We start from the raw sequence: 70,439 nt of genomic DNA on the forward strand, positions 1-70,439 counted from the left end.
CACCACCCCTTGGCACTGAAGAAACTCAGGGACACACCCAGGTCAGGACTGTCAGTGGGCAGCATTAGCAAGAGGAGGACACTTTATATCATCTGATTTCACACATTGCAAACATCTTTAAAGATCCCAGAATCACTGAGGTTGGAAAAGCCCTCCCAGACCATTGAGTCCAACCCGTGCCCAATCCCCACCTTATCACCCAGCTCAAAGCACTGAGTGCCATGTCCAGTCATTCCTTGGACACCTCCAGGGATGGGGACTCCACCACCTCCCTGGACAGCCCCTTCCAATGCCTGATCAGCCTTTCCAGGAAGAAATTCCTCCTGACATCCAACCTGAACCTCTCCTGGCACAGCTTGAGGTCATTTCCTCTTGCCCTGATGCATCAGTTTACTCCAAAATTGTCTTTAAAACTATCCCAAAGAGCTCATGATGTGTTTGAAGGCTTCCAGCTCTTACTCAAGAGTTGTAACCTCATTCCATGCCTGAACAGAAGCACAGAGGGAAGGAAAACCATAGCTACAAATGCAAAAAGCCCAGAGAACAGCCACCCCTTCCAGGGCAAGGGTTGGTGGGCACAGCCAGACTCTGCCCTGCAGGAGCCTCTTTCCTTCACAGACATCCCACTGCAGGGAGTACTGGTGTGATACATCAGAAATTATTTACTAACAGAAAAGAAGTCAGGGACAGATTTGTGCCAAAAGCTGCTGGGGAGGACATTTAAAACAAATTCTGCTCAGTACAAATGCATGGAGACAAAACACTCCCATCCCCACCAGGTGAGGTGAGGTTCACCCTAACTTCACTGCAGTGAGCAGGAGAGGCTCCAGAGATAACAAGAAGCAACATATAAATATTAAATGCAGGCTTCCTGTTCCAATCCTGTTAACTGAGAGACACTGTGGGAGCCTCACACAACTAGGTGGCCTTTGGATATGACCCATGGCTTCTCCCTGATGAGGCAGCAAAAGGAGACAGATGGAGCGAGGAAACAGAAGCAAAGCAGAAAAATAGCACAGAAAGGGCTGAATGGTTGAAATCCAGGGAGTATTTGGGTTAAGTGGGGTCAGGACATCAGGAATGATCCCAGACTCAGCACTGCTTTTAGGAGTTCACTTGAACTTTACAAAAACAGACACTCAATTCTGCTCTTTCCTTAGGAGTGGATTAGTGGGGAAAACAAAACTCAAAGCCATAGGTGAGTTCCTGCGGCTAAGCCAGCACACACAGCTTTCAATATAAAGTCCTTTATCCATCAGTGATTTCACCATCACAACCACAAGTAATCCTCATCTTGGTATTCCAGCTCCACTATGGCCTCCAAGAGCTTGGCCAAGACAGAGGCTCCTCCGAAGCCGGGTGCACCCCCACACCCTGGCCAAGCAGCACAGAGCTACAGCAGGAGCCAAAAAAAAAAAAAAAGAGGTTTGCCCTTGGCAGAAAGAGAAGGCAAAATTAAAATGTCTGTAAAGAAAGCTGGAAGCCAGAAATAGAGGACCAAAAATCATACTTGGACAACTAGGAAACAGAATTTTTCCCTCAATAAGTAGAAAAATGCCCTTTGTTTCAGCAGCAAAATACTTTTCAAATCCCATCTGGAAAAATATCAGGAGATACAATAAGAGGCAAAAAAACATGCCCAGAAGATGGAAATCCAGAACACACTCATGGATCTCTGTGCTGTCACAAGCAAAATTAATTTAGTGTCACGTTAGAAGTTCACTCCCAGCTGCCACATTAACATATGACTGAAAGTTTGAAAGGTCTTAGGGGTGAAATATCTTATTGGCTACAAAGGGAAAAACATTCTGCAGATAAGTGGTGATAAATGGTTTCTGAAGAGTTTCACATAAATAAGGTTCAAGTGGCAATTTTTCAGCAGTGCTGTCCGTCTCATACCAGAGGATGCCACTGGGTGTGGGATTTGTCTTCTGCAGGATTTTCATTGGAGATTTGTTTTGTTTTAGCAGCGAGACACAATGCAAAAAATAAATCTTGGGAAGATTACAGTGCCCAACTTAACAAAAAATAAATGTTCTCACTAAAGCAAGGAAAATGGGAAAACCATTAGTTAATTTTTTTCAAGACAATTCCTTTAGCCATTAAACAAAATAACTACTATTTCTGTGTCATATCACAAGGAAGTAAATAAAGACTGATGAATTGTCTAGTAAGATTTTTAATGATGACTAAATCAAGCAAATGTGATCTGGACAACAACAGAGTAGCTGATTTTTCTACTGAAAACCATTTTAGGGTCATGAAGATGGTCCCAGGACTGGAGCCCCTCTGCTCTGGAGACAGGCTGGGAGAGCTGCGGGTGTTCACTTGGAGAAGAGAAGGCTCCAGGGAGATCTTAGAGCCCCTTCCAGTGCCTAAAGGGGCTCCAAGAGAGCTGGAGAGGGACTTGGGACAAGGGTCTGCAGGGACAGGACACGGGAATTGGCTTCCCACTGCCAAAGGGCAGGGTTAGATGGGATATTGGGAAGGAATTGTTCCCTGTGAGGGTGGTGAGGCCCTGGCACAGGTTGCCCAGAGAAGCTGTGGCTGCCCCATCCCTGGAAGCGTCCAAGGCCAGGTTGGACGGGGCCCAAGCACCAGGAAGTTGGTTTCTTTTCCTAAGTCAGACTTGGAGATGGTGGATTGCCCTCAGTCATTCCCAGATCCAAGGCCCAGGTTCTGCTCTGAGCCTGACCAATTTCATTCCATCTTCTGCCTCCAGACCTGCAACCACCACCTCCTGTTTTTTGTAGTCACCAGCTCATTGCAAAGGGACAAACTGTGGGTTCAGAGGCAATAAACTGAAATTTAACATAGTCAGTGTATTAAAGAATTCACTACTTTGAGCTGCCACCATTGTGTGCAGCAACTTGTGTGACCAGCAGTGGGGGAAGTCACTCCATAAATACTTGAATGGGCCAACTACCTAGGACATCTCATTCAGAAAAATAAGGGAAAAGGACTGAAAGATGAGCTGCAAAGTATTTAAAAACACTTTTGCCTGAATCTGTTTCTTTATGCGGGGTTGAAAGACTGTCTAGAATGGCTTTGCTTGATTTCTTCTTTAGTTTGTCCTTAAAATATTTGGAATGCCAATATTAGCCTGTTTTTTGAGACTATTCTTGAATTCCTTTTAAGGCAAGCCTTAAGGAAAGATGTTGGATTTTTAGCAAAGACTTCCTTTCTCTGAAATGTTAATTAGCATCTGAAGTGGAAAAATTAGGAAAAAAGGCAAAAAGCAGAAAACCTTGATATTTCCCTCTCAACTCTTCCCTTTCAAGCAGAGTTTTCACTCTCTTTCTTCTTGAAACTTTATCTGCACATATTTTCTCAGGTTTTTGTAGATCAGACACCTGAGAAGTTTAAAATAAATACAGAGCAGCCCCTTAAAGCCTTTTTCCAGCTGCCAATATCTAATCCATTACCTGGTCTAACTTAAGGGGGCAAACAGAGTCCTATTTAGGATATTTAGAAATTGAACAAGAGACTATAATTCTCAATTTTCCTGTGATTTGTCAGGGTAAACATCCATTCTCACAACCCTTTGCTTGTGTTGGAAATGTCTCATCAACTCTTGGGAAACCACCTTGGACTGACAGCTTTTCAGGCTGTGATCTGTCCTTTCTAGTGCAAGGCAAGTGATAAGTTATTCAGCTAATTGGACAATTGGGTTCTAAAAACTCATTGTGTGACTGTCCCTTCACAACTTCCAGCCCATCTCCCTTCCCAACAACAACACGAACAACAAAAACCAGCACCATGTTATAAAGAAGAGATGAAAGGAAGACAGAGGGGCTGACACAGCCCTTTCATCTGCAGGTCTTAAAAATATCTCCAGGACAAATAATTCTGATTCCTCCCAAAGCCTCCATAGCAGCTCCAGGCTGGAAACAAGAGCAGCAGCAGAGACCTTGAGGTACTTTAGGCTGGAGTTGGGAACAAGTTGCATCACCCTTGAAGACCTTTCTCTAGAGAAAGTTTTCTTCTGAAAAGCTTAAGTCAGGACGGGATTTACTTTGAGAGAGAAGACGCTGCTCTGGCGTAACTAACTCCAGCTAATCCAGGTTTATCCCAGCTGTTCCTGCACATCGTGCTGCCTGCCAAAAGGAAATGGCAAAGTGACAACTGGGCAGGCAGGACCCACCTAGAAATGAGAAAACAAAAGCCTGGCTGGAGCCCTCCCCATCCCCTAGCTCTGGACTCAGCTCTGCAGGGCTCATCCCTGGCTGTATCCCACAGGAATCTGAAACCACGATTTCACTACAACTTTGCGTCACAGAATCACAGAGCAGTAAGGGTTGGAAGTGACCTCTGGAAATCATCTGTCCACATGGGAACAGCTGGCAGGCCCCCAAACCCTACATCAGTGTCAAGTCCATAATTAGAAGACACTACTACCAGACATAACCTCCTGGTGCCCTTAGTAAAGTCCATTGGGCATTCCCAAGCATCAGGAAATGTTTCTTTTAACTTCAAGCACAAGTCCAGCAAACAGGCAAGTGGAGAGGATTGTGCTGCATGGGATGAGCACTGGTACTGATGGAGGAGGCATAGCTTCCCCCACAATCCACTCTGCAACACACAATTCCTTGCAACAGACACAGAGACCAGTTCCATTTGGGATCTACCTGTCCTCCGTCAGCTTCAGTGCCAGGATAAGAGGGAATGGCTTCCCACTGCCAGAGGGCAGCGTTAGATGGGATATTGGGGAAGAATTCCTCCCTGTGAGGGTGGTGAGGGACTGGGATGGAATTCCAGGAGAAGCTGTGGCTGCCCCACCTCAGAAATGTTCAAAGGTCAAGTTGAATGGGGCTTGGAGCAACCTGGGATAGTGGAAGGTGTCCCTGTCCATGGCAGCAGGTAGAACTGGATGAGCTTTGAGGTCCCTTCAAATCCAAACCCTTCCACAATTTCTACGATTCCATGATCTCAGAGCCATGGAGTAAATCCATCATTCTCTGCTTGATGCAGCATTTCAAACTCCCTTTTCTTCTGGGCTTCATCTCCAAGTTATGCTTGGTAGTAACATCTTCTAAGTATGGACTTAACATTCCTGTGGGGTTTGGGGAACTGTCAGCTATTGCCATGTGGGCAGATGATCTCCAGAGGTCCCTTCCAACCCTAACTAACCTTAAAACCTGAGCTTTCCACGCTCACCTGGGCTGGAGCTGCTTAGCCTGGGTCATGCCCCAGCAGCCACAATATCTGCACTGCTCACATAAAACCACCACTTTCACATCCCCACCCTAATTCCCCAATAAATAGGCCCTTTTTTGCAAATAAAGTCATTGCCAAGTAGGATCCTATCTGGCTCTGCTCTGTTTAACTGAATAATTTGCTGGGACTGAATTACTAGAGCCTGTATTAAATGTTGAGATTATTGAACATGTGCTTGTACTGAATTAATATTTCATGGCTCCTGGGGCCCGTGTGGGCTGGCTGTTCTCCTGGAGTGCTTCAGCACCATGGAAACCTTGGGAGATATTTTCTCTTAATTGCATGAATGGCTGACAGATACCAGTACAGTACCACGGAATTAAGCCCTGAGTGCTGAGGAATTTGGATGAGCTGCTGCACTGCTGCTGTTGTTTTAATTTTATTTTTAAACCTGGCAACATCTGCCCTTGTCCATTTTAATTTCAGAAGACTTTAATGTCAGCAGGTAATGTATCTGCGTGACAGGTAGTATAAATTTACCATAACTACAATTCCCAAGGGGAACCCTTTAAACTTAGGGAGAATTTAGGGAGTCAAGAAAGAAAATAAGAAATAAAAAAAAAAAACAAACCTCTTGAGTGATCAAAAACTAATGAAGTGTTTCTTTTAATTTAATTTGTACTTTTATGGCAAGTTAAATTCTCTAAATAACCACCCCTTGGCTTTAGAATTGTCAAGAAAAGTGTGTTTGAGCACTATTATCCAAAACTGTCAGCAAATACAGGCTGCTCATTATAAATCAGCTTTTTGTATTTCTCAAGTTAAAATTGTTCAATATCTTGTAGGACAGGGCCCTAGGAATCCCTGAGCATTATTAGATAATGAAGCAGGTTTGCAGAATGCCCTTTTTTTAAGCCTGGTTTGTGCTGCATGATTCACCCCACTGTAAGTGATTATGGGATGCAGATTATACCTGTTCCTTGAGACATCAGAAATCATGTCATGAATTTCACTGAACTGCAAAAAGTTTTTCCCATTTTATAAGAGCAGAGAATTAAATGTTATATCCCCAAAGCTGTAGCTGAGTCTTAGCCCCAAATTAAACACCAGCTTAAACCCGTACTCTGAATCTAATCTGTAGCCACAGCTCCTCTAAAATTTTCTGGGCACTTTAAACATCACTAAAATACTTCCCTGATTTTAATTAGAGAACATATGGGGAAACTGAACTCTGTCTATAGGTGACAGACAGGTAAGTCTGGCAGGGATCCATGGATTTTTTTATTCATCCTGCCCATATCAGAGCAGAGAAATAGCACAGATGATAAAGGAGCAGGTTGGAGAGCTGGGAGATCATTTGGTCGTGAGCCCACTTGCTTCAGTCTCTGCCAGAACTCTCAAGGAGCCCTTATACAAGAAACCAAGTTACATTAATTCCATTTATGATTATCATCATCTGAAACTTCCAGTGAAACTTTTTTGGTTTTTTTTTTTTTTTTAAATAAGATGGATTTAAGCCCAATACAAAGTTGGAACTGAGGCATTTCTGAAATCCTGCAAAATTCCAAGTCAGTATTTGAATTTCGACCCAATTTTGTCTCTGTGCCCATTTTTAAATATGCAGCAGTAAAACCTGGATCTACTCAGGAGCTCAGATTTCCAGTGTTCAAAACCCAGGTTTGAGCTGGACTCCCCTGCTGCCACAGAGGGACAGGATCTAAACAAAGCCTTCGGGAAAAACAGACTATAGTTACCCCTATTTTAAAACACAATAAACTACCTTTAAAATGCTCATGTGCCAAGGGAGAGGGATTTTTTCATAAACAGCCCAACCAGAAAAGCTTTTTATCAGCCAAACAAGCAAGTGCTGGCATTAGTTAAACTATACTCATTTATCCAGAGTTTACAGGATTGTAGGTAGCACCTATTTAAGAACTGCCACTCTGCTGGGGGGAAGCCTTCATGGAGTAGCTTCCTATTTTTAAAAAATTTATAGAATCCCAGACTGGCTTTGGTTGGGATGAACCTTAAAGCTCATCCTACCTCCTGCCATGGGCAGGAACACCTTCCACTACACCGGGTTGCTCCAAGCCCTCTCCAACCCAGCCTTGGACACTTCCAGGAATGGCGAGTCCATCCTGGGCTATATATTTCATCTATACAATCGGAAGGTTTTAGAAGCTGAAGTGCCCAAATTTCTAAGAAGAAAAGTTCAAAGTGTTGCCCAGAGTTTAATTCACACTGAGATCAAGAGGAACTGAAGCCAAAGCCCTGCACATGCTCTGAGAGTGCAGGATTAGCGTAAATTCTGGGTGGTTTTGTCTGATCTCAAGTCAGGAAGTGCTTAACACTCCATGGAGCTTCTCTTCAGCCCAAATTCAGATTATGGATTTAAGGAGCATTTTTGGCTCCTCCTCCACACAGCCCCCATTCACAGCAAAGTTAATGTCCTGCAAGCAAGCACATTTATCACCAAATTCCAGAATCACTGAGGTTGGAAAAGCCCTTCCATGACCGTAGAGTCCAACCTGTGCCCGATCCCCACCCTGTCACCCAGCCCAGAGCACTGAGTGCCACATCCAGTCATTCCTTGGACACCTCCAGTGGTGTCTCAACCAACTTCCTGGGCAGCCCTTTCCAATGCCTGAACACCCTTTCCAGAAAGGAATTTTTCCTAATATCAAATTTAAACCTCCCCTGGCACAGCTTGAGGCTGTTTCCCCCTGTCCTGTCCCTTGTTCCCTGGGAGCAGAGTCTGACCCCCACCTGGTTGCACCCTCCTGTCAGGGAGTTGCAGAGAGTGAGAAGGTCCCCCCTGAGCCACCTCAGCTCCCTCAGCCACTCCTGGTGCTCCAGACCCTTCCCCAGCATTGTTCCCTTCTCTGGACATGCTCTATCCCCTCAATATCTTTTTTGTCATGAGGGGCCCAGAGCTGCACCCAGCATTTGAGATGTGGCCTCACGAGTGCCCGGCACAGGGACAGGCACTGCCCTGGGCCTGTGCCCCACTATGGCTGATCCAAGCCAGGCGCCATTGGCTTCTTGCCCACCTGGGCTCACATTCAGCCACTGTCACCAGCACTCCCAAGGCCTTTTCCAGCCCCTCTGGTCTAGCCTGGATCATCCCATGGGGTTGTTGTGACCCAAGTGCAAGACCCAGCACTTGGCCTTGTTGATCCTCACCCTGTTGGTCTCAGCCCATGGATCCAGCCTGCAGAGCTTTCTGCCCTCCAGCAGACCAACATTCCCACCCAAAACATGACCAAACTGCTGTCCAAATTGAGAACTGGCCCCATTGGGTGAAAGCAGAGCTCAGTGTCGTGAGCAGCCCCTGGACACCTGTGACAGACACTGGGGCTGAAAATTCACCTAACTGGCAATGCTAATCCACCACTCCCCCAGATTTCACTGTGGCTCCAAGTGTGGGTAGTTGGGCATGTTTCCATCAGCATCAGTCACGTTTCCATCAAATCAGTCCTCAGCACATTACTACACTCTTGGCACTCCTCAATCTCCATACACAGACCCAGTCTAAAATTAGAGGTGTTGGAAGTGTGGTATTGAGGGGGGGTGGAAACTGGCTGAAAAGAATGGATGCCAAGCTAATTACAGATGGGGCTGGTTGGATTTCCTGTTGGTGAGATTGCTCAGCACTGGCTCTTTTGGAGGAGTCTCTCAGGAGAAAACCTTTGGTATTTCATTACTGTTCCCATTCTACTACAGGTAGAAAAGAGATTGCCTATAATTCTTAAATACAAGCCCAGAGGGGAAAAAAAAGCTTCACTTTCCTGAAGCAGCATTTAACCTGGAGTTCAGGCACTTGGATGAGATGGCTGAGAGCTCCTGGGTAGAGCGAGGACATGACCTCCCTCTACCATGATCCCTCTGCTATTAGCTATTCTGGACAGGATGTTTTATTGCTCATAAATATTCACCAGCCCAGAAACAGAAGCTGAAGAGAAGCCAGGGCATGAATATCTCAGCCTGGATGAACACAGAGAGTGAACAACAGAATTTTGAAAGGAAAAGATGCACTTGAGGCACATGTCTAAGGTGAGAGGAACCAGACTTCAGAGATAGACACAAAGGTTGGTATTAGGAAACACCATCAAGTGTGGTCCAACACAAGACTACAAGTTCTCTTGTTCTCTGGAGCAGTGCCCAGGTCCATCATTTTGGTCACTTTGATCTCTCCTTCCATCCTTCCCTGGTTCTCTGGTTACTCATAAGATTCTCCCCAACACAATTATTTACACAGAAAGGACCAAGCCCTTTGCCTCCTTCTTGGCTGCCCCAACAACTGGCACCAAACCTGGAGCAGTCCTGGAATTCCTTCCTGTTCCTAAGCTCACCAGCTCAGTAAATGGTCAAGAGATTCTCTCAGTCTCTTGAAATCTGCTCTGCTGAAATGACAAACTTATTTTTAAGCCTTCTATTTAAATAAAATAACCTACTATTGCACAAAGGTCATTTTTAACAACAAGCTTTAACAATTTTAGAATATCATCCCTTTCTCACTCAGTGAATATTTATTTTAAAAAACTGTTGGGTAGAAACTGAATTGTTGTAATCTGATAGAAAGGAGACTGGCTCATAATAGTGTATGGTGACCTAGAAAAAAAAATTAAAGTTACTGACATTTTTGTCCATACCTTACAAAAAAATTAAGGACAAAAACTGGAGAAAGTTTAACTCCACACGATGAATTCAAAGTCTATTCATAGTAAAATCCACTGTAGCATTGCTATGAGCCTGTGGTAAATACGCAAGAGTTGCACTGACAGAAGGCTCATGGAAAAATAGTGTCAGAAGTAGAGTGTGCACTGAGAGCAGTGCTGCCCCTGACCCCAAACACTGAAGTTCCACAGAATGGTCCCTTTTTTAATGCATATTGAAATTAAATTTCACGTTAATGCCACAGAGTGCACATCAACAGCAGCATCAATTGCACAGTGCTTCATTCCAGCACAACAACTAGCACATATGTCAGGAAGATCATGGAATGGGTTGGAATAGGAGGGACCTTAAAGCTCCTCTAGTCCCATACCCTGCCGTGGGCAGAGACACCTTCCACTAGACTACATTGGGGAAATTTGGGCGGAAATCTGGGAAATTTCTGGGGGAAATTCTGGGGGACATTCTGGCGAAATTCTGGGGGAAATTCTGGGGGAAATTCTGGGGGAAATTCTGGGGGAAATTCTGGGGGAAATTCTGGGGGAAATTCTGGGGAAATTCTGGGGAAATTCTTGGGGAAATTACTGGGAAATTCTGGGGAATCTGGGGAAATTCTGGGGGGAAATTCTGGGGGAATTCTGGGGGAAATTCTGGGGAAATTCTGGGGGAAATTCTTGGGAAATTCTGGGGAATTACTGGGCGCGAAATTCTGGGGGAAATTCTGGGGGAAATTCTGGGGAAAATTCTGGGGAAAATTCTGGGGAAAATTCTGGGGAAAATTCTGGGGAAAATTCTGGGGAAAATATTAGCTGCAATGCCTAGGAAGCTGGCAACAGTAGCCTTGCTACTCTACACAAATATTGATGCCATGATATCATTACATCCTGACATGAAAATTGCATGAACATTTATCACAATCAACATGTTGTCATTCAGCTGCATTTAACAAATCAAGCTGTTCTTGTTTCTCCAGCTGGTCCTGGAAATAACTTCTCGGGATAACTTCGAGGAAAAAAGCAACACCGCCACCGTGTGGAGCGATCAACCGCATGGCAGGGAGGGGAAGCAAGAGGTCAGAACTTGAATCCAGGAAAGTAAAGGCCTGTTTCTTATGACATCCTGCAGTAGATTCCCAAATTCCCCCTTGTCCTGTCACTGTCTGCCTGTACAAAAAGTCCCTTTCCCTCCTTTTTATAAGCCCCCAGGTGGTTTTGATATTGATCCCATTATTCCAAGCAGCCAGGTAGAAACAGGCTATTTTTAAAGCTTTCCTTCAAACAACATTCCATGAACAGGGTGGAAGCCACAGCTCACACCCAGGGAATAAGGAAACAGTTAGGAAATTATCTTCTCAGAAACCTTTGCAGAAACTCGTAGTATTTTAAAAGACCACAGACTATTCCCAACAACAATGTGCTTTGTATTTTCTTGATATATATTTATCTTACTGGGGTTTTTTTAAGCTGTTTGGGTCTTCCCAGCCTTTTTAGTAGGTCAGGAGAGAACCGTATTTAACATTTTTAGTTTAAACAGTGCAGCCTCAGCTGAAGGAAGCAGGACAGCAAACAGCAGCAGCAACAAGCAGAACATGCAAAACCTGCTCACTCTGGCTGGAGTCATTTAGGCACTACAGAATATCCAGGAAAATCCTGGAACTATATCTTTGTAAATATTTAGCTGTATTTCCTAGTGAAAAAAAATCAGCTTTTTCCTTGGTTCCTGCAAACATTCCCAGTTTCCCAGGCCTACAGCTGCCACCTTCTATTGGAGGACCATCTGCATTTCAGAGACTTTCAGAGAACAAGTGAAGCACCAAGAACCGAGATAAATGCCTCAAATATGGACAATATTCACATTCCCTCACTGCTCCCAAGTAGCACCACAATGTAAACCCTCCTCTGGGCATTCTCCCCTTTTAATTCCCTTTGCCTAACAGCCAGGAGTTGAGAACACACATGGTAAGAGCTCCATCCTCCAATGTATCCCATCCTTTGAGCAAGTGCCTTCCAAATTACTGCACTCGAAGCACTTTAATGGATTTTGTACAGATGGTTACAACCAAATGAATGATTTAGTTACAAAATGTTTGGAGTAAACCAATTGAGTAAAGCTGGAAGGGCAAATGAAATCGGGCTGGATTTGAGCAGCAGCTGCTCCACATTTGTGGAATAGAGCTGGTGGACTCATTTGTGAGGTAACTGGGCACAGCTGTGCTCAGCTCACACTGAAAAGCAACACATTGGGAGCAACCGCACAAAAGGATCATTTTTCAGCCCAGCTCCACTAAAACTGCATATAGGTGGGTCTGGGGTTGTTTTTTTTTTAATTAACTAGTTTTGTGGACAAGGGAACAAGACAGAAAACACCTACATCTGAAGTAACTGCTTGTTAAAGGCTTGTGTTACAGAGTCAGAAAATTCATTTTCTTTCATAGTACAGGAGTAATTCAATCAGGTTCAGTCAAAACTGTATGAACAAGTAGACACATGGAAGGCAAATTTCACATTTTTTTCCAAAGAAATATCATAGTTCTAAACTCTTTACATAGCAAGTACAGATATTAAGTTACCACAGAAAGCTTTATTTTCCTGTTACACCCAATAGGAACCCACACTTTGCATCTCTCCTTCTAAAAACCATCTCAAGAGTGGAAGTCACAGAATACAGGAATCACAGGTCACACATTCTATTCATCCTAATTCCCTCCCAGAAAGCAAATCTGATTAAATCCCCAGGGAATTAGCTGGTTTCCCTCCATTTTCATCTATTTTACTTCACTCATAAAGTAAAAAGTTGTCCACCCTTCCTGGATGAAGCTGTTGGATAATTTGAGGCACTGACAGTTTCCATCACATATTTTCCAAGCCTTCTTAGATTAGCACAAGCAAGAACAACAGGCACTGATAAGTCCATAAAACACCTAAATAACTGTTTTTATTATTATACCTGTAACCAAAATTATTTAATAATTTTTTTTCCAGAGATAAGCTAAATCTCCAGAGGAATTTTCTCCTGTTTCAGGCTGGATCCCACACCATGGTAGGAAGTAGTACCATGGAGTGAGTGAATTCAGAATTCAGCCAAACCAGCAAGAAGCAAACTCAGCTGTTTCCCTTTACTAAATTATACTTAACATCCACTATTTAATTAAATCTTAAGCCAAATGACTCGGGGAGAAAAAGCACAAGTTAATTAACATATCATGACACAGGATATAAAAACCCTTTGACAGGCTAATAAATAATATACCAAAGGCAAAGTAAAAGGACTCTAATTTAGGATTGGCTCAAAAATACCTCCAGCTCACTCTGGCTGTATTAATTAAGCGTGTTTGAAGCTAGGACAGCTCATGTCTATACATGCAAAGGCTTTCCCTAAAGCCAGAGCTTCAGAAACTGAGTTAATATCAATACTTAATCTCAGGTATAGCAGCTGAAATCAGTATTTCCATGGCATTTTTCTACTTGGCATCTTTGAATCCTATTAAAAATGAAGCAGTTTTTCATTAAAGGCACAGCCTTCATCCACCAAGACTGTTTCAAGCACTAGCTTTTAATTATAGATTAAACATTCCTCCAAGACTTTGAAACTGTGCTTGAAACTAACCCAAATAAACTAAGCTCAGTGTTCCCAAATAGTTATAGATCACACAACTTCACCCACATTTTAATTGTTTGAATATATTTAACATCACAGGAATTTTCTCTTCCAAAATGCTCTTTGTGCACATCACCCTCTAGCAGGATAACGTTCATGTTACAACTATTCCTACTACAGCTACATCTAGTTACACATCATCCTCTCATCCACTTGATAGTTTTCTCCCTCTTATAACTGTTAATAAGTAGAATGTTGTGAATTATTTCTACACTAACTGTTCCAAACTTTCCTTCTTGATGTGTTTATTCAGCTCAAAATTTAGAGCTATTTACACTTTAAGAAATATTTACAACCTTGAAGTAATAATATACAAATTAAACTCCTACAAGGTTAAAGGATTGTGCAGCCAGAAAAAAAAATTATATTATTCAAGATTTCAAGGCTTTCCTTTATAGCTTCTACAAAACTTCAGCACATTCACACATTTTTATAAGCTACTGGAAAAGAGCCACTCAGAACCTCACATTGGAGAAACAGGACTAAGAACAGTGAGGAAATAAAGCAACATTTTCCTACCAGATTTCAGGATAAATTCTTGCCTCAGGGACCACTCCCAGACCTCCAGATAGAAGAATTCTGTCGGGAGCACCCAAAAAGGTCCCTGACAGAAAACATACATTATAGCCTGGAGGTTACTTATATCAACCAACACCCTGGGGGGAAGCGACCTCACCCCTCAGCAGGTGGGTCCAAACTAATCAGCAGAGGGTGGGGCTGACGGGCAGATCCTGACCAGCTCAGGCTGCTCTTGTTAACTCATTAAGGCAGGAGGAGGTGGGAGCTGGGTAAATACATTCATTTACATAAAAAGTGAGTGAGGAAAGGAGCAGGGTGTTCCTCACTGTGCCAGGTGCAGCAGGACTAGGTGCTGATGCATCATCACTCCAAAGGGAAGAAAAGTAAAGCAGTGCTCAGGTTGCTTGAGTTTAAAGGAGGAAGATGTACAGAATTCCTTAACTTTTGTGGGAGAAAGGAAAGTGCTTGGGGATCCTGAGTTACTAAGGAGGAGAGCAGGAGATCTCGGGTAATCATTCAAGGCTGAAGGACAACAGAGAATCATGGAATATCCTGAGTTGGAAGGACCCACAAGGATCATGAGTCCAGCTCCTGGCCCTGCCCAGGACACCAGAACAATCCCCCCCTGTCCCTGAGGGCACTGTCCAAATCCACCTTGAGCTCTGTCAGCCTTGGTGCTATGACCACTGCCTTGGGGAGCCTGGTCAGTGCCCAACCACCCTCTGGGGGAAGCATTTTTTCCTGAGATCCAACCTAACCCTCCCCCAACACAGCTCCAGGTGTTCCCTCAGGTCCTACAGGATTTATCTTACTTATTTCATTTGGTTTTTCTCCACCATTGCATAAAACCTCCCCTCTAAGTGGCTTTTTGTACAAACTACTGACTCTACAGGGGGTAAAGTTCAGCAGGAGTAGAAAAATATATGGTTCCAAACCAAGATTCTTCTTTTTTCTTAAATTCCCACACAATTTTCATGATCACCTTCATAGGCATTCGCCCCTGTTTTTGTTCCCACACCAATCCTTCTGAAAAGTGCCTGTGGAATGACAAGTACAGTCATTCCATCTCCAGAAAGCAGCAAATCAGCTGAAATGTTGAGAGCTGGAAGCTGTGAAATTCCACAGAATTGCTTTTCTAAGAAAAAAACTTCATTGCAATGAAATGGTGGCAATTGCTGCAGTTTGCCTCCGATGCACATTTTCCCACAGTCACATCCAGCCCAGAATAGGTTCTTTGTCTACAAAATGTTGCTCTTTTACAGTCTGTATTAAGAAATTGAAAAAAGTAAAATCCAGCTCTCAGTTTTTAATATCCTCAAAAAATGATGCACAATGTTCTCAGGGGCAAAGAATTGCTTAAATGTTTCATCAATGTACAGCTGAGTTATCTCAATGAGATAACCTGGTTATCTCAATGAGAACTTTGTATTAAGGACTCACATATCTTTCAGCTCTTACACAGTTTTATGCTGTTTGTTTCATTGCACTAAATATCAGGCAATTTGTTTCGCCTACTCTGTATATAGAAGCAATGCCAGTCACAACTTAAAGAGATGTGCATAAAAGAGTAGCAGCAGCACAGTAACAAAGCCTGAAACCTCCACAGCACTTCACAGCACTGCTGGGCCCCACTCTTAGCTTTCCTACTCACTGTGCTTACACCAAAAATCCAAATATTTCAGTTTTCTGTCATTTGCTCCTGGTTGTCCCAGCAGCAGAACTGTCATAGCTGTTACTACAGTTGTATGTGCTTGGCCTTACTAGAGATCAAACCCAACACTTGGTTGTTGTAAAGAAACACAAAATCCCAGACTGGTTTGGGTTGGAAGAGACCTTAAAGCCCATCCGATTCCACTCCTGGCATGGGTAGGGACACCTTCCACTGTCCCAGGTTGCTCCAAGCCCCATCCAACCTGGTCTTGGACACTTCCAGGGATGGGGCAGCCACAGCTTCCCCAGGGAACAGTCCATAATCTAAATTCCTTTATGTTTTTAAATCAGTCCCTATTTGAACTTAAGGCCAAGGATGTTAATTCAGCTGCACTAAACATCAGGAGATCAATATTAAGTGTTTCCAATTAGCTTTATTCCTATGTCTAAAGCCCACTAGAACAAAGACCTACAGCATATTCAGCTCACACAATGAAAAACAATCCAGAGGCATGGCCATAACGTTGATATTCCAAATGAACTCTATTAATCTCTCTTTATTTGCCCTTCCACTGTTGCTGGTAGTAGACGCCATCAAATAATTATAAATGAGAAGCAGAAAATAAAGCTTTACTCTTCCCATTACTTCCCTTTCTGTGTTTTGCTGACCTTTGTATGGGAAGAGTCCCACTGATGCTCTCAGTGTGTATTGATACCCGGGTAGGTATTTGTAATTCTCTAATGAGAATAAAGGAAAGAAAAAGACTGAAGCATAAGGAAATCTCATTGTAAAGCCATAAAAACTGGCTCTAGGAATATTTTTAGTGACCTGAAGGTGCCCTCCAATCATTTTTAAGGCTGACTATATTTCCAGTTGATTGCATCTATTCATGAGTGTAGGGGGATAAAAATACACCACACTTTTACAGACATGTCCCTAAAATCTCTTTACTTGCTCTAAGAGATGAAGTTTTACAAAATGTATTACATCGTTTGTAAGCAGGAGGTTGGATGTAAATACATCAAGCATTACATTTTTAAATGACCTGAGAGAAGGAGTATGGGAAGTAATCCATTTAATCCATTTTAAAACAGTTGGAGTCATCACTTTCTGCAGGCTTTACTCATGTGGGGATTTCCCTAAGATAATCACTAAATTGATTTATACCCTTGCATAGGTTCAGAGCCTGGGTTAGTGGGAAAATCAGCATTTGTGTCTTGGTTTGTTCTCAGTTTAATGAGAAAGGAAAACAGGAGGTGAGTGGTTGTAATGTAAGTGATGAAAAAGATCCCTGAAGTTTTTGAATTTAATAAGAGAATACAGATCTTTCTTATTCTAATCAGTAATTAATACATCTTCACTGAGTTTTGAATGGTCTCCAGCAGGTGCCACAGCTCAAACACCTGAGAGAAGTTACCAGAAACCAGCTCTGAGTGGCACCTGCAAATCCTTTTGCAAGCACATAAAAGCAGCACAGCCAGCCCTTCTCTGTACTGGTTATATAGTTGGGAAACCAGTTTTCCAAGGGGTGTTTGAGCCCTGGTTTTGCTGGGAGGCACCACTTAGATGTCTGTGTGTTTTGGATTTTTATTTCTATTATTTTCCTTGGGCTGTAGCTTTGAGTCTGATACAGCCATCCATTGCTTCAGTCTATTTGTTATGCTGGTGTGTTTTCTCACTGCAGTGATGGTTTTATTCTTTCTTATAAAAGTGTCTGAGGTATTTGTGTGTCTTTATTGACTATAAAAGAAGTTTAAGTGGTGTGACTAAAGCATCTGAGCAATGGATGGCTGCATCAAGGTGAAATAAAACACTCGTGGGGTATTTATATCTCCCAGGTTACAAATATATTTGGTCTAGAGGATCTGAGCTTAAAAGCCAAATGATGAAAGCCATGCTGTTGTAATACTTGTTGGGGTTGGTTTGGGGTTTTTTTGGGGAGAGTGGTCTCTAGAGTACCTGTATCTGTAGGAAATGCCCAGGATGAAGAGGGGAGCTGAAAGGACACATTTTTTAGAGCAGTTAATGTTGCGTGTAAGCTCTGTACTGATCCCATGGGATCTAAGAGGTGTGTCAGCCCAACCTGCCTCTCCGAGTGTTGTCTGGGAAGATGCTCTGAATCCTGGGCTGCATCCAAAGGAGTGTGCCACTAGGTTGGAGATGATTCTCCCCCTCTGCTCTGCTCTTGTGAGACCTGACCTGGGTCACTGGGTACAGTTTTGGTGTCCCCAACATGGGAAGGATATGGAACTGTTGGCACAAGTCCAGAGAAAGTCATGAAGTTGATAAAAGGAGTGGAGCACCTTCCCTATGGAGAGAGTCTGGGGCTGGTCAGCCTGGAGAGGAGAGGGTTGCGTGGAGACCTCGGAGCCCCTTCTAGTGTCTGAAGGGGCTATAGGGAACTGGAGAGAGACTGTTCATCAGGAGCTGGAGTGGCAGGACAAGGAGTAATGTGTTCAAACTGGGAGAGGGGAAATTTAGTCTGGATATTAGGAAAAAATTCTCGTCTGTGAGGGTGGTGAGGCCCTGGCACAGGCTGTCCAGAGAAGCTGTGGCTGCCCCATCCCTGGAAGTGTCCAAGGTCAGGTTGGACAGGCTTGGAGCAACCTGGGCTAGTGGAAGGTGTCCCTGCCCATGGAAGGGGTGGGATAGGATGAGCTTTAAAGTCCTTCCCAACCCGAATCATTCTGGGATTCTATGCAAAAGGTAACATTTCACGGAGGTTTTTATCTCATTCTCCCCTGACAATGAGGACAAAGTTTCACAAACAGAACAAGTTTTATTGACATCCACTCATCCTCCTGAGGTGCTGCCAAGCCACACCTTTACCTCTGGAGCGGCTCGGACATGAGGTGGGGCCAGGTGTCACAGCACGGTAATTAATGTTAAGTAATTAGCTGGGATTAATTGATTACTGCTCATCGCTGTTAGGTAATTAACGCCTGTAACGCTGCTCAGCACCCGCTCGGGGCGGGAACCGAACTCGGCCGGCCCCGCCCCTGACGCAAGCGTCACGTGCCCCAATGGATCGCCCAATCCGCGGCCCGCCGGCGGATCGAACGGCAGTCCGTGGTGGCCGGTGGTGGGCCCGATAGGGCGCTGTGCGCGCCCTCGGGCTGGCGGAGGGCCCGCGATGCGGGCCGGGGCCGGGCCGGCCGGCCGTACGCGCCACCCGCCCTGGTGAGAAGCACCGGGGAAGGCGGGGCCGGCGGGGGCTGCGCCAGGGAGCGGGGCGGCTGCCGGGGGGGCGGGCTGCCAGTGTCACCCTGGAACGCTGTTGACAGAGCGACCTCTGCCCCCCGAGGCCTGTCGGCACTGGGTGCCCTGGTTTGCCCCCCTGCCCTTGTCGCCGAGCATTGTGGCTGCCCTGGGACACCCCCTGCACGCGCGTGTGGTGCCATGCGGATGCGCATGCCCACTGTCACGACATGTGGGTGCCCAGGGACACTCTCCCCGTGCCTGCTATCACGATATATGGGTACCTTGCTACCTCCCATCCTGTGACTCCTGTCACGATATGTGGGTGCCTTAGGGCCACCCACCTGCTGTCGTGACATGTGGGTGCCCACTGTCACGATATGCGGGTGCGCTGGGCCCCCTACGCCGTCCCACTGATATTCGCAATGCTCAGCTTGAGGCTTTAATTTTCCAGTTTGGGCTGTTTTGTTTCCCGTGCAGTGGAACGAGATCACCAAGTACTTCCGAGCGGGAATGCCCCTGAGGAAACACAGGCAACACTTCAGGAAGCACGGGAGCTGTTTCACTGCCTCGGAAGCTGTGGATTGGCTCCATGAGGTCCTCAGGAATAACAGCAACTTCGGCCCCGAGGTGACCAGGCAGCAAACGGTGCAGTTACTGAGGAAATTTCTCAAGAACCACGTCATTGAGGATATAAAAGGGAGGTGGGGAGCTGAAAACCTGGAAGACAATGGTGCCTTGTACAGGTATTGAGATGAAAATTATTTAATGGCTCTTCAGGTTGAGAATTTGATTTTAAAATACTCCAATTCAGGCTGAGCAGTTGGGCCAAAAATTTAATTATTAGCATTGTTTTGCTCCTTTCAGTGTTTTACTTTGTTCTGATTCTCAGTATAGACCATACATCTTATCTGCTCTGGGTTGTTTCCATGCTCTTGTCTATCCAAGCTTTTCACTGGAATACATTCTGCACTCCAGTGCTTTGAAGGGGAGCCAAGGAGTGGTTTGTAGTAGCTCCCTGATGTGCTTATTTCTCCTGTACCTTTTACAGAAAGTCTAAATGGGAAACGGAGCCAAAAAGCTCTAAAATGAAAGGTGGTAATGGCCTTCGCTTTTCAATTTCTGGGCTCAGTGCTCTGTAAACATCTGAGCATCTTCAGCGTGACTTTGGCATCATGAAAAATAGCCCAAAGTTAATCTATCATATGATAAAGAAAAAGAAAAATCAGTGTTTTCCTTCTTATTTTCCTGAATCTCTTCAGAATCTTAGAGTCACACTGGTATGGAGTAACAGGGTTTTGTTTTGCTTAAGTAACTTATTTTATTTCTAATTTTAGCCACCAGCGCACTTGTGACAAACATGGGTAGAGACCTTTCCCAAATCTTCGTTCCCCAAGCCCAGCTATGACATTTCTAATCTATTCTGAATCTATTTCACTCATCTCTCCCACCCATTACAGATTTCCTTCAACATCTCCAGTTAAACCTCTACCAAGCCCACCAAGAGAGAACTTGGAAAACTTCCCTACAGACAAAGAAAAACTTTTTAAATTGCCCCATTTATCCAAGAGGACTTTGAAAAAACACGAGTTACTGCAGTCCCTGGTAATAACTTCTGTTTCTTACATCATTGTAGTTGTCTTGTGTTGGCTTTATTCTTCAAAAACATAAAACTAGAAGCAATCACCTTTTGGTGTCACTGTTCTGTTGTGGCGTCTGCCCTTTCAGCTTGAGAAGTAATTTGGTAGTTAAGAAATTGAGAAGTATTAAGAAATAAATTGGTATGGGAGGATTTTTGTTTGCTTCTGGAAGTATTGGGAGGGACAAATAAAAGACACAAATTATTTAACTGGTCAGCTTTTTGGAAAAGGTTGAATGTGTGTCCCTTTATTCATTTGAAATTTGTATATGTGCATAAATTCTGAATTTAGATTCCAATCCTAAAGGAGGATAAATCATTTACAAATACATTTGGATGTGAGATGTTTCTACCTTTTAAATTGCTGCTTTGGGGATTGATCAGGTCTTTTTTCAGTATCCTCTTTTGCTTTTTAGTTGTGTGTGCTTACATTTCAGTGCTAAAGCTGAAATACCATGTGGAATTTATCTTTCCACAGAATTCCCTATGCTTCTGATTCCAGTTTTTTAATTACTTAATTTTGAATTATCTTGAATCCCGTTTATCTTACATTATAAACCTCTCATTTTCAGGAAAACCTAGAAAAAACAAGGCCTGATGTGATAAAAGAGAACAAGGAAGACACACTACAGAGGAAGGAAATAAGCCAGCAATATGTGCAAGAAACTTGGAGAAATATCATTCTGATACAGTAAGGAATAAATCACAAATAGCACCTTCTCATGCAAGTGCTTTGGGTGTGAAATAGCCCATCAGCCTTTTTAAGTTGAAGATTTTTACTGACTATTCTCTACATAGGCTTCCTAGTGTGTTTATTAACATTGAGTTGTTGCATTTAAGGAATTCTTGATTATTTGCTGTTGCTGAAGTATATTTGAGTACCACAGATGCTCTTCCTTACTGGTTGTTGCTGTTTGTCCCAGAGAAGAGCACGTCCTCAAATTGTTCTCCTGAAAGTGAGAATTTATTAAGCAAACAGCAGATGAGCTTTTTAAGCACCTGGTTTTGAATAGATAGGGAAAGAACTGGTTTTTCCTTCATTGTTACAAACCTTCTAGACACCCATGCTCTCGCTCCCCACAGTTTGCAGACCATCCTGGGCCTCCCGTCGCTGGAGGAGGTTCTGCAACCAGCACAGGTGGTCCCTGAGCACGTCATGTACAACATGAGCAACACCAGCAAACACGGGGTGGTGATTCTGCAGAACAAGTCAGGTAAGATGGATTTCCCTGGTTTTGCTTCAGGATTCTATGTGATGTAATTACAACAGTAATTAATATATTTCGTGGTCTGTCTTTTTACAGTTTTTTCCCAAACCACAGTGCAGTTCAGTATATTTTTCTAGAAGATTTGTAGGTATATTGCATTCACTCTTTATACAACAAGGTAGTCACAGAATCCTGGAATATTTTGGATTAGGAGGAACCTTAAAGCTCATCCAGTCCCACCCCCTGCCTTGGTTTCTAACTCTCCCTGGGTGGGAAACGGAGGTAGGATAGTAGGACACTTTCCACTATCCCAAGTTGCTCCAAGCCCTGTCCAACCTGGCCTTCGATGCTTCCAGGGATGGGGCAGCCACAGCTTCTCTGGGCAACCTGTGCCAGGGCCTCACTGCCCTCACAGCCAAGAATTTCTCCCAAATATCTAATCTAAACCTGCCTTCCTTCAACTGAAAGCCATTCCCCCTTATCCTGTCAAAATTACATGTGTAGCAATATTTAAAATTAATTTTAAATCTGGTATTTTGTAATTGAAGTGTTATTTAATATGTGTGCCATTTTTTGTATTAGTCATTAAATCTTTGGGCTTATGTACAAATAATGTCATTGTTTGTTTATATTTTAGAAGACCTCCCTCACTGGGTGCTGTCAGCTATGAAGTGCCTCGCATACTGTAAGTCACTGAAGAGCTTTTAAGTTACAGAAACCTATTTTGAGTGTTGAAAGTAAATATTCATTATTTTTGTTTTATAATGCAGTTGTGAAATTTTTTGTGTGCATTTTCTTTCTTCACCTCTTTTCAGGGCCCAGAAACAATGACATGAGCCAAGCAACTTACAGTGGGTTTGAACGGGACGTGTTCAGAACAGTTGCTGATTATTTTCTCAGTCTCCCTGAGCCATTACTTACTTTTGAATACTATGAACTTTTTGTTAATATTTTAGGTAAGTATGAATTTAGAAAGGATCAGTAAAACTGTAAGTTCATATCAGCTGGGGAACAAATCTGTAAATCAAAGCAGACCTTGGTCCCTAATCTGTGTGGCAGCTTGAATCTGAGGAGGATCATCACTGTTCTCACTCTATTACAGTATTAATTGAAATGTAGTTCTGTGTTGTGATTTCTATTTAAATTGCTGTCTGAGCACACATTCTAAATATTCAGTAACTTAAAAATACAGCTCATTCTGTCTGTCCTCACTACTGCAGTGCGTTACCTTTTTTATTCTTGCATGTTGGTTGCAGTTATCTTGTTAAATTGCTTTTGGACTGAGCTAAATTCTTCTTAGGTTTTACTAACAGTCAACTATAAATTAATATCTTCCCTTGGTTGTCTTCTCTGCTCAGGTAGCAGCTTTCAGAGCTGGTCCATTTTCATACCACTTGCATCTTAACTTCTATTTCATTTTCTGATAGTTATGTGTGGCTACATCACAATTCCAGATCTGTGCAGTGGAAAACGTTCTGTCCAAGATGAGAAATGTGACCCACAGCCTTCAAAAACTCTTCGCTTGAACTCTTTCAAGTCAACTGAGTGTCTTCTCCTAAGTCTGATCCACAAAGAGCCTGACAAGAAAAAGAAAGATGAAGCTTCCAGGAGGTTTTCTTCAGAAGAGCTGACTGTCCAAAACCAACATACAAAGAAATGGCAGCAATATAAACTGAGACATCAGCAAGGTAGTGCTGGTAATCCGATAGGAGGAAGCTGTCAGAATCTTTCAGGTTTCAGGAACAAACAAGCTCCACCTGGAGCATTTAAGACAAGATGTTACTCCTTGGAAAGAATCGGAGCTCCTCCTTCAAGTGTGTGTAGTAAAGGAGGATGTGATTCCCTCAGGGAAGGTGGTGTGAACACTATCACAAGAAATGGAGACCAGTCACTGCTGTGTGAGCACAAAGCTAAATCTGTGTTGGAGGTGGGCTGTGATAACATCTGTCAAACACAAACCCAGGGCGTCAAGAGAGTGTCTGCCTCAGCTCTTCAGGACGAGCTGTTGGATGACACTCACGGGTGGAAGCAGATGCGCCACTCTCTGAGTTCACTGGGCAGGAGGAACTGCAGAAGCTGCACAGTCATTAACAGACCAGTTGCTGAAATCACAGTAATGCCAAGGGCTCAGGTCTGGGGGCAAGGAAAACCAAATCCCCCTGGGGTGGCTGCTTCAGTGGACATCAGGACTGAGGATTCCGAAATCACCATCAAAAAGAGACTCTGCAGAAGCAGCACAGAACTCTCAGAAAGCTCTTTCACCCCCTCCCCTTGTGTGTTGACTGGCACGCAAAGTAAGATGGCTTTCTACAGCATGTTGTACTGCTTGTTGTATGGCCTGACTAATCTCTGCTTCCTCCACCTCTGGCACTGTTGCTAGGTTTGTTGAAATGCATAGAACGTGGATTTGTGAGGTTTTTTTAAAAAAATCTGGTTGCTGAATAGCATTTTTTAAATTGCTGTAGCTCTGCTAACAAATAGTAACATGTAGTGTCTTTTGAGTAAGAATTGACGTGTCGGTAACTGACCTTTCTGCTCAGGTAAGTGATAAGAGATCCCGCCCCAGACACTGAGAATGAGAATTAGCACAGACCTGTTTGTTGGAGATGATGTATTTTTATGGTCTTTGAATAACATTTTCTGGGAATAACATTAGTGTCATTCTTTAATTGTATTACGATCTTTATTGCCCCAGCAATTTCTCCTAATGAAGCAAGTTGAAGATGACCCCACCAACAAAGGTCCTTACCTTATCTACTGCGTTACAGCAGATTTCTCTGAAACACTGATAATCACCTTGGTAAAATAAGAGATTTCTGGTACTGTTGTAAAAAATACACTGAGAGTTGATTCAAATCTTAATGCCAGCTGTCTTTGCAATTGACTTGCAGATCTCCTGCAGCCTCACTTGGAAAGGATTGCTGTGGAAGCTCTGCAGATCTGCTGTTTGCTGCTCCCACCCCCAAACCGTAGGAGGCTCCAGCTCCTGATGCGGATGATCACCCGGATCAGTGGGAATGTTGACATGCCACGGCTGCACAATGCCATGGGCAACAGGTCCTTGGTAAGAGAGCCACAAGAGCAGTATGCCTGTTATTGTAAGAGTATCGCTGAAGTTATGCTCAGAATCACTGTTTAAAGCAGTGGGACAAGAACCTCAAGTTCAGCATGCTGCAAGTATTAACAGGCAGATTTTTCACCTCCAGAATATGCACAAAAATCTGACTTGAACAAGCACTTCCTTGTCTCCATCCTAAGAGACTTCAAATATTCACATTGCTTTTGTTTATGTTGGGGGGAGAAGAGAAATCACTTCTTAAAAGAATACTTTAGTCTGATTTCTCACCTGAGTGCCATTTAGAATTATAACATTGAAGAGGAGCTGTGGCTGCCCCATCCTTGGAAGTGTCCAAGGCCAGGTTGGATGGGGCGTGGAGCAACCTGGGATAGTGAAAGGTGTCCCTGGTCATGGCAGGGGGTGGAACTGGATGGGCTTTAAGGTCCCTCCCAACCCAAACCAGTCTGTGATTCTATTCTGTGATTCTATAGGTTCTTTATAATGTGTATTTCTTAATTGAAGGTGCTGTTCAGTTCAAGAAAAGTAGAAGTCTTAGGTTATAAGAAGTTACTTTAAAAAACCCTAAAATCAGTTTCCTTCCTTGCTTGACCAGTGGTGCAGGCAAGAAAAATTGCAGTGAAAATTGGTGTGAATAATTTATTGTGCCACTGTGTAGAGTGGAGAGAAGGCAAATAAATCCACAACTGTGTGTACTTACTGGTGTACTGGACTCTCCCAGCTGATCCAGACATTTTCCCGCTGCGTGCTGCGCTGTGCAGAGGAAGTGGACCTGGATGAGCTGCTTTCTACACGACTGGTTTCATTTCTGATGGACCATCAGCAGGAAATATTCCAGGTCCCAACTCACCTGCAGGTCGCTGTGCGAGACCACCTTGAATACGCGAGGGTGGCTCAGGTTGGTGGTACTAGGGGAGTTTAAATTCATTTGTTAATTGTTCTGAAGGTGGGATGGGAAAATGCAAATAAAACCAGTATAGTTTCAGGGTATAGATATTAATTATAATGTTTTGCAGCTGTGATGCCACTGTAAGTTAGTGGGTGTGGATGTTTGTGAGTTCTTACTGAAATAGTACAGAATCAGTTGAGTATTTACAGACCTCTTTTTCTTCCAGTGCAAATGTCCCAAGGAAGAAATTTGTGCCATATTGCCAACGTATTCCTACTGCAAACAAATCACTCCTCAGGAGTTCGAGGAACAAAAGGTTTCTACCTCTCAAGCTGCAGTGGCAGAGCTCTTGGAGAACATTATCAAGGATAAAAACTTGTCTGTGAAGGACAAAAAGAAAAAGTTAAAGCAGGTGAGGAACTTTCACCTGCTTCTGAAATGCCTTTGTGAGGGAAGGGCTCAGTCAACAGAGCCTGGTGCAGAAGAGGGGGGGAAGAGAGTGTTTGGTGAGAAATACTTGCTCAGAAGAGCTGTTGGATGTTTTGTGTGCTCTGGTTGGGATTTTAAAGACAGTGTCTGATACTGGGAGGAATGGCTTCCCACTACCAGAGGACAGGGATAGATGGGAAATTGGGAAGGAATTCTTCCCTGTGAGGGTGGTGAGGCCCTGGCACAGGTTGCCAGAGCAGCTGTGGCTGCCCCATCCTGGAAAGTGTCCAAGGCCAGGTTGGATGGGGCTTGGAGCAACCTGGGCTAGTGGAAGGTGTCCCTCTCTGTGGCAGAGGGTGGAACAAGGTCAGCTTTAAGGTCCTTCCCAACCCAAACCTTCCATGATAACATACAGCATTTGACACTGGCTTAAATAATGGCTTAAAACCAGTATGAAGTTACTCTGAGATCCTGCTCTCCATTAAATAATACCTTATGGAATTAGCCTGGTTTCCTGTGGTGCACTGGCCAACAAGTCACCATTAACATGCCATAAGTGGGCTTAAAACCAATAGGTGTTAAAAGCAATAATTTTTTGCTTTAGGAGACCAACCTCTTATCTGTTCACAATCCTGAATCGTTCTTTTTGTGGCCTTGGCTTTGTGTTTTGTAACGTTTATATGCCTCAAGATTATCTTGCACTTCTCTGGCCTACTAATATCTTGCCTAATACTAAAGCTAAAACACAGCAGTTCTGGCAGGATTTAATCCTGGAGGGGTTTTTCTTTTGCGGAAAAACCTTTGGCAAGTTCTTCTGCCCAATGGAGTAGCTTTGTACTTGTCCTGGAATCTCCTAAGCAAATCTTGTGACTCAAATTTGAACAAGCAGCTTTTCAGAGCAGGAACTCTTTGGTGCCCCTCCTCCAGCTCCTGCCACACTGAGTTTCATGTGTGTTGTAGAAACTTTCTTGGACTGTAAAAGTGAGGCTGGACTTTGGTTCAAGATCATTAAAACTTCCTGCCTGTAAAAAAGAGTTAATTAGAGTTGATTAAAACTTGGAATAAGTGAGCGCTAAGATGTGATTCACAGCAACAGGTGAAAGAGGAGGAAGGAAATAAACTAAAATCTTTTAATAGTAAAACTTAAAGTACATACTTAAATTTTTGATGAATTCTCACAAAGTCCAAAAGCAGATTGTACTGTGAGAGCCACAAGTGAGCAAAGCTGACTTTTAAATTTCACAGAACCATATCATTAGAGTCCTGCCATTTGAGCTGGGATAGCCATGGTGTGATAAGTCACAACTTTTGCAGTGATTGTTCAGCTTTGGGTACTTGGGGTAGGTTGAATCCAGCAGTGGAAAGGTTTGGCTGATGTTCAGTTGTATTTACTGTATAGGTTATTTACAGTTAGTCATCTCTTCCCAAGGCCTGACACAGGGAACGGCCAAATGTCACAAATATGCCTCTGATTCCAGGTATTTTCCTTTAGCTGTGTATCTGCAGGAATTGAAATGAGATGGAATCAGAGTCGTAAGTAAGGTTTTCTGGGAGAACTGCTCCAGAGCAGGTGAATCTTGGCTCCCAGTTGGGTAAAACAGACTTTTTTTAGCTGGAGTTCTCTGGTGGAGTGTGGGATTTTATTGTGATTGCTGCTTGTGTATGCTCAGTTCCAGAGGGAATACCCCCAGATCTACCAGAGCAGGTTTCCAACGACGGAGAGCGAAGCGATGCTGCTGGAGAACAAACCCACCATCAAGCAGCCCATGCTCAGCCTGAGGAAACCCAGGTTTCGGAGCCTGAGGTATTAATGTCACCACACTTGAGGCATTTATTTCCTGGATGTGAGTCTGAATGATTCACCAGAGGAGTTGCTGCAGGAATTTGATGCTGGATCTGTGTAGAAGGAAGAAATGTTTACATGGATAAGGTGCTGAAATGTGCCAAAATACCCTTTTTTTATGCAGATACTTTTGAATAACTTCTAAGAGAGAAATATTTATCTGTTTACAAATTATTACAATATAATGTATGTAGGAAAATGTGAAAATAAGCACAAAGCTGTTGTTAACCAAAAATTCATATATGGTTTTCTATGGGAAACTAATGACCTGCCTCTTGTAACCTTTTAATGTCTGGTCAGGAATTTGTGCCATTTATTGTAGTTTGTGTAGGTTTTAATGTCTGTGTATTGTGACTAAGTGCCTTCTCTATTCTCAAAATATTTGTCTTTAAACAAAAGAAGTTCTGTGAGTTCAGGACCAGGAGAGCCAAAAGATCACCATGAATTATTATCTGCCTCCCTAAAATGCTTGTGTTTATCTCATCTGTAAAACTCTCATTAACTTTTCTATATTTATTTATATTAAAAGTCTTTAAGTATATTTCTGACATTTTCATGGAAAATTTATTTTGGATCTATTGGTGTGATTCTCAAAATGATAGGAGTGATGGATGATACAGCAAGTGGGTACACTTTTACATCTGTGACCATGAGGCTGGGCTTCAGTTTTCTCCCAAAATATATCCTTTTGCTCTTTTTTTGAAGGTTTTGTAAGTGAGAAATCCAAATTAGCCCCATTTAACCTATTTTAATGACACTTCAATGTCCTGTAGATAACTTTCCACTTGCAGGGCAGGTGCAAGATGTTTCCCCCTTGTAACACCTGCAGTCAACTCCTTTTAACACTCCAGTACCTGCCTGAACTTGATTCCAACACTTCCCAACCTGTTCCCTGTTGTGTAAATGCTTTGTTTATGTGTTCCAGTTAAGTAACTGATTAGGTGAGCAGCTCACATTTTGCAGGATTTGGCTTTTAAAGGCCTGCCCTCATTTTTCCCAGTTCTTGATCCAGGTTATTTAATGTTCCCTTCTAAGTTTTTGACAGAGCTTAACAAAAATGGGAATAAATGGACAAATTGACTCACTGTGGGACAATAAAACATTACAAATCAATGACAAAAATTCCATATATGGAACTTAAGGCTACTCACACCTTCCTTTTTACAGCCTTTGAGTATTTTAATCCACTTGAAATGGACAGAGGTCAATAACTGTTCCCTCCTTTTCCTGCAGAGAAAAGCAGGCGGAGTTGCTGGTGCTTGTGCCTCAGAGCACATTTTTTGCTAATTAGCACCAGTAACTCCTTTCTAATGGTATTAATTGCAAGGAAGAACAGTTCTGTAATGAGTTTGTAGGTTATCTGCTGTCCTGTGCTGTTCTGGTGTCGATGTCACACCAGAAGAGTTGCCTGGTCAGGTAAGATTCAGGAGGAAAACTTGGCTGCTGGTGTGTGGGACCAGAGATGTTTTGGGATCTCTGCCTGGAGAAGGATGGGGCCTGGGAAGATGCTGTCACCATGGAAACATGGAATTTTCATGACATCAAACATTAAGATGCTGTTTTGAGTCCTGGAATTAATTAAAAGTCTCCACATGACTTGCAATGCTGAGAGGCCTTGAGTTTGCACTCAAGTTTATATTATTTATTGCCAGGAGACTTCCACTGAGAAATTACCCTATAATTATGGTTATTAATCCAAAGAGTTAATGGGAGGCCTCAGTCACAGCTCCTGAAGGCTCAGTGCCTTCAGTGAGAAGCCTTAAATGAACCCTCAATCCAAATGGGAACACTGCCTTGAAAAGAGGGAGCAAACAAACAAAACCAGGGAAGGAAGCCAAGCTTCACGTGATGGTTGTGGCAGCAGATCAAACAGAGGGATGTTTAAAGTCTATTTTTCTCCTTTCACCCCAGCTTTGATCACTGTTTCCATCTATATGGGAGGAGCACCCAAATGTACATGGTATTATGGAACATCTTCATCCTCTGCCATGAGCTGCCTGTGAGGGGGCAGCACTAAACTCTCTGATTTCATTAATCTTTGAAATCACTCTTTACAGCACTATTGTTTTCATAAATGTTGACTCTTGCTACAGGTGGTTCCTGATGACGAGCCTGGAGAAGGAGTCTGAGAGAGACCTTGGGGTTTGCAGCTCCTCCTGAGGGGCAGCTCCGATCTCTGCTCTGGTGACCAGAGACAGGACCAGGGAATGGCTGGAGCTATGCCAGGGGATATACAGTTTGGATATCACAAAAAGGTTCTTCCTGCAGAGCGTGGTCGGGCACTGAACAGGCTCCCCAGGGCAGTGATCACGGCCCCAAGGCTGCCAGAGCTCAAGCAGCGTTTGAACAACGCTCTCAGGGACGGGGGGGATTGTTGGGGTGTCCTGGGCAGGTCCAGAGATTGGACTCAATGATCCTTGTGGGACCCTTCCAACTCAGGATATTCCAGGATGTTTGACACTGGCATTTCCTTGTCTCTGGATGTCTCTATGTCCTGTCACTCCAAGGGGAGACTCTGGAAGAGCCGTTCCGTGCTGCCCTGGGTCCATGTTGGATCCAGGCAGGTCTCCTGTGCCCTGTGGTGCCAGAGCAGGGCCCAGTGCCAGTGCCAACGCCTGGCATGGCTCCAGCACGCTCCGTTTCACTCCTTGGGATTTTTTTCTTTGTAATCACTTCTGCTTGGGAAGAATTTAGGTCTCACAAAAGCAGTCAAAGCCCTTTTTTGTGTGGAGGGCAGGACAAAAGCTCCCAAACCCGGGAGGATTTGGGTGGTGAAAGCCGGCTCTGTTCCCAGGGGGCTCTCACTGGCAGGGGCTTCCCTGGGCAGGGCTCAGCACCCCATAAATACCCTGCACAAGGCTCTGCTCTGAGCTTGGCTGCTGGAGGCTCAGGCCCTTCATCGGGGAGAGGATGTACAGCCAGTGAGTATTCCTGAAGCTCCTCTCTATGGGAGAGGATCATGGATCATGTTGATGGAGCATTGGCTGGGGCAGCTGTGAGGTCGGGGGTCAGTGTGGTTCAGGGGCAGGAGGAGGAGGGGGACGGTCTCCATGTGTCAGTGTGAATGCTGGTACTTCCCATTCCAAGGTGTGGTTCTGGGTTGGAAGGGACTTTAAATCCCATCTCGTTCCACTCCCTTTCCCCTAGACCAGGTTGCTCCAAGCCCTGTTCCACCTGGCCTTGGACACTTCCAGGGATGGGGCAGCCACAGCTGCTCTGGGCAGAGCACACTGGTCTGTCTGCTGTGTCTTCATGGGCTTTGCAGTGATAAAATTTGAACCCAACAATTAATTCTTTGCTTAAAGAAAAAGAAAGAAAAAAGGCAAAAAAAATGCTTCTCCAAGACCTGGGAGATAAAAGCTGGATTCTGCTTCCTAATGATCTGGACTATCCTGGATTTATCAGTGGATGGGAGTGGCTGTGGTGTGGGCTTTCCCCTCAGTGTTCCCTCTCCCTCCACACACTCAGCCTTTCCCCCCATGCAGTTCTAGTGCTCTTCCCTCCTGATGTCTCAAGTTCTTTACAAGTCATGGCTCAGTGTGTCCAGAAGAACTGCCCCTCCCTGGCAGGGGGTTCCCAGCACTGCCCACCTCGGGCTAACCCAGCTTTGCCCTTCCAGAGTGGAGCATCCAGCCGGGGGCTACAAGAAGCTCTTTGAGACGGTGGAGGAACTGTCCTCTCCAGTGACCACCCACGTCACAGGTTGGTCTGGTCCCTGATCTCCTCCTGCCTGGCTTTGTTCTCAGAGCTCAGGGGCCTCCAGGGCTCGGAGACTTTACAAGGGCTGGAAGTAAAGGACCTCACAGGGCTAGGGATTTGGGGTGGAGGAAGGACAGATTGGATGGGAGAACCTTTAGATATTTCAGTACTAAATGTCTTGGTCTACAGCAGGTGTGGAGGGGAAGAAAACAGTTTCAAGACCTCATGTGTGTTTAAATAAGAAGTTGCATAAGCCTTAAAAAAATTAATTCAAAGTTTTGTTCTTTTTGTTGTCACCATAAAAATTCCTTGGTCTGATTTGCCGTGTGCATCCCAACACTGCCTCTCCCGCAGGCAGGATTCCCACCTGGCTGCGAGGAAGCCTCCTGAGGTGTGGTCCTGGCTTGTTCGAGGTGGGCTCAGAGCCCTATTACCACCTCTTCGATGGCCAGGCATTGCTCCACAAGTTTGACTTCAAGGAGGGGCACGTCACCTACCACAGAAGGTACGTGGTGGTTTTCCAAGAAACGAATAAATCAGGAAGCAGTTGCTTGACTGTGAGTGCTGGGGACAGGCTCTGGAAGGCACCGGTTATTTTTAGTCCATGGGATTATTGGAAGAGCTGTATCAGTGATATCATTAAACCAGCTCCAGATGAAACATGAGGCTGTGGGGACCCGGGGCTCTCATGAGCTTTATCACAGAAATATTCATATTTATTTGTATTTATTCATATTTAACTGCACAGCCTGTTGTGGTTTTATGTGTAAGGGGATTTCTCCTCCTCACCCTCCCAGGTTTATCAGGACTGACTGTTATGTGCGAGCAATGACAGAGAAAAGGATTGTCATAACGGAGTTTGGCACCTACGCGTACCCAGACCCCTGCAAGAACATCTTCTCCAGGTACTGGGGTCCTGCAGCCACTGCTGCCATGTCCCACAGAGCTCCTGCTTCCCAGAGGCCCTGACTGCCTGTCCATTCTCTCTGCTCAGGTTCTTCTCCTACTTCAAAGGTGTGGAGGTCACGGACAATGCCCTGGTTAATGTCTACCCTGTGGGTGAGGATTACTATGCCTGCACTGAGACCAACTTCATAACCAGGATTAACCCAGACACCTTAGAGACAATTAAGCAGGTGGGTCTTTGTCCTGGGCTGAAAAAGTTATGGAGCAGTAAATTTAAAATGAAAATCAGGTAATCACATACTGGTTTGCGTTGAAAGGGACCTTAAAGCTCACCTCATTCAACCCCCTGCCATGGGCAGGGACACCTTCCACTAGCCCAGGTTGCTCCAAGCCCCATCCTACCTGGTCTTGGACACTTCCAGGGATGGGGCAGCCACAGCTTCTCTGGGAAACCTGGGCCAGGGCCTCACCACCCTCACAGCCAAGAATTCCTTCCCAATATCCCATCTGACCCTGCCCTCTGGCAGTGGGAAGCCATTCCTCCTTGTCCTGTCCCTCCAGATCCTTGTCCAAAGTCCCTCTCCAGCTCTCCTGGAGCCCCTTTAGGCACTGGAAGGGGCTCTAAGATCTCCCTGGAGCCTTCTCTTCTCCAAGTGAACACCCCCAGCTCTCCCAGCCTGTCTCCAGAGCAGAAAAGCTCCAGCCCTTGGAGCTCCAGCTCCATGTTCGTGCTTGGCTGGAGTTTGCAAATTGGAGCTCAGTTGCAGCCTTAGAAAAGAACTTCTCACATCCAATGCAAGAATGTGTTGACTCATGACAAGTTGCAGAGCCAGTGACTCCCCATCTCCTGCCAGGGAAGCTCCTGATTGTCTCCATTTTGTTCTCCAGGTGGATCTCTGTAAATATGTGTCCATTAACGGGGTAACGGCTCATCCCCACATTGAGAATGATGGGACTGTTTACAACATTGGGAACTGCTTTGGAAAAAACTTTGCCCTGGCCTACAACATCATCCGGATTCCTCCACTGCAGGCAGGTCAGTCTATCCCGCCTCTGAGCCACCTGGGAAAATCTTAGGAATCACCTCTTTATTCTTTAAATGAGTTTTGCCATTAAGGGTTGGGGGTTTTTTTCAAGCTTCCTTAGATTTTATTTACTTTTTAAGTGTTGTATTTGAAACACTTTCAAGTGGTTTCTAAACCATGAATTTCCTTTGTGTTGAAGGCAGACATTTACTGGGTAAATAAGCACAGACTATGTGAGACCTTCTGTTAACCCCTCACCTGTCCCATTCCAGATAAGGAGGACCCGATCAACAAGTCACAGGTGGTGGTGCAGTTCCCTTGCAGTGACAGGTTTAAGCCGTCCTATGTCCACAGGTAACATTCCATGGGGTCAGCTGGAACCAGGGACTTGTTCTCACACATAATCAGCAACAAAAACTAGGTGATTTACCAAAATCGGGGTAATTGTAGGGGATGATCCATGTGAAAAGATGAAGCACTTCGTGGTTGTTGTCCAAACTAAGCTGGTGAGCCTGATGTGCCCCCCTGCATTTCTAAACAGCTTTGGGCTGACCCCAAACTACATCGTGTTTGTGGAAACACCAGTGAAAATCAACCTGCTCAAGTTCCTCTCCTCCTGGAGCCTCTGGGGAGCCAACTACATGGACTGCTTTGAGTCCAACGAAACAATGGGGGTAAGCAGAGTGTCGTCCCCAAATGGGCTGGCCTGGGCAGCCAGCCCGACACTGGGAGGTCCATGGTATTGGTTTCACCTTCATTTCCCTGAGCTTAAGCAAAGCTGCTGGTTGGTCCTCAGGTGTGGATCCACGTGGCTGAGAAGAAGAAGGGCCGGCTCCTCAACCTCAAGTACCGCACCTCGGCCTTCAACCTCTTCCACCACATCAACACCTACGAGGACAACGGGTTCCTGATCGTCGACCTTTGCACATGGAAGGGGTGAGTCCGAGAGGGGCCCTGGGCACCACAACTTCCCCTGCACGAGCTGGGGGGGGCAGTGGAGCCCTGCACAAGACACTGTTGGAATCACCTCTGGCACTTGGCACCGACCCATCTAAACACTAACACATGGGGACATGCAGACTACACAGCATGGAGTCATCCAGAGGTGCAAGGAGCCTATTTAACATTCATTTTCCAAGAGAAAAAATATTTCTATCTTTTATTTACTTTAACAAATGTCAGTGACTGCTGAAGGCTGATGCTATTTTGGCTGGGGCTGCACTGAGCAGGGTCTGGGTGAGATTTGAATGCTGCTCTTTGTGTAAACACAGAAATGTGGCACTGAAATGATGATGCCCAACCCTGTGTTGGCTGCATACCCAGGACACCTTGAGTTGAGCTGATCCTGGCATAAAATCATAGGATCCCAGAGTGGTTTGGGTTGGGAGGGACCTTAAAGTTCATCTCGTTCCACCCCCTGCCATGGACAGGGACACCTTCCACTAGACCAGGTTGCTCCAAGCCCCATCCTGTGCTTGTGCTGAGCACCAGAAATTGCTGGTTTTCCTCCCAGGGGAAATGGTGCACACACAGTTCAGCTCTGCCAAGGAGCTGGACTGGGACTCATGTTACTCTGTGTGCCCAGAGAAGCTGTGGCTGGCCCATCCCTGGAAGTGTCCAAGGCCAGGTTGGACAGGACTTGGAGCAACCTGAGCTAGCGGAAGGTGTCCCTGCCCATGGCAGGGGGTGGAACTGGATGAGCTTTTTAAGGTCCCTTCCAACCCAAACCATTCTATGAATCTACTGAATTTTAGGAAAAAAACATCTGCATTTCAACTCCCACTTGCAAACCCATCTCTGTTTCTCTCTGTGATGCTGTTTCCCTGCAGGTTTGAGTTTATTTACAATTACCTGTACTTGGTCAACCTCCGGGCAAACTGGGACGAGGTGAAGCGCCACGCAGAGAAGGCCCCGCAGCCCGAGGCCCGCAGATATGTCCTGCCCCTCAACATCGACAAGGTACCCGCTCTGGGCCAGCACAGGGCTCTGCCTGGTTCAAATTCAACATTTTAATGAGAAGAGGAAATTTAAAGTAGGGGTCCTCAGAGAAACTTTATTTTTGCTTTAGCTCATCAGTGTTATTCTGGTTCATTCTCCACACAACTGCTGAGAGCGGTTGTGGCTGCCCCAGCCCTGCAAGTGTTCAAGTCCAGGTTGGATGGGGCTTGGAGCAACCCAGTCTAGTGGAAGGTGTCCCTGCCCATGGCAGGGGATGGAAAGAGATGGGCTTTGAGGTCCCTCCTAAACCAAACCCTTTGATGATTCCATACATTTCTGTTCATAGCAGAGGCTGTGGGGCAGCAGTTAATCCTGGAAGGTACTGCTCCTGGGAGCAGAGAAGGGGGCAGAGAAGGAACATGTGTGGTTCAGTCCTCTAGCTCTCGGTGTGAGGTCCCTGGAGCTGCCAGCCTGGCACAGAGCTCACTGGCTGGCAGCTGTTGGGTTCCTTTCCAGCTCTCTTGGTCCCTGGTGGGTGGGCCAGGGGCTGCTAGGGCTGTGCTCAGCTGAGCCGCCCATGGAGCTCATTGGGCTGCGGATCAAGTGAGAAGGGCAAGCCCACGTGGCAGTGCTTAATGAAAACCTCTGAATGCCCCAAGGAGGGGAAGAAAGTTGTGTTTACGAGCACAGTGATGGCTGAGGAGCAAGACAGTTCTGCACCACTGCCAAGAACACGGCAGCGGTTGCCTCCCTGCAGCTCCTGAGGCTCTGCTATATCCTGCTGCCTTCCCTGGTGGATGTTTGCAACAGATCTGTGCAAAGAGACTCAAAAATGTGTTCCTCCAATGTCCTGGGCGTTTCTCTTTGTGCCAGGCTGACACAGGGAAGAATCTGGTCACCCTGCCCTACACGACAGCCACAGCGACGCTGCACAGCGATGAGACAATCTGGCTGGAGCCTGAAGTGATTTTCTCGGGGCCACGTCACGGTACAAATGAGACCCCAAATCCCAACAGCACAAGTACTGCCTGCACTCCCTGTCCCACTGATCCTCATGCTTTTATATATTTATTTTTTATTGTAGCCTTTGAGTTCCCACAGATCAACTACAAGAAATACAGTGGGAAGCCATACACGTACACATATGGGCTGGGGCTGAATCACTTTGTCCCAGACAGGGTAACTGTCAAAGAATGGGTGATGGGTTCAGTTTGAGGACAACAAAGAATATTTCTGAGCTGGGGTTTTTGGTTTTCCCCTCCTTTAGCTTTGCAAGCTGAATGTTAAGACCAAGGAGACCTGGGTGTGGCAGGAGCCGGATTCGTACCCGTCGGAGCCCATCTTTGTTTCACATCCGGATGCTCTGGAGGAAGATGATGGTAATGCTCATGGGGTTTGTGTCCATGGCATTGGGAGTGGGAAGGTTTCTGTCAGCTGGCACCAAGCTGGCTGCAGGGCTGGGCCAGAGGTGGGCAGGGGCAGAGCCTGCAGGCAGCTCCTGGACCAGATGTGCCAGGTACTAACAGTGGTGGGAAGTTTCTGAGGAAATACAGGAAAATTAAGACTGAATGAAAACAGAGGAGAAAGACCTCAAGGTCTAGGTGAATTGTTGTTTTAATTTTTTAGCTTTTTGGCAGTTTTCTCACAGTTTTAAAAAGAATTATAGGAGTTGCTGTGCCACAGCACCACAGGCTGGCAAAGCCAGCAGTGTCAAGAGCCCAAATAGTATGAGAAATAAATATACAATCATAGAATCATGGAATGGTTTGGGTTGGAAGGGATCTTAACGATCATTTATTTCCAGCCCCCTGCCATGGACAGGGACACCTTCCACTAGCCCAGGTTGCTCCAAGCCCTGTCCAACCTGGCCTTGGACACTTCCAGGGACAGGGCAGCCACAGCTTCTCTGGGCAACCTGAGCCAGCGTCACTCAGCACCATTGATCACACAATTCCAGTGGGATTTACGTTGTTCTGAGTGCAAGTGGCTGCTCTCCCATGCCCAGCCCCAGGGACAGACACTTCCCACACTCACCTGGGACATCCCCTTTGTGTTTTCACTGCAGGGGTTGTGCTGAGCATCGTGGTCAGCCCAGGCACGGGGCCCAAGCCCGCCTACCTGCTCATCCTCAGTGCCAAGGACATGAGCGAGGTGGCCCGGGCCGAGGTGGAGGTGAACATCCCTGTGACCTTCCATGGGTGCTTCAAGAGAGCATGACCCTGCCAGCCACGCCTCACGTGGGTCTGTTCCAGCTCCCAAAGGGGCAGTCTCCGTTTACAGCCACTCCAGTGACCTACAATCCTTTGACATCCCCTTTCGTTTCTGTGGCTGCTTCATTCACATTGAGCACTTCAATTTTGGCCATGATTCTTCAATATGCTTGATCAGGTATTTTTTAAATACAACCTTTGCCATAATTTCCAGTTAAAACACCACAAGTTTGGTGTGGTGGTGGTTCCATTTTTATAAATTTAATCCTTGTAGCTGCAGCAGAGTGAAAGATGCCTGAAAGAGCAGAGTGTAACCTCAGCACTTGTACACATGGTAACATTATGTAGAACAGTCTCTGCTCCATTACATGTTTGAGAATTTTTAGCCTATACTGAAGTATTATAGATTTAAATCCCCTCCTGGTCACTGCTTTAGTATCCTCAGAGCAATCCAAGTGGAGCCTTTCCACAGCTGCTTTGGGAACCTGAACTGGGTGGCCCAGGGCTGGTGGCAGGTAGAGTTTTGTTCCTCAGTAAGGCTGCAAACTGCACACACTCCCTTGTGTGTTTGCTCTTTCTCCTTTCTTTTGCCAAAGTGCATTTTCTTGATTTCTGTATTTCATGCTAAAACATGAACATGAAAAAAATCAAGCAATTGTTATCCCTTGGGCTGATTTTGCTTCCTTAGAGTGCTACAGATGCTCAGCTTTATCCTTCCTTCTCACAAAATAAACATTCAGCTGATGTCAAAAGAGGCTCTAGTTGAAAATAAAAATTTCCTGCTAATAGACTTAAAATCTGTCCTTCTTGTTTGTCTTCAATTGTTCAACATTTTTATTAATAGTATCAAAGAATTAGAAAATCCTTTACAGTAAGAGTTCTGGCAGGTGGTGCTGGCTCTGCAGGGCTGCTGGTTTGAGGGTGAAGATTACATCCTGATGATGGGATAGCGACACGGAGACACAGCCTGGTACTTCTGCTGTTCCATGATGTCCAAGCACTGGGCAATCACCTAATTAAAAACAAAAAAAACCAATATAAGCAATGAGCCTTAATAATAATAAAAAAAAATCAGTAAAACTTACCAGTTCTGCACTTATTTTTTCCTTCTTTTTGTGAAGCACTGAACATGCTAAAATGAACAGTTCAACTCTCACATATTTTCTTTTCATGTGTAGCTCCCAGAGAAGGGAATTTCAGGGCTCTAGGACTAGAAAACACTTCTTGGTGCTTCCCCATTATCAAAGTTCCCATAAACTCCACAAAAAAATATTTTAAATCCACATAGTTCCATAAATATGTACCATACTTAGAAGGGTTGTGTTGTGGTTTAACCCCAGCTGAAACCAGGACAGATTGAGATCTTCAAGTGAACAAACTTCAGAAGTGCAAAGAACATTTTTATTGCTAATGAAGGAAAAATAGAAGAACAAAGGCAGTGGCTTTTAGAAAAAATGAAGAGATGTCTGCCAACTTCAAATAAATACAAAGCCAGAGGGACATCCCAAATGGACACAGCAAATTACAAGCAAGAAGAGAAAGTTGCAAAAAGCAACATCCTAGGACAAAAGAATGGAAACAATGGGGATGGTGAGGAGCCTGAACTTCAGAGAGTTGAAGATATGGGTGATTATATGAAAAAAAAAGGATTCAGATACAGAATCAAAGGGTAAACTCAATGGAGATGCTCAGTGAGGAAATGCTCTGGTCACGTAACCAGAATTCAACTGAAACTTTGTGGATAAACTAATGGGAAAAAAGAAAGGATGAGAACTACAGAGCTAAATTCCACAATAACAGGAGTGAGCAGTGGGAGCCCCAGGTCTGGAATCAACATGCTGCTGATCTTGAGTGAGTCATGGGCTTATACATTTGCTGCTAGATCCTTGTGAGATCTGGGAAAAAGATCTACTAAAAGGAAAACCCACCTTTCTAGTGTTTTGAGGTAGAATGATTCCATCATCCCAGAGTCTGGCAGAGGAGTAAAATGCACTGCTTTCTTCCTCGAGCCTGGAGAGGACAGAACAGGCTTAAAAGCATGATGAAAACATCAGGGCAGTGAAAAAGTCATAGGTGAAACAAGCAAATAGTTCCATGCAGTACTGCTGTTAAAATGAATCTGAATGCAGAAAATAACACAACAGATCTGACCATTCTGCAGCACAGACCAGCTTGAGAAGATCCTAACAGAGAGACATAAAATTACATGGAAATTTAAAATATTTTTCAGTAGGTTCAGGTTTGCTTTATTAGCTTGGGATATGGTGCTCTGTAAGATGAACAAGAGTGGGCAATTAATGTCCTTACTTTGTCTTCAGCTGCTTCAGCTCTGATTCATCTGTAGAGTCACTGTCCCCAGCTTGTGGGACTGTGGAGAAATGTCTTGAATCCACAAGAGCAACTCTTGCATTAGGCCACAGGAACAGAAAGTTTGGACTGAACGATCTCCCACACTACAAAGAAAAAACAAAAGCACAGTGAAACTCACTGAAGTCAATCACAAAAGGTATCTGGGGGATGGCACAATGGAGATCAAGGCAGAATGGAGCACACTTGGATTTGTAAAGCATTAATGACACAGCTCCTGTATCAGCACAGACACCCAGCGGTAGGAACCACCAAAAACCATCCCCACTGCCTTCAATATTGCTATTTTGGTATTTGAGTTTTAACTCCAAGGACCTACATGTTTCATTCTTACATGTTTAATTTTCAGTAATCATGTCCTGTGCTGCATTTCTGACTTAGAAAACAGTTGACAGATCGAGGTAACCGACTGTTTTAAACCTGCAGGGCTGTGAAGTTTTAGCACAGTGTGAAAGGTGTGTCCCAAGCCCTCGGGCTGATCCCACCCCTACCATGACGTAGCTGTCGCTCCCGTAACAGCCCCCGATGACGATGGTGATTTTGGGAACAGCAGCACAAGCAACAGCAGCCATCATGGAGGCCTGGGCTTTCAGCCTGTTGGAATGAGCCTCTGCCTGGAATAAAAAGAGACATTTTAGATCCTTTAAGACTTTATTCTAGATCCCCTTTGCTCCCACCAAACTCGTATTTCTAAACATTTATTTATTATTTACAATTCTGTGTGATCGTTTCTTCCACACCAGAAATGCAGCATCATTAACTGACTCATATCATTAACTCATAAGCCCATTATGCACTTATTTTAATACTTAAATCAGTACAACAATTACAACCAGGTGCAAATGCCTCCAACACTGAGCAACTCATTTGTGCCAGGCTTTGTCTAAGGGCTGGTGACTTTGGGAGGAACCAAGACTGCAGAAACAGATCCGGGAATCTAGCGGAGGTTTTACTATGAGGCTTCCCCCAGCTCAGGACAAAACCTACTGTACTTTAATGTCTACACTTTTCTGAAAGAGAAATAGCTAATTTTCTGGAGTGCAGTGGTGTCAGAAGAATCAATAAACTGTATTTCAATGTAAAAAGCACTTTAAATTACAGGTTTTACAGCCTGCATTGCCAGCTGACCGCTATAATTTTATATAAGCATACAGGCCTGCTTAAAATTCAAGAGAGAATGGAGAGATTTAAGAATAAAGTCATTATGAAGCTTCATGATTTAAACCATCAAAAGTGGTTTAAAAAAGAACAATTTTCCTAAGAATTAATAACTGTGAAAAGGTAACTTTAGGCACAAGAAGAACTAGGAATTGCTTAAGTATATGGAAGCAGACCTGCCATACCTGTGAGATGCTTGTTGGCTCTGCTGGCTGTGGAGCAGTATTTTGGAGGAAGAGGATGGGAATTCCCCGCTGGCCACAGAGCTGGACAAAGTGGCTGCCCTTGAGAGCAGCGTCGTGAGCCAGCTCCCCATTGTTGGCCACAATCCCCACCAAGTGCCTACAGAACAAGACACATGGAGAGTTGGACTCCATCATCTTAGAGGTCTTTTCCAACCTTAACCATTCCATGATTTTCACTTTTGAACCCTAGAAATTATTGAAATATTGTAAAACCTGATGGTGATCCAAAAGCTATTCAGACACATGCCTCCATCCATTCTGATAGTGAATATTCACAGCCTTACCCTTCCACATGGCCAAATCCTGTTACTAATGTTGTTCCAAAATTAGCCTTGAATTCCTGGAATCTGCTTCCATCCACCACACGGCTCAGAATCTGCAAAGAAACACACAGATTTTACTTTACTACAGAAATTGAAGTGAAACAGGACAATTCTGCTAAAAGAAATGCTCTGTTCAAATAGTAGGAGACCTGTGTTGTGCAAGAAATCCACCTCAATGAACACAGAAGGTCTTTTGGTGTCTTGCTAAATACTCAATATGCACAAAACATCCAATTTGTGTTTAGTTTAATTACTAACCATGTATTTTGAGCCAAGTCCAACTCAAAAATTATTTCAGTGTTTCAAAGCACAGTTGTTCATGTGCATAAAAATGTAAAAAAATGTTGCGTATTGCTCAGGCTTTTTTCCAATAAAATTAAAACCCGTTTCCAAAGCTACTCTGCTTTCTACAGTCAATCCCCTTAACTGCAAGAATTTACCACTGGAAAAGATACTGGATTCACATCCTTGGAGACTAAATCTCATCTAGAACACAATGAAAATAGCGTGGGCAGCTCTGCATTGTCTCTGCTTAAGTATTAGTGTCTGTCCCAACCTCAAACAAGTTTAATTCGAGCTGTGTTGTTTTTTCAGTCAGGCATTTCTGTTTCATGACAGTCTTGATTGCCTGGGGTAAAAAAAAAAACAAACAAAAAACAGGAGGAGGGGAAAACCAGACTTTAAAGGGGTGCATGTTCTCAAGGCAGCCAACACAGTACAAGCCATGCTGACACAACAGCATCTCAACAGTGCATGGAAACAGATGGGGATCAGCTGGCATAATCTAGAACTATCTAGAATGTATCTTATCTCCAGCAGGATTTCAATTTAAATATTTTCTATAATTCTACAGAACTCTTGCCGTCCTGCTTTGTTGCAGACTCAAGACAGGCTGGCAATGGATGAGGTAAAAATACGTATTCTTCAAGAGAGAGCAGTCTGTAAATCTGGAGCTATGAGACAGAGCAGACAGAGGGATGAAGGAATGTAGTCCCTGTCCCCTTACCAGTTTGACAGGAAGAGTACACCTATAGTCCTGTGGTGCCAGTCCCAAGAGCTCCTCAGAGCTGTACAGGGGACTGTCGTGCTCTGTGCCCTCCTCTGGCACTGGGTCATAGTTTAACGTAGAGATAACATTGCGAATACATTCATAGGCCTCCTTTTCTGAAGGTGCAAAATGGTCAGTACAGCCACTGACTCTAGGATAGAGAGCAACATTGATTAGCATTGAATGCATGAAATGTAAACTCTGACAGAAAGCCCAAACCAAAGGAAAAAACCTTAATCTGTACTGTGGCTCTCCAAACTCCCTGCAAATACTGTGTGATTTTGTTCTGGATCAATGAGTTGAAGCAGTAGCTCAAGAAAATTTCCATGCAGTCTAACCCAAATTCACAGTAAGGAGAAGTTCTTCCCTGTGACTTTTGTGTTTATCTGGATTAAAGAAAGACCTTTGAATGTATTTTCATGAGGCTGTTGTTACAAACAATACTGAAAAGGGAAAATGGAAAACAAACATTAGGAACTGTTTCAAAATAAGCAGTTCCAGCCTGGATAAAAAGTACATAAGACATGTAGTTAATTAAATATATGTATCCTGGAAAACACTATGAAAACAGGTGATAGCATCTCTCTTCTGAGCTGGTCCCTCTGAGGCACAGAGGAACTGACTTGCCTGAAGTTGTTCAGGAAGTATGCGGAACAATGGGAATCCAAATCCAATTGGTCCAGTCTCTGCCTCACCCCATAACAACATGTAATTTTACTTCCATTTGGCTGATTTAACCAAAACCCCTGAATCTGAGAGGGAAAACCAGTGTAATCACAGGTTCCCCTTTTGGCCCTGCTCTGAAATGACAATGCCATGTTCCTGTAAAGCTGAGTATGCTGAATTCTCTACTATTTTTGAGAATATTCCACATACTGTGAGTGAAGTTTGGCTCCTCCAAGGTCCTCAGGAGACACATATTCTCCTGTAGCAGCTTTTACAAGTGGTGGGCCAGCCAGGAACAGTGTCCCAATTTTATCTATGATCACAGCTTCCTCAGCCATGGTGGGCACGTAGGCACCTCCAGCAACACAGGAGCCACACACCACAGCCACCTGAGGGCACAGAAACCATAACAGACAGTGCTGGAGAGGGGAGAGGAAAAGCCAAAGCCCAAAGTTGTTCCAGAAATGCTCAAGGTGCTAAACCACAGCTTGGGGAACAATGAACTGGAGATATAAAACCAGCAGGAACAACAATGCTGGTTTGGAGAGTTCAATGTTTACCCTGAAATAACCCAGTGATTTGATGTTTTTCCATCACAGTCAGTCAGGAAACAGAAGATCCTTAAGGCTGAAATGTTCCCTTATGTGAGACAATGTACCTGGCACTGGGGAGGCCCCACCTCCAGTCCTGTGTCCAGTTCTGAGCCCTTCTCACCAAGAAAGACATTGAGGGGCTGGAGTGTGTCCAGAGAAGGTTACGGAGCTGGGGAAGGGTCTGGAGCACCAGGAGCAGCTGAGGGAGCTGGGGGGGCTCAGCCTGGGGAAAAAGAAGGCTCAGGAGGGACCTTCTTGCTCTCTGCAACTCCCTGACAGGAGAGTGGAGCCAGGTGGGGGTCGGGCTCTGCTCCCAGGGAACAAGGGACAGCACAAGAGGAAACGGCCTCAAGCTGCACCAGAGGAGGTTTAGATTGGATACTGGTGAAATGTTTTTCACATAAAGGGTTTAAAGCATTGGAACAGACTTGTCAGGAAAGTGGTGGAGCCACCATCACTGGAAGTTTTCAAAAATCGTGGATATGACACTTGGGAACATGGTTTAGTGGTGAACATGGTGGTGGTGCTGGACTGATGGTTAGTCTTGGTGATCTTAGAGATCTTTTCCAACCTAAACAATTCCATGATTTGATACTATTTGAGTCTCCCTTCCCCACAAATAAATTTAGGAATTTTTCTGCATGTTTGAGAGTTGTTCCTAGAAATTGTATTGGAACAAATATTTTTTTCAGAACTCAATTGATCACACAGACCACCCTCACTTGCCCTCCCCATGACATTGTACCTGAGGGATTCCCATGGCAGACATGACTGCTTCATTGTAGAAAATCCTGCCACCGTGCAGCTTGTCAGGAAACAGCTCTGACTGATGTACAGAGAAAAGAAAAAATGAATTTTAATATTAACTATAAAAGCTGGTGCCTCCTCTTCACTCCATTCATTCCCAAATATGTTGTAACTGAACCTGGGAAGGTCCTCACTCACAATCACACCTGAACCTTTCATATACAGTATGCACTATGGTATTTCTTCCATTGTGAAATCCCAAAAATACACCCATGTCTTTCATGATTTTATGTGAAACTAATTTATTCTAAACAAACTGAAACTGTAAACATGGAGAAGTGGAGGCTCATGTTCCTACTTTATCTGTAAAATGCCTTCAGCAGTTTCCCTTTTTATTCAGTTTTTGATACAACTCCTTAAGTCAGGTAAAAGCTTTTGCTGCGTGCTTGCTTTCAGTGTGGAGAGGGAACAACCACAATCTCTGTGACAGGATGACCTTTTCCATTGGAAAGGAACCTGTGCAAATTCTCCTTTTGTATTAAGAATTCCAAAAATTGCACTTTTAAAGGCCATGGACATTGGTACACTGCTAGCACAAACAAGGCAATAAAACAGAGAAAACTATAGATTCTGAAGCCTCTCACACTAGGTACTGGTTTATTAAAGACAAAAAAGCAGCTCTGCACACTCATTCAAGTTTCTAAACTGTGAGTAGATGCAAGATTAGCCAAAGGGATGAAATAACACAGATGTTTTCTCCTCTGCAGTGATGCCAGCATTACCTGCAGTGGTAGGAATGCTCCCCCGCTGTCCACAAGGTGCACAGACAGCAGCCTGTTCTCCATGGCAATTTCTTGGGCTCTTAACTGTTTTTTCACTCCAATTGGGTAAATAGTTCCTCCTTTCACAGTGGCATCACTTGCCACGAAGACACACCAGATTCCACAGATTTTGCCAATTCCTGTAATTCAATTCAAATCAGTTCCACAGACACTTATCGTGACTCTTTAAAATAACACACAAAACAAGGGGGCCAAATTATAGCCAAGAGGTTTTTTTCAGTAATACTGTCTCAAGAAGATCCAAATCAACTTGAAAATACCACAAAGGAAAGAAATCTATCCCTCTTCTCTGGAATAACCATGACATTAAAAAAGTAATCCAAATGACAGAAGACAGAACTTCAAATAAATTTGCGTACTCCTGGTGACAATGAAAGAGAAAAACTTACAGACTTTGACTCCCAACCCTTGAGATAAAAAAGGGGAGGCAATTAAAAATTACCCCTATAAAACCAAAAAAGGTAACAATCTGTGATAAAAGAAGGATTTCATACCCTGTTCTTTTAAGTTCTTTTCAAAAAGGAATTTTGAAGAGTGTTTTTTTCATTTTAAAATTAATTTTGAAGAGTGGTTCCAGTTTAAAAAGACAGTGTTTGCACAGACAATGCAATTGTCTACGATTTGAAAAACACTACAAAATAAACACCACAGCTCCTGTGTCTCACAGTTACTTTGTACCCTCTCCTTCAACAGGCAACAGCTGATTTGATACATCACCCTAAATTTTTTGAGACAAAAATCAATAACTGGTAAGTAGAATAAATTATTAAAACTGGAAGAAATAAAAGACTTTTTTAAAAAAGGTTTCTCTCAGATTTCCTCCCAAAAAATCACATAATAATAATAATACAGCAGGGCTGAACTCTTCCCTGTTGGGAGCTGCTCCTGGACAGAACTGATGTTCACCTTTCCTAGGAATGCACAGATACTAAAATATTCCATAAACCTTATGACATGCACCCTATTTCCTTTCCTTTTTCCTTTGCCATTCCATTTTCCATTACCAGTGAGGCATCCAGCAGCAGGGACATCCCCATAGGGCATGTTGAGCCCTGCCAGAGGGGACAGCTCCAGGAAAGACTCATCATCCAGCAGCAGCTTCAGGCGCTCCCGAACAAACAGCTTCTTATTGCGCTGAGTGTGGCGCAGGATGGCGTTTTCTCCCCCTCCTTTCCTCGCCCTCTCCAACAATTCCAAGTATCTAATGGAAAAAACAAAGTTTCAGTTAATGGAAACAAAGCTGTGTGGTGCAGTTACGCTGGAGGGGAGGGAGGGCATCCAGAGGTATCTCAACAGGCTGCAGATGGGCCTGGGGGAACTTCAACAAGGCCAAGTGCAGGTGCTGCCCCGGGTCTGGGCAATCCCGAGCACAAATCCAGGCTTGGCAAGGAATGGATTGGGAGCAGCCCTGGGGAGAAGGACTTCGGGTGCTGGTGGATGAGAAGCTCAACATGTCCCATCTAGAGAAGGAAACGGAGATGTTTCCAGGGCTGGAGCCCCTCTGCTCTGGAGACAGGCTGGGAGAGCTGGGGGTGTTCACCTGGAGAAGAGAAGGCTCCAGGGAGAGCTTAGAGCCCTTCCAGTGCCTAAAGGGGCTCCAAGAGAGCTGGAGAGGGACTTGGGACAAGGGCCTGGAGTGCCAGGACAAGGGGGAATGGCTTCCCACTGACAAAGGGCAGGGTCAGATGGATATTGGGAAGGAATTCTTGGCTGTGACGGTGGTGAGGCCCTGGCACAGGTTGCCCAGAGCAGCTGTGGCTGCCCCATCCCGGGAAGTGTCCAAGGACAGGTTGGAGAGGGCTTGGAGCAATCTGGGATAGTGGAAGGTGTCCCTGCAGGGGGTGGAACGAGATGGGATTTAAGATCCCTCCCAACCCAAACCATTTGATGACTCTATGATTCATTATAAGTTACCTGTTAGTAGACTGAACATAGTAAAATATATTGCACAGTTTTCATATAAATGGCAGGAGAAAGAAGATGAACTCACATTTTTGGATTATTTTTTCTTACAAAGTGTAATAAAAAGCGAAGATCTGTTATGTAAAGCAAGCATTTTACTTTCCTTATTCAAAAACTGTCTAATAAAGGCAATAATATAATATATAAAAATAAGTCTAACAATGTGCTCATCCTATCTCAGCATGAATCTCCATTTCTAACTACTCTAGGGAAGAAGCCAAACAAAGGCTTCCTCTGTCAACTCCCTTTAACTAGTTTATCTGACAAAAATCATTAACTGATAAGTAGAATAAATTACTAAATCTAGAAGAAAAGCACACTCTACTGCATGGAAGATACACTAACGGTAGTGAACATTGCAGTGGAAGGAAGTGATTACCAAATGTTATTGTCAGGGAAGCCTCAAGTTTAGATAAAGAATTGAATAAACTGTAAACAAATGTGGTATCTCAAATAATTTTGGTCTTAAATAAACCAGGTTTTTCCTTTATTTCAAGCACAACGTTTTTCCCCCAGATGCATGATCTTTAACTATAAATGCTGTTTGACACAACTACTCACACAGCACTCCGTGTGTGACTCCATTATCTTAGTGTGGCTCCCTGCAGACCGTGGAGGTTGGAAAAGCTCTGAAGGAAAAAGCTAAGGATTTTGTTAAAGTCCTAAATGCCACCACAGGAGGGCACAGTGTGTTTTCTGTAGCTTTCCTTCCAGCTCATGGATCACTCCCTGAACAAAGGCCTTTGCATTTTTGCCATCTGATCTTTCAGGACTAATACATAAAATGCATTTTCCTGCTTTTATCACTGAATCACGACTGACTGCAGTAACTGTCTCCTACTCTGTCAGGAGTGTGTGAGTCACCATTTATGTCTTTGCATTCAAAATCCAACACGAAACAAATGTTATGAAGGTCTAAAAAAAAATACTTCTTAGCAATATATGCAAAACAACACATGGCACTATGTTAAATACAGTTTGCACTTCGATTTGGGTATTTCAGTCAACATTCCACAAAAGGGTTAGGTTAGGAGGGACCTTAAAGATCATCCCATTCTAACCCCTGCCATGGGCAGGGACACCTTCCACTATCCCAGGTTGCTCCAAGCCCCGCCCAACCAGGCCTTGAACACTTCCAAGGATGGGGCAACCACTGTCCGTATGTTGAAGTGCCTGTAAGTAATTCTCACACCGTGCTACAAGCAGCAACACTTTTAAACCCCCACAAAACCGGTTTATTACCTTTTAACCACAGCCTCGCTGTTCCTTAAATTCTGTTCGAACACATGTCGGTGCACAGCGAGGACACGTCCGTCCAGAACTGGGTACGTTCGGGGGTGCCGCCTGTATTTTGACTTATTACTCACAAATCGGCGTGGGGGCAGGTGATGTGTCCTTTCCCAGCCCTGGCCATGCACCAGGAGCTCCCGATATTCCCTCTGGAGCAGGCGGGTCAGGGAGGGCCCGGGGCGGCTCCTGCCCAGGGCGCACAGAGGGGCCGTGCTCCACATGGTCCCGAGAGCTGGGAGACAACAGACAGCGCTTAGTGACGGGAATTACAGCGTGGATTCTCTCGGCTGAGGGGAAACGCGGCCCCCTCGCCTCGGGCGGGGGCCGTGAGGGGACAGCCCCGGTGCCTGCCCTGCCATGTGGGCCCTGCGGGGACACCCCCTGATAGACGGGGACCGTGAAGGGACAGCCACTGTGCCCTCCCTTCTCCGAGGGTCGTGAGGGGACATCCTGACTCCAGTCGGTCGTGAGGGGACACCCCTCTTTCCGCCCTTCCAGGGGGGTCGTGAGGAGACACCGTAAGTTCCTGCCCCGCCAGGGGGGTCGTAAGGGGACACCTCCTGTTCCCATGGAGTGTCCTGTACCATTCCCCATGAGGGGATGCCGCGCGCTCCCCCTGCGCCCCCGGGCCGGGCGGGCCCCCGGGCCTGCGGAACGCGGCGGGGCGGGGCCGGGGTCGTGCCGGGCAGGAGCGCGGGCTGCGCCCCCTCCGGCGGGCCCCCCGGCCTGGCCTGGCCCTCTGCCCGCCGCTGGCTCCGCTCCGCGCCCGCCGCGCCCGGCCTCTCCGTCCCACCGTCCCTGACTTACCCCGTCCTGTCCGGCCCGCCTCACGGGGCGGCTCCGCGGAGCGGCCCGCCCCGGTGTCCCGTGCCCCGGGTGTCCTGTGCCGTGTGTGCCCTGTGCCCTTGGTATCCTCAGCCCCGAGTGTCCCGTGTGTCCTGTGCCACACGTGTCCCGACCCCTGGTTGTCCCATTCCTTAGGTGTCCTGTCCCCTAGGTGTCCCTTGTCCCAAGAATCCTGTTCCCTGGGTTTCCTGTGCCATGTGTGTCGTGTGCCCTGCGTCCCAGGTGTCCTGTACTCAGGTGTCCTGTGCCCGCTGTCCTGTGCCATGTGTGTGTCCTTTGCCCGGGTGTCCTGTGCCCCCAGTGTCCTGTTCCCTGGGTGTCCTCTCTCCAATTAAATTTATCATTAAAATATTAAAACTAGTTCGTTTTATTTTTCTCCTTCCATACCCCATCCCATCCCTGGGCTGCTTCAGTTTGCTACTGTCAGTCATGTCATAACCTTCTAGAAATTACTGTGTGTTGCCTTTCAGCGCCTTCATTAAAATGCATCCCTGCCAGAGAGCTCTTTATCCATATTATACATATTAATAAGGCTGGGTTGTGATAATTAAGTGATGACTAATATGTTCGTGAGTGAAAGTATCCAGCATAGCCTGGAATTTGTAGGTAAATAAGTTATATATGTTATTAAAAAATCTCGAGGATAATAATTAAGATTTGCTGAGCTATTCTAATTAAAAATATATTTTTTTGTCCTTCCACAGTTAGAGCAGACAGGACAGTCTGGTGTTGTGCTCCCTTGTATCAGAAACTCGATGCAGATGGAGCTGTGGGAAGTGACATCACTGCCTTGGGTGGCTTCAGCTGTCCCTTGGGAAGTGCCAGAGTCCCTCCTGCTGTCCCAAACCCTGTGACAGGGAGATGAAGGTCTGTGCTGGACCTGGGGAGAGCCCAGGGAGCATGGGGCAGAGATCCTCTGTCAGAGAAAATGTAGCACTCAAGGATAACATAGACACTGCAGAGGGTCAGGCTAAGTCTGAAGTGGCATGTCTGCACATGTAAATAATCTCTTTAAAAAAATAGGGTCCCAGATCTGATTTGCATTTTCCTAAAATGCTCATTAATTCTGGACCAGTCAAAACGAGGCAAGTGGTGGGCATTTGTTACCGGTAATCACAGAATCCCAGACTGGTTTGTGTTGGAAGGGACCAGCGCACCTCATTCCACTCCCTGCCATGGGCAGGGACACCTTCCATTAGCCCAGGTTGCTCCAAGCCCCATCCTACCTGGCCTTGGACACTTCCAGGGATGGGGCAGCCACAGCTGCTCTGGGCAACTTGTGCCAGGGTCTTACCACCCTCACAGCCAACAATTCCTTCCCAATATCCCATCTAATCCTGCCCTCTGACAGTGGGAAGCCATTCCCCCTTGTCCTGCCCCTTCAAGCCCTTGTCCCAAGTCCCTGTCCAGCAATCTTGGAGCCTCTTTAGGCACTGGAAGGGGCTCTAAGCTCTCCCTGGAGCCTTCTCTTCTCCAGGTGAACACCCCCAGCTCTCCCAGCCTGTCTCCAGAGCAGAGGGGCTCCAGCCCTGAGAACATCTCCGTGGCCTCCTCTCAACTGAATAATGAAACTATTAACAAGCACACTAATCTGGACACGTGTTGTGGCACTGATGCAGCCATGAGAAGTTCCTGATGGAACCCATGGATGAATTCAGCAGCTGCTGCATCATTTGGGCTGGTTTGGGGCATTTGTGCCTTGGGTTGTTGCTCATTTTAGTTCACATCTTCCCTCCTTCCCTGGTGTAGTCAGGACTCTTTTCTCTCAACAGTTTGAGAAACTTGTGAACAGCTGAAGAGGAGAGACAGAAGTAATTATGCAGATTTGCATAGATCTTGCATTTCCCATGGGATTTAATGTGAATTTTTGTGCTCTGTGTGGTGCAGGTGATAATGGGAAAGGAAAGAGTGGTGACAGAAATCCATGTAAAGCAGCAGAATACATTTGAGGAGGTGTGAATTTCAAAGAGGTGTTGGTAGCAGTGAAAACGCTGCAGTGTTCGGCTTGCTGGAGAAGGAATTGCAGGTGCAAATGCTTGGATATGTATTCCAAGTGAGATTTAGGCTTCCTGTTATTTCTGGGCTTTTTTTAAAAGCTGACCCATATATCATTTCATGAATTAGTAAGATTTTTTCCTACTCAGTTCTGTGGATGTATCAGTGACTCCTGTTCCATTACAATTTTCACAATTCTTATTTCATTTTCCATAATTAAGTATGTGGCTTCCATAAGAGACACTATCTCTAAACTGCTAGTGTTGTGTGGCAATTCCATCTCATGTGATTTTAATTTGAAGATTTTTTTTTAAATACCTCTTGCAGTTAATTTTTTATTGCTTATATTGTGATGGCCTTGGCAGTGCTGGGTTAACAGTTAGACTTGATGATCTCAAAGCTCTTTTCCAGCCTAAATGATTCTGTGATTCTTTATTATTGTACAGGTTTTCCAGTAGATAGAATCAGTGTTCACAGGCAGGATTTGCTGTATTTAACTCAGGTGCCTTTTACTCAGTCTGAGTAATTTAATTTCATTCTCATGAAAGCTGGATGCTCTTTGCACAGATTAAAGGATAAAGAAACGCTTTTCCCTGCATTTCAGCCCCCATATATATGTGAGTGGATGCTTATCACAGACAGAAGGTATCAGCCACCAGTTTGTACTGGGAGACAGCTTGGTATAAATAACAAATCCTCTAATTAAAAGCCAACAGATCCTAATTGACTTATTTTAGTCCTTAAACTGGGATCAGCCTTTCTCTCTTGCTATGGCATGGAGCATCCTTTGTTTAACAAACACTAAGGGGGAATCGAGTGAGGGAGGAAAAAACAGCCCTTCTGAGAGGCTGCAGCCATGTGCAAGTGTTTGAAGTTGTTATTTTAGGAGCTTATTTTAGTGACTTTCGAGCTGAGCATTGAGAATATATAGAGCAGCATTTAGGGAAAATGCTAATGTGGTGGTGGCTTCCTTTACCATGAGCTGCAGCTCTGCCAGCAAAGCTGAAATGTGCCATTTAAGGAACACCGAAGCTTTGAGGGAAGTTTGAACTCAGCTGGATTTAGAAACTTGCTGGAGTGCACCGGATGCTGGGGGAAACCAGAACACACTTTCTGGATTGTCAGACCAAAGGCAGGAAAGTTCCCACAAAGCCCTCCTCCTCGTGGAGCTTCTGTTTCTTATTTAGATTTTGTTTTTTAATACCCAAAAAGCTTTTAGTGGTGTTCTGACAATGGGGACCTGGAAATTGGGCTAAATTAAAACAGGTTTTGTTTGTTTACTTAGAAGTGCTAACAGACTCAGACAGTCCCACTGCATTTTCAGGGCTTACATCATTCTAAAATAGATTTAATAGATTCAAAACAAATTTGATAATGAAGTAACTTCCACTTGGTGTGTTTGCATCTATTCCAAAGGAAAAGCTCAGCCTTGTGAGGTGTGCTGAACTGCATTTGATATGAAATAGTAAGAAGTTTATTTTAGTTGCAGGAAAATATAAGAGAACATGAGGAATTAAATGAACCAGTTGGAAGATGGGAGGTCAAATGCAAGAGGAGTTGGGAGCCTGATCCTCAGTAAGTAAATTTAATTTCCACTGAGGATGTATCAGATGCTTCCATACAATTTAGCTTCTTATTTTGGATGGCTTAAAGTTTTATAAATCGCCACATAGAGAGATGTGCAGAGCCAGGTAGGCCTTCGCAAACTGTGCCAAAAGATGAGGGTGAGCAGCTGAGTCATGGAAGTTTTCTGCACATTTCTTCAAGTACAGCTCTATGAGACAGCAGATGTATTACAACACCTATAAAAATACCTATTAAAAAACCCTTATCCACACTTATTTTTCACACCATTTAACACAGTATCACAGTATTTTTTACCTGTAGTTTAGCCTTCCCAGGTTCCCAGTCTGTTGCCACAAAGACCTGACAAACCCATGTATAATTGCATAATAATTCCAATTGTGGAAACACAGCTGATTTGGAGAAGACAAAGAGTGTACACTTGCTTACATTACTGAAAAATGGGAGTTTCTGGTTTGTCTTACTCCTGCAAAAAATGCACAGAACAAAAAGAGCAGAACTATCTTCTGGTTAAGAGATAATTAATAGTGCATAATTAATAGTGTGTACAATTCCCTGTTGCAGGGCCAGAGTCTGTCCTGAATTGCACTGCTACAAGCTGAAGAGAACAGAATTCCATTCTAAGAATGCAGGTAACTGGTGATACCCAAATGAGAAAAAAAATAACTTCGGCTTTCCTGGGTTGAAGTGGCAGAGCCAGATCACCTGTTGGTTTTACCTGTACAGGTAGGTGCAATCACTGAGTGGCTGCTGAAAAACTTGTACAGCTGCAATATGCAACAACTGTGTGAAGATCTGTTTCTTCCTCTGTTTAAAAGGCCTAACCAAGAGTCTTCTGGAGTCATCAGAAAGCTTTTTTTAGGTTAGAGGAGCTGCAGATTCAGTTGCAAACCCTGGTGGATGATTCTAGGAAAGTGCTGATGGATTTATTCCTCTGTGTGAGCGCTTTGCACTGAGTGGTGACACCAAAGCCTCAGCCTGTGTCCGACTGTTTGGAGTGCCTTGAACATGGTTTTGTAAGGCCATTGCTAGCTAGTAATTGGGGAGTGGATGTGGTCAGGGCAGTCAGATAAACACATGGAGGGAGGGGATGAATCACTGAGTAAATACACTATCGATGCTGTAGGAGCTGCTGTTACGCACAGCACGCTGGGGGGATGTGACGTGTTTGTTTCCTGCTCTCAGGAAAATGTTACTTGAAAGAGGAATTGAGGCTAAATGTGTATTTCCAAATTTGCATCTCCACACCTTCCTCATGCCTATCTTGTCTCCTTTAGACTCTCAACCAGTTGCTAGTTTAACATACCCCCCTTCTTCTTACATATCCCCTTAGAATTGGATCCCCCACTCTGAGGTCATACCAGAAAATTTTCCTTTGCTGTAAATATCAGTGTAATTGCATCATCAAAAGCCCCTAAAGCAGATGGTCTGGGTTAAAGCAAAAAGACATTTATGCCAGTGAAACAGTATTATAGTTATTAGTGCAGTGTGTTGGCAGTTTCTGTCAGCAATTTTTGCAACCATGTAATATATGAAAGGATAAAAACACTATTTACTGTGATTTGCTTGCCACATAAAGATGCCAGAGTGATATAGTACCAAAAACAGGAAGAAAAGCCCTCCAAGTAGTCTTTTGTCCTGTCTTTTGCACTTTTCCACGTTCTTGGTAGATACACTAAATCGAAGAACCTTATGCTCCTTATGGGGACTCGGACACCTCCTTATCCAGCAGCCTCCAGGCAGCCTGAGCCATCCTGGATGATGATTATGATCTTCAAGATTCCTTCCAACCCAAGCCATCTTTGTGATCCTTGGGCATACAGAACCATCAGCTTCATAAGGAGCTGGATGCCAACGGTTGTGTGCATCCAGGTAAAGGTCTTTTCATTCCTGTTTACAGTGTTGAAGATTTAACCATTAAAAAGGCCTAATTAGAAGACAAATTAGATCTTTAATCACCCTGTTGCAAGATAAAAAGCATGGAGATAATATATATATATGTGATGTGTATATATATGCCTATGTGCTGAAATGAATTCTCCAATCCTCTAGTTTTTTTTTATTTATAATAAAAAAATCTTTGTTCAGAAGAAGGAAAGATCAACATTTGTTTCAGCAGTGGTCAGTACATTCTCTTCACGTACCCTGTGCACCTAATTCACCATTTCCAGCCCCCAGTTCCCAAATACTTGCTCCCTCTCTGCCATGGCAGAGTCCTCAGACGTGGATTGTTTTGAGATCATGGAACACATTTTGATCTCAAAATCATGGAACACGTGGAACACATTTTTGAAGACAAAAACCTCATTTCTGAGCTTGGAACTACATGAAATCTGCCATGATTTGTAGAATATTTCTGCCTTGAGTTTTGGTGCCAAGTTTCAGCAAGGAACTGAGTATTAAACAACAATACGTAGAAAATCACAGACAAGATGCTGCAGTGATACCATAAAATCCTTCTCCAGTTCCTGCTTTCCTGATCCATTTGGCATAAAATGTCTTCTTGACTTCTACTTATTATTCTCATAAAAACCACAGGGGTTTCTTCTCGCTGCTACTTGTGTCAAAGATCCAGTAATTGGTACCATGTGAATTAACACTTTGCAGTGACAGAACAGAGTGCACAAACCACACTGAGAAATGGGGTTCTGGAAAATCACTTCAGCATTTCAATCTCTGGCAAACATCAGGGCTGGAAACCCACATCAAGTAGCTTATGTTAGTCCTGCCGGTAACCACCTATGTGAGTATTTACAGCTCAGATGTAATCATGATAAAAAATTAATAATTGTTATATTTTTGTGAAAATTCTGTCATATCTTTATACTGGAATTGTTTTATCCTTGGTTTGCATGTACTCCCTTCCAATATTATACACTTGTTATAATTTTAGTTATTGGAAACGTGTTTAGCTTAGTTTGGTGCACTAAAAATTAAGTCTGTGGTTCATGATATTGACTGTGAAACACAGTGAACAATTAGTGACAGCAGAAAAAGAATGAAAAAGAAAAATCAGTCACAACACCCTGCAAAGTCTTAAGTCTTTAAGAGACTGATGGAAGGGCTTGAATTCTCCAGCCTCCTGTGGGTTACCTCTACTCTCCAGGCTACTTGGATCATCTTCTCCCTGATGTCCTTGACTTAATTGAGCTGTAGTGTGAGAAACACTTGTTCAACAACTGCAGGCGCCGGCGCCGCAGGGGAGCCCTTCAGCTGGGCTGGAGAGGGAGGGCTCTGGGATTCTCCAGGCTGCTCAATCCAGCCCTCAACACACAGAGCTGGATAAAGCCTTCTTGAAACCCCTCAGGCACTGGGTAGGTCTTTTGATTCAAAATCTTTTTGAACTAGAGTCACCTATTGCAGCTCTCAGCCTCGCTGTTGCATAAAAGAGGCCTTCGAATTTCTCCCCTTCTGTCTGACAGGATCCTTTTTTCAGCAGTCAGCCTACATGGCCACAATTTAATCATTTAACGTGACAAAAAGACCTGACAATGGGTTCTCAATTCTAATGGAGTCATTTTTAGCTGGTATTGTTAGAAATGAAGTAAAAAAAATGAACACAGGCTTTCAAACTGGAAGCAACCGGGTACTTTTAAGAAGCTGTTCTGGAAAACTGGCTAAGCAGTGCTAAAGAAAGGGAAGGAAATTTCAGTGTTGTCATGACAAGTTACTTTTATCCAGTAAAATCAGGACTGTGAGAACAAGAACTCTGTAGCTGGACATGGCAACTTGCTGGTGCCAGACCTGGCCCATCACTTAATCACCTCGTCTTGATTTCTGCTGGTTTTGGTGCTGGATGAGGAATATCTATGAGTAAGGCTGAATATATCCATGATATGGGAAAAACAAGATGGAACAACAGTTTTGCTGCTGGCAGGTGTCAGTGAGAGCTTCCCTTGGCACTTGAGGCTGGGGCACTGACTGTGCAGTTCTCCTTGCCCTCCCAGTAAATCCAGCCCAAACTGGTGACCCAGGGAACAAACAGGGAACTTTGGAACATTCAAAGAGAGATGGTATAGAAAGCCCAGAAACCATGGCTGAGATAAGAATTTAGCAGAGGGAATTTTTCCACTAAAACCTCCAAGAGATTTCCAGTTGTCATGTTTTTAGCTTGGAAAATGTAATCCAACTCTCTCATTTTCAGGTCTCTGACCATTATCCTCTGGTCTCAGCAGAAGAGCAGAGATGTAATTAACAGGTTCATTAATGACAGAGTAATAATTATGAACTGCAGGAGTGGCAGGAATGCTTATTGTAGGACTGAATTCTGATTTTACAGAACTCAGGAGAAACGTATGGAAAGGTAAAAAAATTCGTGAAAAATATTATTAAATCTGAATCTAAAAATACCAATATGTTTAAAAAAGAGGAAATGTAGCAGGTAGCTTACACAGTGTCTCTGTACATAAATTTCAGTTATAACAGTACTTAAAATGATGCATTTTTATTTCTTTCCTTGCCACAGCATGATCAGAACCTGTCTTCTACGAAGGGCACCAGGGAAGAGGGTTTGGGGTGGCACCAGGGCTGCGGCTGGAAGAGCCGCTGCTTATTTGCTCTCTGTATCACTTCTCCCCAGGAGCTCAGAGGAATCAGCAAATCTCCTCCAGCAGAGCTACGAATCCCCAGTCCAGTTCATTCAGGCGCAGCGGGACCGCCGGGAATTAATCCGAGGGGGAATGCTGTGAATTCCTGCGCTCTCTCTCTTTGCTGGGCGCAGCTGGTGGCGGGGCCACTGCCAGATGAAAGCAGGGCTGTCAGCTCCCAGCAGCCTGGCTCCAGCTGCATTCCAGGGCACGGACTGGCCTCAGCTGGTCCTCGGGTGCCGCTTCCCTCTGCCAGGTTAGACACAGGAGGAATCCAAATTCCATACACCTCACTTTTCTAACTTTCAATCTGTTTTTTTTGGAGTTACCAAATTCTCTGAGACAGAGCTAGAATCGAGCTGGTTTTGAATGCTAGGCCACAGCATCACAGACCCCCGGGATGGGAGTATTTATTGACAGTCCATCATCTTGCCACTTTGGAGTTGTTCTTTTTCTGATCTTCAGTTTTCTAACTGAGATTTCCATGATGTAACAGGGAAGCTATTCTTAAAGGGCTTTTCATAGGGAATTCTGTTTTCTTTAGGATGTCAGTGCTCAGTTACTGTAACGCTGGCACCGGTTGCCCAGAGAAGCTGTGGCTGCTCCATTCCTGGAAGTGTCCAAGGCCAGATTGGATGGGGCTTGGAGCAGCCTGGTGTAGTGGAAGGTGTCCCTGCCCATGGCAGGGGGTGGGACTGGATGGGCTTTAAGGTCCCTCCCTACCCAAACCATTCTATGAGTCTACAATTCTATACATTTGGGATTTGAAGATTTGTTTACATTTTAACATATGTAATTCCAAAATTATATTTCATTGCTATTTTGTCACTCTGCAGCTATTTTTTCTTTCTGTCTTTGATTTAAAAGGCCATTTCATGGCCCCTTCAGCACCAGTCTTTGCAGAACAGAACATTTACCACCCAGCCCCTTGTGCCAGGGTGGCACAAGGCTGGGCATGAGCAGCTGGAGATGTAAAGGTGTGGTACCCACTGCTACCATTGAAAACTGTCCCATGAAACACAATCTAGGGGGAGGGAGAATGAGCATTGGGATGAGATGAATGTCATGGGGGAAGAGATTTTTGAATCAGCATTGCCACTGGAAAAATCCTGGTTTTGTGCATTTCTGCTGTATCCTCAGTGTCCTGAGGCTCCTGAACTTTTTGGCTGGGAAGAACGGAACAGGCCTGTTTGCTATTCATTATCTTTTTGTGATTTCTTCAGTGTTCCTGAATATATTTATCTTGTACATGCATATGTAAAAACTTCTTATTCTAGTTATTTTTTACTTTCTGTCCTAAGGCTTGTGTTCCTACTAGTGAGGACATGCTGGAGACTAAGCAGGCATTGTTTAAACTCTTCCCGTCTTGCTCCACGGGGACACTTCAATCTGTCTTGCTAAAAAGAAAAAAAGATTAATCATTCTTGGTTTTTGTTTTTTTAGAATACTTGATTCTAACAGTGAAACAAATTTGTGTGGCTTAACTGTGCTGCAGACACTGTTGTTTGAGTCATACCATCTTATTTTATCCAAGTTCTTCGAAATAACTCTCTGAAAGGTCAATCTTACTTTAGTAATTGGGATTTTGGGGGTTTGGTAGGAACAATCTAGTTTCAAATAATTAACCTGGACATGTTGTTCAAGGAAGGAAAAATACCTCCCCCATTTCTCTGCTTTCCTCTATGCACAGGTTACCAAGCCCTGGGGTCTCGGGGTGCAGGTGAACACTGCTCACCTGTTTACTCCTCTGGAGAGGTGAGGAATGATCAGAACATGCAACTCCTTCTGCACAGTGGAGGAATTATTTACTGCAGATACAGACTGACAATAAATTAGTACACCCCCAAGAGTCTGGAAGGAACAGAGGAGGAGCAGTGAGTCACTCCTGAGTCATAGAGCCTCCCCGGATTTATCCTGGGATGATGTACTGCACGCACCACTCCTTGATCTGGTCTGTCTCGAAAGGACAACCCTGAATATAATTGTGGAAAAATAAATGCTAGCAGCAATCATTCTTTGGCAGCAGCAGACTTTATTATGTTTTGTAAGAGCCTCCCTGTATCAGGTCAGTATTTTGATAAGAAATGGTGAAAAAAAAAAACAGAGCAGGTTGGTTTGGCTGCTCAGCCAGTCTGCAGTCAGGGGCTGTCAGATCACCCCTCTGCAGCCCTTGGCATGAGTCTAGGGGGGCTGTTTGTGATGGTTTTGAGGAACAATCAGAGATTGATCCCTGCATTGTTAAAACCATGGGCAGAGGCAACACTTATTGTGCTTTTTCTTTCTCCTCCATTCCTCTAAAGGCTCTGCCTGCTGGGAGCATTTTCCCTAGTCAGCACTGCTTGATGCCTGAGGCCACATGGATCTCCCAGCCCGTGGTGTGCTGGGGACCTGCCCTGCTCAGGTCCCATTCCTGAGGGCAGGGGATGGAGGTTCCAGACCTCTGGCACAAACAAGGCATCCTGTAATCGAAACCATCTGGGTTTTGCATTGGGTGGGAACCACCACTGGAGAATACCAATTGTGCCAGAAGCTTTCTCAGTCCAACAAAGCTCATGTAAGGCATTTGTGACAGTCCTGCACTGCTGGTTACAGGAGCAGAGGTATCCAGAAAACCCTGCAGTCTCTTGTGCCTCAGGCTTAAGTGTAATTCCAGCAGCCTCACACCCTTGTGTGGCACAGCACATAGGAATAGAAAAGCTGCTTTAAAGTCACGTTCCTGTTCTTTGCCAAAGCACAGGAACAGAGGGGCTGAAAATGTGGAGTTTAGACTTTGTGATGTATTCTGAGGTGGGAGCAGTACAAATTCCTCATAACCTCATCAGGACTGCTCACAGTATGTTCCCATCCTAGAGCTGTGTCTTTGTCTGTCTTACAAGGAACCAAAATCAGGATTTGAACCCCTGTTTAAAGTATTTTGGTTGAAGGTGTTTTAAACTCTTTGCAGCACTGACTACCCTTAGCTGGCAGGAGAGCTGCATGTTGGATTAGATATTGGACAAAAATCCTTCCCTGTGAGGGTGGTGAGGCCCTGGCACAGGTTGCCCAGAGAAGCTGTGGCTGCCCCATCCCTGGAAGTGTCCAAGGCCGGGTTGGATGGGGCTTGGAGCAGCCTGGTCTGGTGGAAGGTGGCAAGGAGCTATTAGCTGTGTGAGATAAATGTGTGTTTTCTGCTTGGTTTGCAGCTGAAGGGGCCCAACAAGCATCAGAGCCAGCACATGATAAGCTTCAGGAATGTGTGGAGGAGGAGAACCAATGGTTCCTCTCCCTGTAAGGATCAGATGTAACTGTAACTCCTGTAACTTCACCCTGAACCTCCCACCATGTTCCAAAATTGAAAAGGCAGCAGGTCAGTTAAAACTGAACAGGCTTTCAAACTCAGGTGCTGGTGCAGGGTGAGGGACCAGCAAGCTGTAACAACCCCAGAAACATAACTGAGGGTGCAAATGGGCCAGGAGGTTCTGATTTCTCCTTGTCTGACAGACCTCTTATCGTATCTCTTTCCTTATGAAAGTTTTATGAATCTTAAGTACATTAAATGTCAGCTATCTTGGCAGGGGTCTGTCTTAATGACAGTTCTCTTTTAAAGATGATGAACGTCCACTGTAGACATTCATCTTCCTTCTTCCTGTTGACCGAGAGGGGTATTGAAAACAGTCTCAGGAGAAGAAGCCTATGACTAAATGTCGTAGCATTAAAAATGTATCTAAAGAAACAAATACCCTTATTCCTATTTCTTTTGCACACATCACATGTGGTATAAATGAGAAGTTTGGGTTAAAGATTAGTGCTGAGTTTGATTTGAGAAGATTTAATGACACTGTGCTGAACCGTACAGTGTCACCAGGAGTGAATATAGCTGGACAGGAAAGCAAAATTCATTAGAACTGTCACTGCACAAGAAGGGACATTTTTTTCTGTGAATTTTCTATCATATGGAGTCCTGGTCCATGACCAGTTCTTACTTCCCGCTGCACGAACAGCAGTTGTCAAAGAATCACAGAATCCTGGAATGGTTTGGATTGGGAGGGACTTTAAAGCCCATCTCATTCCACCCCCTGCCATTGGCAGGGGCACCTTCCACTAGACCAGGTTGCTCCAAGTCCCGTCCAAGCTGGCCTCGATCACTTCTCATTGCACATTCTAATCAACTGATCACTCTGAGGCAGTAACAAACTCTCAGAAACCATACAGTGATGTAACTTGACTTTATATATACATATTCAAATAATTTGATTAAGCACGTGTAGGAAGTTTGGCTGCTGTTTTTCTAAATAACTGAATCCAAAATAAGTTGCTACATCTATAAAAATAGCAGTTCCAGACAGACTCCAGATCAGAACGTTATTCTCAACATTAGACTTGTGATCAATAGCTGGGAGAGTGTTGCTAGAAATAGTCCTGCCATGGGAAATGTACATGGCATTCACTTCCTGCTGGCTCAGAACAGGTCATGCCCCAGTCCTTCTGCAAAATTTCTGCTGGATTTATCTTCAAGTACACACAGAATAAGCAAAGCTTCTTGACTCAGTGGAGAGCTCTGTCTGAGTCCATCTGCCATACTGTCTGCAGGGCTGCTGAGGAGGAACCTGGAGGGTGCGAGTCCTCAGCAATAGCTCTGGGAGAGGGGGACTGGGATTATTCTGTCTGGAGCAAACTGGCAAATTCTCACTTCACCTTCATCTTCTCAGCAACAGTGGGCCCCTTGAGGCAGGATGATCCCCACAGAAGGGTCACAGAATCATGGAATTGTTTAGGTTGGAAAAGCCCTCCCAGACCATTGAGTCCAACTGTTCCTCAGCACTGCCAAGGCCACTGACCCATGTCCCCAAGTGCCACATCCACACTGCTTTTAAATCCTTCCAGTGATGGGGACTCCACCACTGCCCTGGGCAGCCTGTTCCAATGCTTCAAAACCCTTTCCAGGAAGAAATTTTCCCAATATCCAACCTGAACCTTCCCTGGCACAATGTTTCCTCCTGTCCTGTCCCATGTTCCTGTATCAGTAAAACCATTTGTATAGCCGAGCTGTGAATCAGGTCAGAAGCACTAAAATCACGAACACCCTCTGTTTATTTTGAACAGGGATGAATTCCTCATCCAGTCCACTCCATTTGTACAAGAATTTGCACAGCCTCTTGATGAACCGGATGAGAGATCAATCCAGCTGGAAAAGCAAAAACTTACATCTCCATTCCTACAAAAAAAGGGATCTCCCTGCCAGATGATTCCTCAGTCTGTACTGTGCCGTGTGGAGACAGGACAAAGTGCTGTCTGAGTTATGCCTGAAGCAACACAGCCTGGGAATGCGAGACAGTCTGAGGCTACACCTGGAAACAATTTGCTCTCCATCCCTTTTTCCCCTCTCTCTCTCCCTGCAGCTGCCTTTTGCTTGGTTTCCCTATACAGCACAACAAGCACGGAGCAGGGATAATTCCTGTGCCCAGGGCTGGGGAGAGCTGGGGCTGCTGCCAAGGAAATGTCTTTGGAACTGGGGCCAACTAATCAGGTAAATGATTTCAGTCTGCCCATGCCAAGCACTGTCCTTTGCTATTCTCCAAATATTTATGTCTTTGCTAAACGCATAAACATTTCAACAGTGGTCTCTTATTTCCAGCACTCCATGTGAAGTTGCTGTTTCCATGCTCCTAAACCTCCTTCAATATGACGAATTCACTCTGGGGGAGCTCCTGACTTGCCTCACCAGAGGCACAGAGCCCCAGACACAAACCCACCAAGAGGAGGGATGGGAAGTGGTGATGGGATGGCTGCACTGCTGCATGATCCATACCTGCAGCTGAAGTTCCTTATTCCTCTTTTCCTTCCTTTTTTCCTCCCTCCCCCTTCTCCACATTGTTTAACATAAGAATTTGAGGTTTAAAAAGTGTTTGCCTCTGAACTTTCCAAAAGGAGTAAAAATGCAGAAGTTGGGAAAATTCTTGTAAATCAGCTGGTTAATATAAATTTAGTCATTCAGTTAATGTAAATTCAGCTGGTATATGAGAGCTTGGCGTTTCATCTACTGTTTACTAATAATTTACACACTTAGTAAATCTTATCTTAAAATCCTGAACTCCCCAGTGATCTACACATAAGAATTTTCCCAGTTGGTTGAGTAATGAAGGAGCTGAATTAATCAGCATTGTGTGGTCTGTGGCAGACAGGAGATAAAATTCCCAAGTCCCCGTTACTTCATTTACTTTCTGCAAAAAGCCTTCTCGTGATATTTTTAGAGCTTAGAGGATGGCACTTACATAGCAAGTTACATCTAAATAACACGCTCTCCAAAGGTTTGCTATTTTCTTAATGTTCATGAATATTTCAGGAGCTCCTGCTAAGAGGTTTTGGTGCATTCCAGGACAATGATTCCAAGTTTCTCTTTTGCCTTAAGAGGAAATGTGGCTTGACTGTGACACACTCTGCATTATTCTTTTAGGGTTTATTGCTATTACAGAATCAGATCTCCTGAAAATATACCACCATCTTGAGTCCTTGATAGGAGATGGGCATCGTTTTGGCTGTTTGAGAGCAAAGATCTCTCTAAAAATTCATTCATTCCCTTAAACCATGAGCAACACTGGATTTAAGGAAGAGAGTTTACTTTTCTCATCCTTTCAGCTCATTGTTTTCCATTGCTTGACCTGGTAAATACACTTGGATAAAAATTTGCAGTGACAGCAACACACAAGATCAGCTAATTAGTCTTTTCCAGCTGTGATTTATTGTAAAAAAACTACAGTGATTTGCATCAGCATGTGGTATAGCATTTGGGAAAGGTTAGCTTCATTGTGGCACAAGTTAATTTAAATATTTAAATAATTTCATTACTAATCTTCCTTTGCTTGTATTGATGCATTTTTAATATACTATATGACCTCTTAAAAATAATATTCTGTTTAACAGATACATCTGCTGCCTACAAAACTGAATGAATGCTTAAATAACATATAAAATCTGTGTCAGAGTTCACAACATGGGCTTATACTGATTGCTTTTCCTTTAAAGAAATGCCTGACAGCAAACTAAGGAAATGATTCAAATGTAAAAAGAGAGTGTTAGAGAAGCCAATAATAAAAAGTATCTGGGTCATTTCTTCATGCAGTGAGAGCAGAGCCATCACAGAAACTCAGAGACAAGCTTGAGTGAATTCCGCCATCAGAGTGTAACATGAACTTGCCCTACAGCTGGTGGAGGTGGGTTTGCACCAAAGTCATGGAATCATTTAGGCTGGAAAAGACCCCTAAATAGGGAGCTGTGACTTGGGGCAGCCGAGGTGGAGCCACTCTGCCAACTCTGCATTTGGGAGCAGCAAGGCAGAGGGTGAGTAATCACCGAACTGCTGGATAGGAATGTGAATAACTGCCTGGAGATTGGAGGCCACAGATTATCTCCCCCTAAATTGGACATCTGCCTCACTAACTCTTTCAGACTGAGTAAAATGAGGATGGCAAGATTCAGCAATGCAAAGTCCTTGCACCACTCTGTTTGCCTTATTTAGCTCAGTTAAATGGTGCTGGAATAGTCGGTGCCACAGGGACAGCAATTTACTGCTGCAGTTACAAGGCACCCAGGGACACAGAGTCATAGGAAATCCTAATTACAGGTGGATTAATCTGTGACAACAGAGGCACTTGCTCGTGCCAGCTGCACTCTTCTGCCACGGGTCACCTCCTCGAGGTTTGGGATCTGTCTGTGCTCCTTGGCCAGCTCCATGTACAGCCCAATGTTGTGATGCAATCTGAAATCAGGGAATTCAGGGAATCAGAACACAAATGTGCTGGGTGGGGAACTGGGACAGCTGAGGAGCAGGAGGCTCCTTGACTAGGATGTCAAGGGATGTAAACCTCCAAGGAACACAGCTCACAGCAATAATTGCTTTAGCCACCCCACCTCAAATCATCTGCTCTTCGAGTAAAAACCTACACTTGGATCAGAGGGAAAATATGATTAACAGGAAAACCATTTTTCTTTCTAATTTTTTTTCCTTGTACTCAGACTTTTATTTAAGAGGACAAAACCCCTTAACTTGCTAATTTTAATTCAGTCCCCAGTCTGTGGGGCAGCTTGCCTTGATTACATCGTCCTAAATTACTCATCCTGGATAGATCCTTCTCTTTATTTTCTCTGGCAAGAGCCAAAATGCAGTATTGCTTGGCAAGAGGAGTGTGTATCTAAAATGTCAAATCACAGCTCATAACTATTACAGGATAGTTTTGGCGATAGCCCTTTGTGACTGTTCCAAAACAGATTTCTCTTTCTAGGAGACCCTTAAACCTAATCCATGCTTTATGTTTGGGTTTAGGTGGCACTTTGGGCATGTATCCCAACGAGAGCATATATTGCTTTGGTTTAACTTTAAATTTCTAATTTCTCAATAATTATGAGGCTTCAGATTGCATTAACTGATAATTCTGTGTGTACATACAGTGCAAATGTTGAGCCTTTCAAATAATTTCTTACCAAATCCAAAACACCGACCCACAAAATGCATGTTATTTAACATAACAGAGGAATAAAATGATAAAGCTGGTTCAAATTTTTCATCTGAACACAGACAAGACTGTTACCACTGGAATTTGATTAAATCTCTCGTGCCTGTGCCACCTTAATTAACTGATACCAACCTTCACTAAAATTGAATTAGAGCATGTTGCTTGGTGTTACAATTCTAAAGCAGGTATCACCAGTATCAACAGCCAACCCATGTGCATTTGTTCACTTCTTATGGGAATATGAAAAAATGGCACTTTTTAAATTTTTTTTTTAAATTTAGCATCTGCTAATTTGATTTTCAGTGCTAAATTTGGGATGGTTTGAATTCATGGGAATATAAAAGCTTAACAGAGAAATTATAGGAAGCTGTCAAACCCTGGAATTTGTTGTATTCTGAACACTGATAGGAGCAATTGAACCATGAAGATTTTGCTACAAACAATTGTACAATTCAGGCTTTAAAAGGAATTTACCTTTGCTAATCCTATTGTGCCAAGAAAGGATGCTGGACATCATTTTTAATAATAAAGTCTCCATATCTGTTAGTAATACAGCCTTCTCTGCTTTCTTTTGAGGAGGTCACGCACCAGAAAAAGCAGCCTTCAGCCTGGATAGATGCTTGAAGCCATCTCAATATTCCATGCTCCCATGTGTGGTGCCTACTGGGATATTCAATGCCTTGGAGCCTCTTAATCCAACCGTGCTGTGTCTGAGCTGGTAACGGTGATATCCATCGCTGGAGGGGATGGAAACACAAACAAGTAGGTAGAGAAATGCCAGATAGGAATGGTGTTTGGAAAGGAAAGCCACGAGGGATGCAGATGCCAGACAAGGTTTGGGTCGGGTTTGATGTGGAGGTTCAACACGAGGCAAGAAGCCCTGTGAGAGGTGGGGTGACCGTGGTAAAAGTCATCACAGAAGTTTGGTGCAAGGTGGGAGACTCAGTCTGAGGAGAGGCCCAGCTACAGTGACAGTCTGGATGGAAAACAAAAGAGCAGAGCTTCAAGCTTGCATTACCATGAGAACTGAGGAGAAGCAAATGGAAAAATGGTCCACAAAAAAGGTTGTGAGAGGCTGAGCACATCTTTGGCTGGTTGTACACTGATCACCCAAACCTAAACCTTTGATCTGGCACAAGTTTAGTCCAGGCCAACATGGAGCATTGTCAGCCCCGTCTGTGGATTAGCAAAACCTTCTGAGTCACCTGAATTCTGTGGCTTTGGAGCTGTGGCTTTTTATAAATTGATTTTGTAGAGGTGGGAGGGAGCCATGGGAGGGTGGGGGCAGTTAGGAGTGGTTTTGGTGAGAGCAGTCTTTTGGGCCTCCAGATGATTACTCAATCAAATAGAAGGATTCAAGTAGAGCTGTTCTTACTGCCAGATAATCAGTATGTTACGGAAGAGGTTTGGATGGAAGAACTTGGAAATTTAGTGATTGATTAATGATGAATCTTCCCTGTAGTTGTCAGATATCCCATTGCAGGAACTCTGCCTGTTGATGATTGCAGTAATGGTTGAAAAAGACATCTTGGCAGACTTGAATAAAAGACTTCCACAGATTTGGAGGGGTTGAGCTATTTAACCACATGGTAATTGTAAAGACTATAAATAAAACTTTAAAATCTAGTTTGAACAGTCTTTAATAAATTATTTTAATGTGCTGTTATTGGGCTCTCCTTCAGGATATCACAAGTCTGCACTTTCAGACTGTCAGGCTGAAATGTGCTCTGTCAAATCATCAGTTTGCTTTTGTCTCACATACTGAGTGGAAGCCTTGATGCCTGTATTTGTAGATGTGGCACTTTGGGACATGGGTTAGTGGTGGCCTTGGCAGTGCTGGGGGAATGGTTGGAGTTGTGGGTCTCACAGGTCCTTTCCAACTAAACCATTCTATGACTCTACTGAAGCTTCATCCTTATGTGAGAAAAGCTCATGTGCAGAATGACGGGGAGTGTGCGTTTGGGGAGTTCTGTGTAGGTCTTCTGTTCTCAAGTGTTTGTGGTCGTTGTGTGCTTTAAGATTAAAGATTCAGATTCTAGTGGAAGGTTCCCTGCCCATGGCAGGGGGCTGGAATGAGATGATCTTTAAGGTCACTTCTAACCCAAAGCAGTCTGTGATTCTATGATTAAAATCAGGGTGGCTGGGTAGTTCCCCTACAAAGTGTTCTTTTCTTTCTTGCCATATTGTTATCAAAGAAATTATGTGAGGAGTCTGTGACTCCTGGCAGAGATGGAGCTTTGGGCTGCATATTTAATGCCTGAAGAGCAGCATTAAATCTCAGACCTTGCAGGATGTGTGGCACTTCAGTGAAAGGTCTCATGTTGGGTAACAAGTGACAGGACAAGAGGACATGGCCTCAAGCTGCACCTGGGGAGGTTCACATTGGACTTCAGGAAGAATTTCTTCCTGGAAAGGGTGTTCAGGCACTGGAGGGGCTGCCCAGGGAGGTGGTGGAGTCCCCACCCCTGGAGGTGTCCAAGGAATGACTGCACGTGGCACTCAGTGCTCTGGGCTGGGTGACAAGGTGGGGACCAGGCACAGGTTGGACTCGATGGGCTGGGAGGGCTTTTCCAACCTGAAGAATTCTGTGATTCTATGAAATATTAAGTCTAGCTCTGAGTTCCCAGATGTAGGAACAGTGGCAAAATTTAGCTTTCCTGGTTCCTAATCAGTGAATTAATGTTTGCCTTGAACTACAATGAGGCTTGGAAATCACTTACAATATTTGCACTCTAGAGTGGGGCTGCTTGAGATGAAACACTGCATTCCTGTCGATTTTCTTCCTAATCCCAACCACAGTGGGCACTTACAAGTTGTATATCTCTGCCCTCTCACCAATCTCAACCCCCACACACTGGTTTTGATCTGTTTGCACTAAGTTTTACATTTGGGTACCTTAATAAACCATGGAAAAGGCTTTTCTTACAAAGAGAAAATGTTCTTCACCATCCATGTGCTGGAAATAACAAAAAACGCCCTTTTCCTGCTCGGTGAGAACATTTTCCATGTTATCAGTATTTGCCGGAGAACAGAACTAGGAATTTACCTTTAAAAGCAGTTAATACTGAGAAATAAACAGGGCTTTTGAACACTTTCAATAATTTTTAAACTGCACCTTATTTACTATTATGAGGAATTTTGTAATGTTTCAGGTGTATCCCAAACCAAACAAGAACCTGCAGTTGTAGCATCAAGCAACACCCTGAAAACCAGAGTCCATATATCCTTTTACAGTTGTATTTGGAAAAGATCGTTAATTTCTGACTTTTTTTCCTCAAATTATTCCTATTAACCATCCAAGTGACATGGACAAGAGGAGAAGAAATAGCAAAACTTCGAGAGGTAGTTCTGTGTGCAAACTGAGCATCCAAAGAAAGTTTCCTCAGAAGTTCTCCAGTAACCTGTAGTACAGGCATGCAGCACCAAACCTTAGGAGCTTGTGGAAATCCCACTGAGCCCTTACCCACAGCTTTAGGCAGCAAAAGCCCTTTGAAAATCTGGGCTCTAGGCCCAGCCCTGCCAAGAGTTCTCTGTGGAAAGCTCCTCCTCCTGCCTGGGGCTGACCCTGGCACAGCTATTTTAAAAGCTGAGCTTTCCAAACAGCCTAAAGCAGGCAGGAAAAATAATGTCAGAAGCAGCAAGTGGATGAGTTCCCAGACAGTTGATTCTGGAGACCTTTCAGAGACAGGAATTCTGATTTGTGAACAGCTGGAAAGCATGGTTGGTTCCTCTCTGGTGCCATTCTGTGTGTGGTCACTTTGGAATGTGCTCTCTACGCCCCTTGAACACGTGTCAAAAGTCACATGTGATTAATGTCTCCAAACTTCGTAGTATTAAAGATGTAGGAAGGGAGTAGAAATGGAAAGTGCCTTATAAATGTGAAGAATTGTTTCCTGTGGTTTACTTATTTTGCTTTTTTCACTTCGGATTTTTTTTTCTGATGGCAGGATCTGAGCCCTACCTCTTACATTTTTGTCTCA

At 44.4% G+C, this 70,439-nt stretch overlaps 3 protein-coding genes across 3 annotated transcripts; 2 read left to right on the forward strand and 1 right to left on the reverse strand.

Moving 5' to 3' along the window:
- Positions 1–19,086: 19,086 nt before the first annotated feature.
- DEPDC1 (DEP domain containing 1) lies at positions 19,087–28,566 on the forward strand. The gene is made up of 11 exons (XM_029959738.1): positions 19,087–19,177; positions 19,311–19,602; positions 20,317–20,461; positions 21,068–21,186; positions 21,579–21,709; positions 22,341–22,388; positions 22,519–22,659; positions 24,595–24,767; positions 25,501–25,677; positions 25,895–26,080; positions 27,768–28,566. Exons 1-11 carry the CDS (start codon positions 19,087–19,089, stop codon positions 27,906–27,908), a joined length of 1,644 nt encoding a protein of 547 aa, XP_029815598.1. The 3' UTR covers positions 27,909–28,566.
- Positions 28,567–30,459: 1,893 nt separating this feature from the next.
- RPE65 (retinoid isomerohydrolase RPE65) lies at positions 30,460–38,736 on the forward strand. The gene is made up of 13 exons (XM_018072354.2): positions 30,460–30,861; positions 31,560–31,642; positions 31,994–32,144; positions 32,437–32,544; positions 32,634–32,775; positions 33,434–33,581; positions 33,843–33,924; positions 34,112–34,244; positions 34,367–34,506; positions 35,400–35,529; positions 36,382–36,687; positions 36,776–36,887; positions 37,574–38,736. Exons 1-13 carry the CDS (start codon positions 30,851–30,853, stop codon positions 37,723–37,725), a joined length of 1,698 nt encoding a protein of 565 aa, XP_017927843.1. The 5' UTR covers positions 30,460–30,850; the 3' UTR covers positions 37,726–38,736.
- On the reverse strand, positions 38,526–49,835 carry LOC103755990 (methylcrotonoyl-CoA carboxylase beta chain, mitochondrial). Its single transcript, XM_018072352.2, has 13 exons — positions 49,767–49,835; positions 48,912–49,191; positions 46,712–46,908; positions 45,648–45,826; positions 44,864–44,944; positions 43,736–43,914; positions 42,818–43,010; positions 41,773–41,864; positions 41,429–41,585; positions 40,577–40,699; positions 40,026–40,171; positions 39,647–39,728; positions 38,526–38,730 (listed from the first exon to the last, which is right to left on the reverse strand). Exons 2-13 carry the CDS (start codon positions 49,178–49,180, stop codon positions 38,647–38,649), a joined length of 1,782 nt encoding a protein of 593 aa, XP_017927841.1. The 5' UTR covers positions 49,181–49,191; positions 49,767–49,835; the 3' UTR covers positions 38,526–38,646.
- Between the last annotated feature and the right edge of the window lie 20,604 nt (positions 49,836–70,439).

The sequence above is a fragment of the Manacus vitellinus genome, unplaced genomic scaffold, assembly GCF_001715985.3.
Source record: "Manacus vitellinus isolate BGI_N305 unplaced genomic scaffold, ASM171598v3 scaffold_21_pilon, whole genome shotgun sequence".
NCBI classification, from domain to species: domain Eukaryota; kingdom Metazoa; phylum Chordata; class Aves; order Passeriformes; family Pipridae; genus Manacus; species Manacus vitellinus.

Excerpts from the sequence above, each read along its gene's own strand:
- RPE65 (XM_018072354.2), top strand. Across the intron at positions 33,582-33,842 it reads GATTCCTCCACTGCAGGCAG|ATAAGGAGGACCCGATCAAC; the intron begins GTCAGTCTATCC and ends GTCCCATTCCAG. Across the intron at positions 34,245-34,366 it reads AGTCCAACGAAACAATGGGG|GTGTGGATCCACGTGGCTGA; the intron begins GTAAGCAGAGTG and ends GTTGGTCCTCAG.
- DEPDC1 (XM_029959738.1), top strand. The coding sequence starts at position 19,087 with ATGTGGGTGCCCAGGGACACTCTCCCCGTGCCTGCTATCACGATATAT. Across the intron at positions 22,660-24,594 it reads ACTTTTTGTTAATATTTTAG|ATCTCCTGCAGCCTCACTTG; the intron begins GTAAGTATGAAT and ends ATTGACTTGCAG. Across the intron at positions 26,081-27,767 it reads AAAAGAAAAAGTTAAAGCAG|TTCCAGAGGGAATACCCCCA; the intron begins GTGAGGAACTTT and ends GTGTATGCTCAG.
- LOC103755990 (XM_018072352.2), bottom strand. The coding sequence starts at position 49,180 with ATGTGGAGCACGGCCCCTCTGTGCGCCCTGGGCAGGAGCCGCCCCGGG. Across the intron at positions 45,827-46,711 it reads TGCTGCTGGATGCCTCACTG|GAATTGGCAAAATCTGTGGA; the intron begins GTAATGGAAAAT and ends ATTGAATTACAG. Across the intron at positions 38,731-39,646 it reads TACCTCAAAACACTAGAAAG|GTGATTGCCCAGTGCTTGGA; the intron begins GTGGGTTTTCCT and ends GTTTTTAATTAG.